Source organism: Papaver somniferum, chromosome 5 (genome assembly GCF_003573695.1).
Source record: "Papaver somniferum cultivar HN1 chromosome 5, ASM357369v1, whole genome shotgun sequence".
Lineage (NCBI taxonomy): Eukaryota > Viridiplantae > Streptophyta > Magnoliopsida > Ranunculales > Papaveraceae > Papaver > Papaver somniferum.
The window spans coordinates 48,864,656-48,936,744 of NC_039362.1; the positions used below are offsets into that span (position 1 = coordinate 48,864,656).

The following is a 72,089-nucleotide window of genomic DNA, read 5'->3' on the forward strand; positions in this document are numbered from 1 at the left end:
TTCTCTTCAAAATGGAGATGAGAAACCTTGAATTTGGATGAGTTAATATTGGTATTTGTTCTGTATCTTGTTTTTGAGTATTTTGCTCCGTTTCGTTGCACTTGTTCCACTTCTCTTGAACTTGGGCACTTGGATTCTTGGAGTACTACTCTTCTAAGATAATTTGTAGCTTTTACAAGAATGTTTTTGGTGAATCACAAAGAAGGAAGTTCAAGAATGGAAAATAGTATGCAGTGCTATGAAATTCTTTAATGTTCACAATCATCCTTTGTGACCTATGGTGCATAGTCGTTATTGACTTTGTATGTTCTTATTTGTTAAGAAAATCTTTTTATACGCCTTTGGTAGCTATTATTGGTGTAAATCCATGCGAAAAAGATTGATTCTACCCTATAAGGACAAATCATCTTGTATGTGCATTACGAGTTTGTCTTGTTGCCTATGAAACTTTTTATGAGAATTTATTCTTATTTTTGAGAAGGATTACTAGAGTTTGGAATAGCCATTATTGTGATTACAGATGGATATGTCCAACTGTTGATGGTGGTTTTTAGATAAGGGGTAAAATCGTAAAACCTTACGCATAGCATGACGTCACCGGTGACGCTAAATACATTTATTAGAAATTTAATGCACTTATGTAAAAAATTACTAGGGTATCTTTTTTCAAATGCTAAACTAAGGTTTCGACACACAAAACCTTAAGCCGCACAATCGCTGCGCATCATGGCAATTATGCCAAAACCAAAGCCGGACAATCGCTGCGCATCATGGCAACTATGCCAAAACCAAAGCCGCACAATCGCTGCGCATCATGGCAACCATGCCAAAACCAAGACGCACAATCATTGCGCTTCACGAAAACCGTGCCAAATTCGAGCTGCACAATCATTGCGCTTCACGGCAACCGTGCCAAATTCGAGCTGCACAATCATTGCGCCACACGCGCCATTGGCACATGTCAAGCGACGCTTGCGACCTAGCATGCCAAGTCGTGCAAACCTAGGGCCAAGCCGCCACACGCGCCATTGGCACATGCCAAGCGACGCTTGCGACCTAGCATGCCAAGCCGTGCAAACCTAGGGCCAAGCCTCCATGCCATTGGCACATGCCAAGTCGTGCAAACATGGGGCCAAGCCGCCACCCGCGCTATTGGCACATGCCAAGCGACGCTTGCGACCTAGCATGCCAAGCTGTGCAAACCTGGGGCCAAGCCGCCACACGCGCCATTGGCACATGCCAAGCGACGCTTGCGACCTAGCATGCTAAGCCGTGCAAACCTGGGGCCAGGCCGCCACACGCGCCATTGGCACATGCCAAACGACGCTTCCGGATTTTGAATAATGAAAGAATGTCTTGATTTAAGCCGTGCGTGAAGGAAGGAAATCGGGCCCACAAGGAAAAATCTCGCAACTCCCAAAGCATACGCATCTCCTTTGCTAACACCGGCTCTACCAAGCGCCTACTTTCCAAACACCAGCCATGTTCTCCTTTGCGAACGCCATGCCAGCCAGATGGCCCACACCCTTTTCAAGCTCCTTGATGGTGACAAGTCCCTCTCACACCAACTCTATGCTAGCAGCTCGGCCTCGCGTTCCAAAGCCAGGCCCCGAAGGCACCTGGTCACACTGGGATTTATGCAAAGATACTAGATGCAAGGATTGCGAATTCTACTTACATCTCGAAAAAGGTCAGACAAGTCTCCTTAGCCCTCTTTCACGACTTAATGTCTGGTTCTATCCTCGTCTGTCACCATCTTATGCTTACCTTGCAAAAAAGCCCATGTTCCAAGCTAAGCAGGGGACATAATGTTGATGGTGGTTTTTAGACAAGGGGTAAAATCGTAAAACCTTACACATAGCATGACGTCACCGGTGACGCTAAACATATTTATTAGAAAATTTGATGCACTTATGTAAAAAATTACCAGGGTATTTTTTTCAAATGCTAAACTAGGGTTTCGACACACAAAACCCTAAGTCGCACAATCGCTGCGCATCATGGCAATTATGCCAAAACCAAAGCTGCACAATCGCTGCGCATCATGGAAACTATGCCAAAACCAAAGCCGCACGATTGTTGCGCATCATGCCAACTATGCCAAAACCAAAGCCGCACAATCGTTTCGCATCATGGCAACTATGCCAAAACCAAAGCCGCACAATCGCTATGCATCATGGCAACTATGCCAAAACCAAAGCTGCACAATCGCTGCACATCATGGCAACTATGCCAAAACCAAAGCCGCACAATCGCTGCGCATCATGGAAACCATGCAAAAACCAAGCCGCACAATCATTGCGCTTCACGGCAACCGTGCCAAATTCGAGCTGCACAATCATTGCGTTAACGACAACTGTGCTAAATTCGAGCTGCGCCCAATCATTGCGCCCACACGCGCCATTGGCACATGCCAACGACGCTTGCGACCTAGGGCCAAAGCCGCCAAACGCGCCATTGGCACATGCCAAGCGACTCTTGCGACCTAGCATGCCAAGCCGTGCAACCTAGGACCAAGGCCGCCACACCGCCATTGGCACATGCCAAGCGACGCTTGCGAACCCCTAGCCATGCCAAGGTGAAAACCTAGGGCCAAGACGCCACACGCTATTGGCACATGCCAAGCGACGCTGCGACCTAGCATGCCAAGCCGTTGCAAACCTAGGGCCAAGCCGCCACACGCCATTGGCACATTCCAAGCGACGCTTGCGGCCTAGCATGCAAGCCGTGCAAACCTGGGGAGAAGATGCCACACGCGCCATTGGCCACATTCAAGCGATGCTTGCGACTAGCATGCCAAGCCGTGCAAACCTAGGGCCAAGCCGCCACACGCACCATTGGCACATGCCAAGCGACGCTTGCGACCTAGCATGCCAAGCCGTTGCAAACTAGGGCCAAGCCGCCACACGCGCCATTGGCACATGTCAAGCGACGCTTGCGACCTAGCATGCCAAAGCCGTTGAAAACCTTAGGGCCAAGACGCCACACGCGCCATTGGCACATGCAAGCGACGCTTTGCGACCTAGCATGCCAAATCCGTGCAAATCTAGGTCCAAACCCGCCACACGCGCCATTGGCACATGCCAAGCGACGCTTGCGACCAGCATGCCAAGCCGTGCAACCTAGGGCCACCCCAGCTGCCATTCGCGCATTGGCACATGCAAAAGACGCTGCAACCTCCCAGCTGCAAGCTCCACACGCGGTATTTGGAAATGCCAAGCGACGCTTGTCACCTAGCATGCCAACTCGTGCAAACTAGTTGCCAAGCCGCCACACGCGACATTGCACATGCCAAGTGACCCTTGCAACCTAGCATGCCAAGCTGTGCAAACCTAGGGCCAAAGCCGCTATGCGCGCCATTGGCACATGCCATGCAACACTTGAATTTTGGCATTACCACCTGCACCCGATGCGCAACCTACAGCCAAGGCATTCCACACAAGCCATTGGCACATGCCATGCAACCCTTGCACTTTGGCATGCCGCGCCTACATCAAAGGCCAGGATTCCTCTCAAGATGCAAAATCTCGACCGTCGAAGGTCGCCACTGAGCCGGCACATCTCTCAAGCTCAACTTATCAAACCACCAGCGACATTTACACGTTTTCCACGAAAACACTCGAGACATCATACATGTCACAAACTCGGGGATGCTCTTTAGGGTTTTGGTTTGGCGGTTTACAACGTGCGGCATACACAAATGCCCGTTTCAAGACAGTTGTATTAAGAATAAAACGGTTAGTAAATGCAGGAAGTAATGGTGAAACGCTCTTTCATTATGGAACATCAATTCCATCAAATTCCATCAATACCAGGCGTTACCACCTCTTCCCATTTAACTCATCCGTTTCTTTTTCTTACAAGGCCAGAGTATGTTTCACTTAGACTTGTATAAATAGGTCTTACCTATTTCCACCAAGAGGACAAGTTTTTGGTCAGGAGAAATATAATACTCAGAAAGGCAACTCTGCTAGCTTTCCCAAAAGATTTCACCTTCTGATACAAGTCAAGTACTACTCTTCCAGAACTGTTCTGGTCTCAACACTCTCTTCGCTTCCCTCCCTAAACCATCCCTTCTCCTCCTCTTTGTGACCGAAGCAAATCCGGAACGGCCGTTTCTTGGTTTAGGCCGGAGTTGTACAGGTTGATCTCTCGAATCTAAAGTACTCCCGTTCAGTACATTTGTTTAGGGTTCAGATTTTTTTCTCAGTCACCTACCGAAATTACCAAAATCGGCAGAAACAATTTTCACCCATAAACAATTGGCGACCACAGTGGGAGATCAATCTCTCAGCTGCAAAGTTAATTCACGGTTCTGATATTGCCTTCCTGGTTCTATTCTTTCAGCATGGTAGAACTAAGGTCTGGATCCGCGACAAACTCCAAAAACATCAGTATGAAGATCGCTCCTGGCACTGACGGTTCTTCCAACGGCACTGCTACATCACTTGTCGACCTTAGAAACACGGAAAACATCCCTTTCAGCGTTACACCACCCGTCACCAGAGCCAGAGCCGCCTCCATTCCGAATGCTCCTGCGCAATCCGCTAACCCTAGTGGTATAGAAGGTACTCCTTCAAGTGTTACACCACCAGTCACCAGAGCTCGAGCCGCCGCTACTACCCCTAATGCTTCAGCAAGCGCGACACCTTTGACCGCCACCCGAACAACGTCTACACCACCACCAGGGCGAGAAAACAGGGGAGGCAGGCCTTACATCACCATCGCCGATTTGATGGTGAGACAAGAGGTTCTTGCTAGGGCCCAGACAGACATGGTTTCAACCCAGAAAAAGGTGTTTTTTTTTCTCAAAGCCTTAACGGAACGGCTGCCACGGGAATTACGTCAACCCGAGTCAAGGACAGACACTCCTAATAACCCCGAGGTCAACACCTCAACCCTGTGGGGACTACGACAACCCGAGTCAAGAACAGATACTCCCAATGACCCTGGAGCCGGCACCTCAGCAGAGCGCACTGACACAGGATAGAAATTCGTGTTGGAGCCTCAATAGCAAGAAATCATCCGTCCAACATTGTCATAGGAGAAGATTTGGAATGGCTTCTCCAGAATCGGATCAAAAACGACGAGACGAATACGCATCAACACCAACCTCCTTACCCAATCGAGATCCATAGAATTCCTCTCACAAGAGGGTACTCGTCCCCTCAATTCGCTTTACATGATGGAACCGGCAATGCACGAGAACATATCTCGCGATTCCTCGAGGCCTTGGGAGAACATGAGTACAACCACGTTCTCCGCCTAAGAGAGTTTTTAAAATCACTTACCGGAAGAGCATACACGTGGTACAACAATATCACACCATGAAGAATCCGCAATTGGGGTGAAATGGTTACGTCATTCTACAGGAAATATTTCTTCGTGTCTGAACAAGTCACTCTCTCGGATCTAGGGAGGATGTTCCAACAAAATGACGAACATCCAAATGATTTTTTTCAAGAAATTCAGGATCCAAGCACTGGACTACCACGATCCGAATGTGACTGAGCATCAACTGGTGAATTCATGCATCAACGGCATGACTCCCATCTACCGCGCCTTACCGGAGAACCTATGATTCCAGACATTCTCCGAACTCCATGAAGCTGCCAAACGATCAGCCACGACAGCACCGGCTTTATTATAAAGAACCAGACCATCCAGAGGTGAAGAGGTGCGTGAAGTTTCGGAAAGTGCGCGCCTCCTCAACAAGCCTACAACACCGACCCTCATTTGTAAGCGTGTGGACAAAGAGGGAAGATGAGGCGTCGATGATGGACCACACCCCAAACACGCGAACCCTGCACGACGGGCAGCTCCCGTCACGGAAAGCTATGACTAAGGCTCCCGGATCCCGTCATGAAACAAGAGAGGACGACCTAGACTCCCGTTTTTCCAGTAGAGGAAGTAATCGAACTCTTAGAAGCATGGGTTCAAGATGATTTCTCAGCTGCCACCACTCAGACGCCCACCACCGAGGCCGAAATGGCAAATCCCAAATACTGCCACTACCATAGATTCGTCAGTCACCCGACCAGCGACCGCAACAAATGAAGCACATTTTCAAGGAAAAGGTGGAAGCATGAGAGATTCGTCTAGGAAACGAAGGAGTACATAGGGACCTGCTCCCCGTAAGAATTTGTGGAATCTCTGGGGACTCCGTACATGAAACCGTGCAGTCCATAATGCATCACATATGCGAAATCCTCTATTCTCCCGGGCCACAACGCCAAGACATTTTCGAGGCCCTCACCACGTAATATCTGAAAACGGCTTTTTCCCGCTACAAAGCCGCACCAAAGGCGCAAGTTCTTTCCCCAATGATATACTGAGAAGCGCAATTGGGGACTTCTAACTATGGTCCATTTGAAGAACACCGAGTTCAACAACACCTAATCACGCGACCTCAGATTCAACATTGTTTCTTTCAAGACCCTGAAAGCAGCAGGAATAACAAAGCAAGAGGTTGTCCATTCCCCATCAGTTATCAAGGACCTTGAGGGAAGAAACCTAAACACACCCGGCTACGTCAATCTCGAAGCCAGCGTGGGAAATACTGCAACATATGGGAGGTTCCACATTGTCAAAGAATTGAGTTACGACATGGTCCTGGGACGCCCGTGGATACTCGACAACAAGACAAAACTAGGGAATTCCCTCTCCCGTATCGACGCCCGAAAGAGTATCCAACAAACCGTCCGACTTGTTGATGTGTCAACAACCTACTGACGAAACTCAATTGCTTGGAGGAAACCTGCCGGCGCTATCTCACGAGCTCCAAACTCAAGTAAGTCTGACTGAACAACCCTCTATACAGTCAGTCATTTCTCATCATAACCCGTCATGGGACTCGGCACGATTACCGAGCGCGATGCCGTCAAAAAGTGTGAATGGAACGCCGGTCCCTTCAAGCGTTTTGCCAAGGACTTGAAAATTTCCCTCGAAGATGACGAAAACAGGAACCGAGCGATTGCACAACAACCAAACCCGTTCCAGATCGGAGATATGGTGGTCAGGGCTTCCTCGTTTACGGTCGGAAAGATGACAGTGAATATGACGGTTTGAAAGAGCCCTCCTGAAGGAAAGGAGGACGAACCATATCTGGTGGCCGACATCCTTCTAGGCGGTTATTGAAAGTTCATCAACACGGACAAACTGGAAGGTGTGGTGGTCCACTCACAATGGATTGAACCCTTCAGTACCTGAAATGCCACACTACCTCACTTTCCGACATCCACTCTTTGATATTTCCTTCAGCAATTTCCTTTTTCACCATTACAATTGTATTCCCCCGAGATAAATGCACCACTTGCATTTATCCATCAGGGTTTTAGTTTTCTTTTACTAAGCAATCTTATCTTTTCCCTCTAGTAAAATCTCCGAATCAATTTTTTTTCTTCCTTTTCACCCATCCAAACTAATCCGAAATCAAAACCATACCAAGAAGACCAATTTCAGTCAACTGGATGCTCCAATAAAGACAACACGGAAATCAAGACAATCCTTTCCGATAGAAGTCTCGGGTTTATAAGTTTTATTCAGTATGAAGCCACAAGAAGTTCAGCATGAATACAAAAATGGGGATTGAAAAACGTCAAAACAACTAAGCGACAAGAAAAAAAACAGCAAAAGAGAAAAACTATTCGCCAGCAAAGACTCGAATCCCTGGCGCCCCTATTTAAGCTGCTTCAGACACTTTCCCCAGCTATCCATCGGGCAACAAAGATTCCACAAGAAAGGCGTGTCAACAACAACTGCCTTCATGTCCCACCTGGACACCGTCCCAGCAGCAGCGATGTCCAATCCCTTCCTGGCTTCCGCTCCAGCAGTTGATCTGATATGCGCCACCATGATTTCCCCAGCATCACCAGCAAAATTTCCGCCATACGTCTCAGAAACTTTCTCAGTAGTCTTTTGAGGAAGATCCCCTGACTCACCCATGTCGGAATCCATAGAAGTCTGGGCTTTCGCCTGTATCTCGCATGGGTAGACGGAAGGAATATCCTGGATGATTGCTCTGATTTCGCAAAACAGTGACCCGATCCTGTCCAACGACTCCTCATGATAGGAGGACCGACCTCCATCAACCCCACGACATCTTTCCAAAGACCTGGCGGTGCCACCATTACTAGGAGACGCCATCATGGTATCAAGAGAAGAACATGGTTTACCCTACATAAAATCACTGGAAAGAGGAAGACGACGCAATTTCACTAGCAGTATATATATTTTATACAAACCCTAAAAAAGAAGAAAGGAAAGAAGAAATGACGGGTGTAACGCTTCCGGATTTTGAATAATGAAATAATGTCTTGATTTAAGCCGTGCGTGAAGGAAGGCAATCGGGCCCACAAGGAAAAATCTCGCCACTCCCAAAGCATACGCATCTCCTTTGCTAACACCGGCTCTACCAAGCGACTACTTTCCAAACACCAGCCATGTTCTCCTTTGAGAACGCCATGCCAGCCAGATGGCCCACACCCTTTTCAAGCTCCTTGATGGTGACAAGTCCCTCTCACACCAACTCTATGCTAGCAGCTCCGCCTCGCGCTCCAAATCCAGGCCCCGAAGGCACCTGGTCACACTGGGATTTATGCAAAGCTACTAGATGCAAGGATTGCGAATTCTACTTACATCTCGAAAAAGGTCAGACAAGTCTCCTTAGCCCTCTTTCACGACTTAATGTCTGGTTCTATCCTCGTCTGTCACCATCTTATGCTTACCTTGCAAAAAAGCCCATGTTCCAAGCTAAGCAGGGGACATAATGTTGATGGTGGTTTTTAGACAAGGGGTAAAATCGTAAAACCTTACACATAGCATGACGTCACCGGTGACGCTAAACATATTTATTAGAAAATTTGATGCACTTATGTAAAAAATTACCAGGGTATTTTTTTCAAATGCTAAACTAGGGTTTCGACACACAAAACCCTAAGTCGCACAATCGCTGCGCATCATGGCAATTATGCCAAAACCAAAGCTGCACAATCGCTGCGCATCATGGCAACTATGCCAAAACCAAAGCCGCACAATTGTTGCGCATCATGCCAACTATGCCAAAACCAAAGCCGCACAATCGTTGCGCATCATGGCAACTATGCCAAAACCAAAGCCGCACAATCGCTACGCATCATGGCAACTATGCCAAAACCAAAGCTGCACAATTGCTGCGCATCATGGCAACTATGCCAAAACCAAATCCGCACAATCGTTGCGCATCATGGAAACCATGCAAAAACCAAGCCGCACAATCATTGCGCTTCACGGCAACCGTGCCAAATTCGAGCTGCACAATCATTGCGTTTAACGGCAACCGTGCTAAATTCGAGCTGCACAATCATTGCGCCACACGCGCCGTTGGCACATGCCAAACGACGCTTGCGACCTAGGGCCAAGCCGCCACACGCGCCATTGGCACATGCCAAGCGACTCTTGCGACCTAGCATGCCAAGCCGTGCAAACCTAGGACCAAGCCGCCACACGCGTCATTGGCACATGCCAAGCGACGCTTGCGACCTAGCATGCCAAGCGTGCAAACCTAGGGCCAAGACGCCACACACGCTATTGGAACATGCCAAGCGACGATTGCGACCTAGCATGCCAAGCCGTGCAAACCTAGGGCCAAGCCGCCACACGTGCCATTGGCACATTCCAAGCGACGCTTGCGGCCTAGCATGCCAAGCCGTGCAAACCTGGGGACAAGACGCCACACGCGCCATTGGCACATGCCAAGCGACGCTTGCGACCTAGCATGCCAAGCCGTGCAAACCTAGGGCCAAGCCGCCACACGCGCCATTGGCACATGCCAAGCGACGCTTGCGACCTAGCATGCCAAGCCGTGCAAACCTAGGGCCAAGCTGGCATACGCGTTATTGGCACATGCAAAACGACGCTTGCAACCTAGCATGCCAAGATGCCACACGCGTTATTGGCACATGCCAAGCGACGCTTGTAACCTAGCATGCCAAGTCGTGCAAACCTAGTGCCAAGCCGCCACACGCGACATTGGCACATGCCAAGTGACCCTTGCAACCTAGCATGCCAAGCTGTGCAAACCTAGGGCCAAAGCCGCTATGCGCGCCATTGGCACATGCCATGCAACACTTGAATTTTGGCATTACCACCTGCACCCGATGCGCAACCTACAGCCAAGGCATTCCACACAAGCCATTGGCACATGCCATGCAACCCTTGCACTTTGGCATGCCGCGCCTACATCAAAGGCCAGGATTCCTCTCAAGATGCAAAATCTCGACCGTCGAAGGTCGCCACTGAGCCGGCACATCTCTCAAGCTCAAATTATCAAACACCAGCGACATGTTACACGTTTTCCACGAAAACACTCGAGACATCAATACATGTCACAAACTCGGGGATGCTCTTTAGGGTTTTGGTTTGGCGGTTTACAACGTGCGGCATACACAAATGCCCGTTTCAAGACAGTGTATTAAGAATAAAACGGTTAGTAAATGCAGGAAGTAATGGTGAAACGCTCTTTCATTATGGAACATCAATTCCATCAAATTCCATCAATACCAGGCGTTACCACCTCTTCCCATTTAACTCATCCGTTTCTTTTTCTTACGAGGCCAGAGTATGTTTCACTTAGACTTGTATAAATAGGTCTTACCTATTTCCACCAAGAGGACAAGTTTTTGGTCAGGAGAAATATAATACTCAGAAAGGCAATTCTGCTAGCTTTCCCAAAAGCTTTCACCTTATGATACAAGTCAAGTACTACTCTTCCAGAACTGTTCTGGTCTCAACACTCTCTTCGCTTCCCTCCCTAAACCAGCCCTTCTCCTCCTCTTTGTGACTGAAGCAAATCCGGAACGGCCATTTCTTGGTTTAGGCCGGAGTTGTACAGGTTGATCTCTGGAATCTAAAGTACTCCCGTGCAGTACATTTTTTTAGGGTTTAGATTTGTTTCTCACTCACCTACCGAAATTACCAAAATCGGCAGAAATGATTTTCACCCATAAACACCAACGTTTCCATCATCATGTTTTAGATTTATTGGTTTAAATTCTAAAATTTTTTGGAAGATGATTTTTGCAGTATTAATATTTATAGTTTTATATATTGCAATATTGTTATGGGATATGTGTGTTTGTGTCCGTGAACTATGATTGTCCCATACCTTGTCAAAAGTAAAGTCTTTCGAATGTCGATATTCATGTATTGATAAAAGAATGAATAGACTTTTGACAAATAAAAAAGTTAAGCCTATATTGTCAATTTTTGATGGAAGATAGGTTAAAATCTTTTTTTTTCAAGGATTATGTCTATTGAATGTCGTTATGCGAATAGTGATGGAAAATAGAATGAATCCTTGTGTATTCCGCAGTAATTTATCTTCCCTGATCCATATTTTATATATTACTGTGTGGCTCCGTAATGTGTCTTATGTTGAGCACGAAACAACCAAGTTGATTATTTTTATGATTAGTCTTGTTGTTGTTCCGTGAGGTACTTTATGTTGAGCATTTTGAACTAAATTAATCATCTTGTTTGGTTATTTAGTTATGACTCCATAAGTCTTCTTATGTTTGAGCGTTCATGACTGGGTTGATTGTTTTCATGATTAACTTAGGCATTGCTCCATAGACTCCTTATGTGAGTATGACCAATTAAATTGATTACTTTTGTGATTAGTTTGATTGTGTATTTCGATTAGATTAATTATGGGTTTACTTGTGATTAATCTAATTGAGCGCTCTTAAGTCTCCATAAGTTTACTTATGTTGAGCATTTTCATTTAAATTAATCATGAACTTCTTGTGGTTAATTTAATATTTTGGATTCAAATTCATACTTGTATGTGATTTGTTATGTCCAAAGAAATCCTTCTTTTCTCTTTCGAAATTAAGGTCGCTCTTGTTGTTCCCTTGGGAATGACATTTTATGGGGGAGAGTTCTTTTTGAACTTGCGCTTAATTTCCAAATCTTTGTGGGGAGTGCGGCTGTGGAATATTATAGGGGTTATCTTGTATCTTTAAACTCCTTGATGAATGCATTTAGCTTCGGCTTTATGATTGCATCTAAATAAGATGATGTGTGTTCTTTCTTTTGGTCATGAAATATCTCTTTCGGAAATTTCATAAGGATCCCGTTCTTGTACCTTTGCCAATTTTATTGACAAAAGGGGGAGAATTAATATGTAGTTCACACTTAAAATACATATGGTTTTCAGATCATTATGTAAGGGGGAGTGGTTTCCATGTGAGATGGAGTATTGACTAAGGGGAAGTGATACATATCACCATAGTATTGTTGTTGAAGTTGTGATACAATTGAACTTTGACGCTGTATAATGATACTATGATATTGTATAACAATGATTGAGAACTATTGTTTTCTTGTTGTTATAGCTACGGATATTCAATAACGATGTTCTAAACTTACAACCTTTGGGATCAATGGAGTACTTGAAAGTGACGAAGATTTCGAGTAATGTTGAAGATTAGGCATGTGGAATAGGAGCTACAAAAGTTAATTTATTTATTTTTTGTATTCCATATGTATTAATAGTTTTACCACTAAAATTGACAAAGGGGGAGATTGTTAGAGCATTGCTCGGTCGAACTCGCATGCGTTGCTATCTCAAGCATGTTTGTCAATATTAGTGATCAAAACTATAAGTCTTGATTACTAGCCTATTAGAGCTAAGGTCTTGGATTAGGATAGAAAGTGTAGTTGAGCTCAAGACTCCATGGAAGTCATCATACAAGACGAAGGATTACTCAAGGAACTGGTGGATCTTCATCGACTAAAAGGTATGTGGAGACTTGAACTTATCTGTCACCCAAAAGACTATTTACTCTATCTCCTACTCTTGAGACAAAAGTCGTTTTGATATATATACTTTCATTATACACATTTGTTATTTCGAGCCGAGTTTATCTCGCCTATCTATTTCTCGAAATGTGTGTTGGTAAGCTTTCGCTTTAGCCGAATTCATCTTTAACAAGTGACGAAAGTCATGTTATGTTTCAATCACTTTGAAAATTGCTCTGAGAATGATTCAATGATTGAAATGAGAGTTTAGATTACATAACCATTGGTGGATATAAGCATTATTGTGGAAACACATATATGCATAAGTCTTATTCCTTGAACCAAAGTTTGCTAACTTTGTTGATCAAGAGAAGTTGGAAGTGGCGTGAGCCAAGTCCGCGAACTTGCGTAACTTCTCGGACCGAGACTTTCTGCTAAAGTTTGTGTACTCCTTCCATGAGCTGAAGTCCGCGAACCCAGTCCGCGAACTTGAGCAGGTTATATCTAAAGTCGGTTGTTCTTGAACTAATGTTTAAATAAACTAAGGAATGCTTTTGCAAACCGTGGCTATAAAGTTCATGAACCGATTCGAATGAATCAAATCGATTTTGCTTCAATTGTGTCTTGTGTAGTAACATAAGATTTCCTTGCAATTGAACAACTCTCTAACTAGTTCATTTGAGTCATTTGAACTAGTTATGGTGAAGAAGAATAAGGTTGATATGAGAGTAATCATATAGCTAACCATTTGGTTGACTTGTTGAACCAACAAATGTTAATGTTGGGGTACGGTTCATAAACCCAAAATTGGACATTTCATTTGTGTGTGACAAGCTAAGTTTTCGATCTTGAATCTAATCAGGTTTTCATCTAACGTTGAATATTGAATGCTTTGTTACTAAGCTAACATTGATTGCAAACCATGATTTGAAAGTGTATATAAGGGAGAACTCTAGAAACTAGGAAACCTAATCCCCACACATTCTGTGTGATACTAGTTGTGCTAATCTAGAGTCGATTCTCCTTTAACCTTTGGTTTCTTCTTCTAAACCAGGTTAACGACTTAAAGACTTTATTGGGATTGTGAAACCAGACCGATACTACTTTTATCGTAGTTGTGTGATCTGATCTTGTTGTTTCTACCGTACGAGTACAATTGTAATAATTGTCTTGAGATTGATATCTCCGATAGGCAATATAGAAAAGCAATCACAAACAAACTTCGTCTCATCGTTTGTGATTCCACGATATCTTTTTTCGCTGCGTCGATTAAGATTATTGTGAGGTGATTGATAATACTGAGCTGTTCTTCGGGAATATAAGTCTGGTATTATTGATTGGTTCATGTTCACCTTGATTTATCAAAAGACGGAACAAAACTCGTAGGTATATTCGTGGGAGACGGATTTATCTATTATCGTAGACTTTTCTATGTGATACAGATTTGTTTATTAAAGTCTTCGACTTTGGGTCGTAGAAACTCTTAGTTGTGGGTGAGATCAGCTAAGGGAATCAAGTGCACAATATCTTACTGGGATCAGAGGCGTAGGAGCATAACTGTACCTTCGATCAGTGTGAGATTGAGTGGGGTTCAACTACAATCCAAACTGAAGTTAGTTTGGAGTAGGCTAGTGTCTGTAGCGGCTTAATACGGTGTGTGTTCAATCTGGACTAGGTCCCGGGGTTTTTATGCATTTGCAGTTTCCTCGTTAACAAAATTCTGGTGTCTGTGTTATTCCTTTTCCGCATTATGTTTTTTTATATAATTGAAATATCACAGGTTGTGCGTTGTTCAATCAATTAGAATATCCGACCTTTTGGTTGTTGATTTAAATTGATTGACACTTGGATATTGGTCTTTGGTACCATCCAAGTTATCTCTCTTTGATAAAGACTCGTATATTTCTATTTTCTTGAGTAAAGATCAAATCGAGAGATTGAGATATAAACTCTTTGGTATACTTTTCATTGGTTGATTCTAACTGTCTAGTTGATTCTCATAAAAGTATATTGGAGTTTGTCCATACAGATTGGTAAGCGAAACATTGTGTGTGGTTGTTAGACCCCCGCTTTTTGAATAACTAGTTCTTCACTAAGAAGCAAATTATGTAACTCAAGGCTTGTAATAGGCATCGACGGAGGCATGCAGAAACTATTGGGGTTCCTAGACCCCACTTTTTTTTTCAATTTTAGTGTAAAACTGGTTGGTCTTTTGGAAATTTTAGTATGCTTTGGGGCAAATTTAACGGTATTATAGGTATTTTTCTTCCTAAGAGGGTCAAACATTGCAAAGTTTTTAAAGAGTTTTTTATTTGACCCCACCAGATAAGTTTCTTGGTTTCGTCGCTGGTAACAGGAGGATTTCTCATTCTTACAGATGTAGCAAAAGAATTAAAATCAGCATTTAATCCTCCTAGTGTGACTATTACAATTCCATCATCATATATTATAGATCCAGTAGCAACTAATTGATCAGTAATGGTTTTTATTTCATTTGTGTAAGCAGTAATAGTTGAATTACCTTTCTTGATATTCATTAGTTTAATCCTCAATTGAATAGAATGAGTTGAAGAAAATCGAGCAAAGCGATCAGATATACCTTTCCATAACTCATATGAGGAAGTTGCATAAGCAAAGTATGAGATGCCACTATCTTAGATGGTCGAATTGATCCAGAACATTATTGTTGCATCTTCATCCATACAATCTGTGTATAACGGATTTTCTACCCCATTGTTAGCATTAGTTCTTGAAGTAAATTGAGGTGGACACTCATGAGATCCATCAAGAAATTTCATGATCTTGAACTTTCGAATTACATGTAGCATTAAACCTTTCCAAATGATGAAATTGTCATCTTTAAGTTTGAGTTGAACAATACTTGTTAATTGATTGATTGGTAATTTAGAGATCGAAAAAGAAGTCGGATTTTCCATTGATTTAGACCTTGAAAGATGAAAAAAGAAAAGGAAATATCAAGAAAGAATTTAGAAGATCAAGATGTAGAAGCTTTAATGAGATCTTGAGACAAGATTAGACTTTTGTTTGAAGATAACAAAGAATTGAGTAAAAGATGAAATTTAAATGAATCTGTAGATAAAGAAGATTAAGAAACAGGTGCAGAAAGCAAGATCGGATCGAGTAACCTGGCTCTAATACCATAGTAACATTCAGAAAGGTTGAAAAGACAATTCTCATTAAGATTACAAAGACGACTGTATTGAGCATTAAATACATCTCAGAGGAGTACAAGAAAATAAAGCTAGTCGTACACGTGCAACAATCCTACACACACTGAAAATAGAAACAGTTATTAAAGCTGATAAAAGCTGTAGTAAAATAAACAGTTTTTATTTGTTACTAAAACTCTCCATTTCTTAATATAATTACACGTTGATAAGAAATCCAAAGTTACTTGTTTTTTGTTCATATTTTTAGATAAAGTTAAATTTCGTTTGTATTCCTTTTGAAAAATTTGGAAATTTTGTTGTTTCTTCCTTAAAATAATTACAAAATATTTTGAGTCGGATCGTCAACACCAAAAAATCCTCTACAACTGTGCGCCTATCAATAAGGGGACGCCATGTGTTCGCATTTAAACGTACCAAAATCATCAATGTTTATACAACATTAGTGTTTGGTGTGTCACGTAACGGCTGAGATATATCCACTTTTCTAACTGGCGGCTGAGATTCACCCATCTTCTTCTGTTATACGTATCATATTTTAATCCAACGGTTTGCATCATACTCACCTCACTGTATTCAGTTTTTCCATGAATACCCACCCACTCAATATGTGAAACTGCTTTCATAATTCCCATTCGATGAAGATAAATCGATTGGGAAGGCAAATCTTTGTAAAAGAAGAAAATCTTCGTCTTCCGCAGAGAAAAAAGAAGAAAATCTTGGTAAAATCACCTTCTTGATATATGTCTTCAATTTGATTTATAAATCGTCTAAGAAGGAATTGATATTGATCCTGTTACTCAAGCATTTTGGCTTTTCTCAAAAGGGTATTGATTGGTTGAAGATAATCTTTGAATCTGCAAGAATATCAGTGCTGGTAAATGAAGGGCCTTTTGGTTTTTTTGAAGTGAGAAGGGGTCTCAGACAAGGAGACCCATTATCTCCCATTCTCTTTGTGATAGCTGAAGAGGTTTTGAGCAGAAATTTAAGTAAGATGATTATTGAAGGTTTGATCCAAGCAATGATTAATAGAAATGGATGTCAGCCATCTCATTTGATGTTTGCAGATGACATTTTTATATTTTGCAATGGGCACAAGAAAACATTAGATAATTTGATGGGATTATTAATGAAATATCAGACTGCTTCTGGACAAACAGTTAACAGAGCAAAGAGAAAATGCTTTGTTGGTGGAGTTACTGAAGAAAGAAGACTGATAATTGCAGAAATATTACAAATCAAACTCTCAGAATTCCCTGACAAATATTTAGGTACAATTCTGTGTCATGGGAGAGTAAAAACTACACAAGTATGGGGGATTGTGGAAATGCTACAAAAGCAGCTAGCAGGATGGATTGGTAAATTACTTGCATTTTCTGACAGACTAATTCTAGTTAAACATGTGCTTTGTAGTATACCAATATACAACATGGCTGTCTATAAATGGCCCAAATCTGTGATTAAAGAATGTGAAAGGATAATCAGAAATTTCTTATGGACTGGTGATCCATCTGTGAAGAAAATGATAACTGTTAAATGGGAAGAAGTAAATGCACCATTTGCTGAGGGTGGTCTTGGGATCAGAAGATTAGAGGTAGTTAACAAGGAACTTCTTTTGAAATTTCTCTGGAAAATTGAAACTGAAGATGAGGAATGGACCATATTTGTGAAGGCAAAATACAAAAACAAAGATGGAGAATGGACTACTGGCTATAAGAAATCTTTCATATGGCCTGGACTCAAGTGGGTGATAAGTGAGCTCAATGAAGGAAGTAGATGACTGGTTGGAAATGGAAGAAAAATCTCAGTTTGGCATGATAAATGGATGGGAGATAATGCACTTATTGATCAATATCAAGATAACCCATTTGTACAGCAAAACAAAAATCTAATGGTGAGTGATCTGATTGTAAATGGAGATTGGCAGATACCTGAAGACATGAAGAACTTAATTGAGCTAAATGAACTACCAGCAATTGGGGATGGAGATGACAAAATAATTTGGGAAGCTGACCTATCTGGAAATTTTACAGTAGCAAATGTTGTATTAAAAATAAGAAAGAAATTCCAAGAAGTCAATTGGGCTAAATATGTATGGAGCCCTTACATTCATCCATGCGCATCATGTAATGTTTGGAAAATACTCAGAGGAGCATGTGCAACAGAAGAAACTGTCAGGAAAAAAGGCTTCAATACTGTCTCCAAATGCTATATGTGTGGAAATGCGCAAGATAATATGGGGCACATTCTATGGGAATGCTCATTCAGTCTTGAAATCTGGACCTGACTTGGAGGTATGTTCAGTATCAATACTCCCAAAATTTTTGATGAAGTTATTACATGTGTTAAAAAGCATAGCTCTGCCATAAGACATATATGGTATATTAGTGCATTTTCAGTAATGGTAGAGCTGTGGATGACAAGAAACTTGAATATGTATGATAATATAAAACCAAACTCTGCATCATTGAAACAAAAGATACTAAGCTTCACAAAGGAATGTGGCATAAGAGTCAATGGAACCATGAAAAATAGTATGTATGATCTGAACATCATTGTAAGCTTTGGGATTAAAGGGATCAAAAGCAGAAGCTCTACTGTGAAAGAAGTTTTCTTTAAACTACCACAAGAAGACCAAACTTTAATATGTTGTGATGGTGCTGCCAAAGGTAATCCAGGTGCAGCAGGTATTGGCTTTATAGGAAGAAAAAGTGATGGTTCATGCTTGGGAGCAGGGAGTGGAGGCTTGGGAATTGCCACTAACTACGTTGCAGAGGTTATGGCTTTGGTTGCAGCTGGAGAATGGGCAGTAAGTAAACATCTTCTGAATGTAATCTTTAGTTTGGATTCAAAGGCAGTTATAATGGCATTTGCAAGTGGAAAAATCCCTGGAATAGTCAGAAACATGTGGAGAAGAATACTTAGCTCACTTAACACTATAGTTTTCAGACACTCGTACAGAGAAGTGAACTTCTCAGCCGATGATTTAGCCAAAAAGGGTACAAGTCTTAGCAGAGGAGAAGTAATTCTATATGATGGAAGACCAACTTTTTTGGGAATAATTGAACAGGAGGATTCTCATTATTTTAGATTCATTTGAAAAATAACTTTATTTTAGTTGTTTTTCAGAAAAATAGGACATGGAATGTCAAGAATATGCTTTGTATTTGAGTTTCTCATTTTTGAGTAATAAAATTTCATGATTTAGAAAAAAAAAAAAAATTGATGCTGTTAAATCGACTGTTATAAGATTATAAAGAAAATACCTTCAAAACAATTTCATTTTTTCTCATACGTACTCTTACTAAGAATTTCATTTTTCCTCATACGTTCTTTTACCCTCTCTCTGACTAAACGAACTTCTCCGTTTTGCTGTTAGTGTTTCATTTCATGGCATATTGGCTTTTGTATGAGGAATCTCAAGCTTTTTTACCGTAAATTTATAAGGTAACTCTAAACTTCTCTTTGTTTACCATAAGGTGTTTGTTGAAATGTCACAAAGAAGTATTTTCCATTATTTGTTGATTTTTTCATGTTATACGTCAGAGTACATTACCTCTGAGTACTCTATGGTAATTTCTTGGAATTTTAGAATATAAGTATCTCACACTGGAAAATTTTCACATCGAAAGTCAACTTGGAACCAAAATGTTTGGATTCCAGTGAAGCCCTTTCCAAACGGAAGGATCTTACGAATGTGGAGTCGGCGGCCTTCTATGTTCGTGTTCCACAACAAGAGTGTATCGACTAGAATTCAGTCAGATGCCTAAATTATTCATACCCACATAGAAAAAACCTTTGGCAAGTATGGTTTGTGCTAAATGGACGCGTCTAAAAATTGTTAGTAATTTCAACAATGATTTATACTCTTTTCTACAACGTCTCATTTGTGATTATACTATAAAAGAACATGGCAGAAGGAGGGTAGAAGCGCAAGCAGACATGAAAGTGGAGGAGAACAAATCCGTTGGATGTTTGAGAACAAGACTGGTACTTGCCGATTGCAAAAATATTAGTCTGATGATAACGAAAGCGCTTCGTAGGTAACTGTAAAATCGGTCAGGATTCTAAAGAAACTGTTCAGGAATGTGTTTCTGAGTTCAACAGTTTTATCACTAGCAAGTATGTCATAAATCAATCCAGTTTCATTTTTTTCTTAATTTTTTTCTTTTTTTTTATAATGGTTAGGGCAACTGATAAATGGAAGAAATTGAAAAGGAAGCCCTTAAAGGTGTACAGGGAGCTGTAGAAGATGAAAATTGTTTTGTTTTGTTTTGTTTTGTTGTTTTGATTAGTTCCGATTTCATAGATGACAACTGCATGTTTTCATTGAATTGGAGAAAATTCTCATGATGTTTCAGATGGAGGTAATTGACCTTTTCCTTCTTTGTGATTGACTTATAAAATCATTTTTCTTTGTAAACTAGGCTTAGAAGTTAATTATGGATTTCCACATTTGTGAAACATTCAAATATGTACAGGTAGACGCAAAGGATTTGAAAAGGGGTGGAGATGGGTCTGCAAAGAATGATGGTGTGGGATTTCAACACAGACATAATTTCCAGGTATAATCATTTAGACATTATATTTATGTAATTGACATGTTAGACATCTTGGAATCTACATAAGCACAGAAGCTTTGTTTAGACAATCAATACATATGTTTCACTGTTTTGAAATCCGTTAGTGGTAATGTGTTGCCATAAATTTCAACCTCAGATTTAAATGATGTGGTGTTACATGTTAACTCTCAATCATATAGTATATCACGACATTTTAAGAAAAATTAATGAAAAAATTTAAGAAGGCAATGGTGTTTGTGGCTAGCTCGAAATTAAAAAGTTTCCTAGCGTGTAGTGCAAAATCCACACTACATGGAATTCATCAAATCACCCGTTCTAACAAGATGATGGTCACCTATTCTAGCAGAGATTGGCCACAACTGCTGCCCCAATAGATGAAACTTGAGCATTGTTACTTGCTATTAGAGTTGTCATACGACGAAACAGACTCCTGTGTGCTTTTAATCAAATTCCTCAACTCTTCTACATTTTATGAGCAGGTTACATGATTTACCTCGATACTTATTAGGCATGATATACGAAACAAAAGATATGTTCACCAGCACTCCGAATTCAACTCTCCAACATGTTTACGGAGAAGCGAACCAGGTGGCTGACTCTCTTGCCTGCTTTTGACATTCAACAATCCAGCACACCTTCAAAGAATGTTACATCTAGCCCATGTTTCTGTTTTCTGCCACATTTTTTTCTGGAGAAGTTCCGGCTAATTTGTAATTTCTTCTTCATTGGCGTCTCTCCGACTAGCTATAGAAATAGGATTTCAAATTTTTTTTTTTTTTTTTAAATCTGTACTGTCTAACTGTTAATTAGGTAATATTTCCATGAGGTTTTAATTTGTGAATGAAGGTTTTTTAATAATTGAATTTTGTTGTTCTCATCTGATGAAATTGTGAAGTTATTTTTGGTTTACAAATGATCAAGGAAGCGTCACTATGTGTAATCTTTGCTGATGACTAACGAAGAGTTTTCAGGACGAAGGTATGGACAAAACATTCGGGGAACTCTGGGTTTCTACATGATAGTATGATCTTCTTTTCATGATGAGAATACCGCTGCAAGAACCTGTTAATGAATTTTTCAATGGTAACAGTAATTTGGTACCCATAAATTCGATGTTTATGATTAACCGACACTTTTTATAAGAAAATATATATTTATTGGCATCTGGATATGCGATTTTCAATGTGGCTTATGAGTGTACAACTTGATTTTCATAATCTCATATTCCTTATACGTAAGCAGGGTAAGCCCCAGTTTGGGGCGACACGATCCAAGTATCTCATGCCATGCATATAATGCGCATCATTTAGTTTTTTCCATGACAGAGCAACTAAATCAACCTACTGAGATTGAGATTTAAAACAATGATCACTCCCCCGTAGCATTCTTTGTCTTAATTTCGGAGCATGTCGTAGAGACAACACAGAACTTCAAGTACTATCATTAATTTTGAGCTGCTAGCATTTTGTATTACTTATAGCTAACTCCATAATAATTGGGACTGTATGTCTATAGATGAAGGGAACACTAACCATATAACTCAAGTTTTCTGCTATCGATTTTGAGCAATATTTATACCACATAGCTAACATGGTAACTGGAAAAAATACATAGCAGCAATTTATTGCGCATCCAACTCTGATAGACAGTTCATAACAAGCGATAAACACTTATTCGGCATAAAAATATACATTCATGAGCGAAAAGAAGCTCTAGATATGGAGCGTATATACATAATTAACACTCCCATTTTTAAGAGAACTGAAATATTCAGGTTTAAAAGCACCGTGCATTTGAACAATTGCTTGCGGTGGACCTCATGTTTTCATGTAAACTTGTTTTGCACCCATCTTTGGATACTGATGAGTGTATTTAACCGAGTTCATTTATCTGATCACCGTTGCAGAATATGGATGTGAAGTAGTGGAGCTTGATAATGAAGTTATACAACAGTTTGAATTTATTGAGAAGACAAAAGTCGCTAGGCAATCTTCATTAGGTTTACAGATTTTTGATTTTCTTCATTACAATCTCAGAAGAACAACTGAGATATTTAAAGAGCTTTTCAACTGTTACAGGATTGGCCGGTACACAACGTACACACAACTTCCACCTGACAGTTACCTCACACGCTCAAGTCACACAGGCGCTCACACACACATTTCACACACTCAAATCACAAATATATATTGATACTCTTAACACACACCCCCCCTCCGCAAGATCAGGGTCTGGAGAAACCAAGGACACTGAGCTTGAGCCGCAATACAGAGAAACGAGTAGTCGACAGTGCCTTTGTGAAGATATCCGTTGTTTGATCATGTGTAGAGAGAAATCGAACATCCAAGGCCTTGGTAGTAACAAGCTCACGCACATAATGAAATGCAATTTCAATGTGTTTCATTCTATTGTGAAAGATAGGATTTGCAGTTAAGTATGTAGCATCCATGTTGTCACACCACAAGGCAGGTACTCTTGGCAGGGAGAAGTGCAACTCAGTAAGAAGTGATTGAACCCACACAATCTCAGATGTAGCATCAGCTAAAGCACGGTACTTAGCCTCTGTGCTGGATCTAGATACAGTTTTCTGCTTCCTAGAGCACCAAGAAATCAAATTAGGACCAAGAAAAAAGGCCATACCTTCTATCAGACATATCTCCAGCCCAGTCAACATCAGAGTAAGCCTGTAATTGCAATGTTAAAGCTCTTTTAAATTGCAGACCAAATGAAACAGTCCCATTTAAATACCTTAAAATTCTCTTGACAGCTGACCAGTGTTCATTAGTGGGATTCTACATATGCTGACAGGCTTTATTTACTAAAAATGCAATGTCCGGCCTAGTGACTGTGGCATATTGCAATGCACCTGCTGTACTTCTATAAAGATCTGGATCCTCAAAAAGTGTTGTATCACCATCAGATTTAGAAAGCAATATTGGAGTTGATGTAGGTTTGGCAACATTCATTTTGGTCTTGATAAGTAAATTTATAATGTACTGCTCTTGAGAAAGTAAGATACCTACTGAGTTATGGATGGCCTGAATACCCAAGAAAAAATGAAGTAATCCCAAGTCTTTAATGGCAATTTCTTGACTCAGAGCAGTAATGAGAGTGTCAATATCTTTTGAGGAGCTCCTAGTCACCAAAATATCATCTACATATATGAGAATGGAAAGTGCAGAATGATTGGTTACCCTGTAGAAGAGAGAAATATCTGTCTTGGATGGTAGAAATCCATGAGAACATAAGAACTTACCCAATCTCTCAAACCAAGCTCTAGGAGCTTGTTTTAGACCATATAATGACCTCTGAAGCTTACACACATGATTGGGAAGAAGTTTATCTTTATAGCCAGGTGGTTGAACCATAAATACCTCCTCAGTTAGATGTCCATGTAAAAATGCATTTTTTACATCCAATTGCCTCACCTGCCAATTCTTGTAGAGAGAAATAGAGAGAATTATTCTGACAGTAGTAGGTTTAGCCATAGGACTGAGTGTGTCTTGATAGTCAATACCTTCCACTTGATTGTAGCCTTTATCCACTAGTCTGGCTTTATATCTATCTATAAATCCATCTGCTCTTTTTTTGATTCTAAAAATCCATTTGCAACCTATAACATTTTGACCATCTGAAGCAAGAACTAACCTCCAAGTACCATTTTGAAGTAATGTTGTAATCTCTTCATCCATTGCAGCTCTCCATTTTGGGTCCTTACAAGCCTGGAATAGCAATTAGGTACTATTATATCCTCACACACACTTTGAACTTCAGAAGCAAATATTCTTGGTTTAGGTTTAGAAATACCCATTTTGCCTCTTGTCTGCATTGGATGAGCATTAGTAACAGATGAAGATGTAGTAATAGATGTTGGAGTAGAAGCTGGCTATAGAGAAGAGTCACTTGATATAGGTGCAGTAGTAGAGGATGAAACATCAACTTCATTTGAGATATGTGTTGGTGGAGTGGAAGCATCAGTGACAGGTATGACAGATGGTGTGACAGACACTGATGTAGAATTATCAGAAGAAGAAAACAGTATAGCATTTAGAAATGTATTATCATCAAACTTGACATCCCTGGAAATGATAATCTTGTTGGTACTTGGATTGAAGCACCTGTAACCTTTATGCATAAGACTGTAACCAAGAAAAATACATTGACCAGATCTTGGATCTAGCTTGTGATGATTAAACTTCCTTAAGCATGGATAGCAAGCAGAACCAAATGTGTGTAAGAATAGATAATCAGGTTTTACATGAAACAAACACTCCAGAGGTAACAATTGATCCAAATTTGGTGTGGGTAATCTTTTAATTAGGTAATTGGCAGTTTCAAAAGCATAATACCAAAATGATATAGGTAATGAAGCATGATGTAATAGAGCCAAACCAATATCTGTGTTTTCTTTCTGCTGTACCATTATGAGCATGAGCATGAGGACAAGAAACTTTATGTCTTATCCCACAAGAATTCAAAAAAGTAGACACATTTTTGTATTCACCACCCCAATCAGATTGAATGAACTTGATCCTTCTATTAATTTGATTTTCAACAAGATTTTTAAATTTGACAAAAGTTTCAAGAACTTCAGATTTATAAGCTAGAGGATACAACCAGGTGAACCTACTGAATGAATCTATGAAAGAAACATAGTATTTATAACCATTAATGGAACACAGTGGTGATACCTATACATCTGAATAGACTACATCTAGAGGACCATAGACATTATTAGAGCTTGTACCAGTAGGATAAGGCAGTGCATGACTTTTAGCTGTCTGACAAGAGGAGCAAAGTGTTGAGGTCAAATGAGATTCAATCACTTCATGCACTGAGGAGAGAATATGCTTGAGTGTTTGATATGCTGGATGACCAAGTTTATTATGCCATTGTGTTGAAGAAGATGTCCCAGAGGAGAGAACTTTCTTGAGTTGGGTGGTAGTGAACTCCATGTGATATAAACCATCTCTAACAGGACCATGAAGCAGAACTTTGTGGGTAACCAGATCCTTAATAAGAAATTTGTCAGAGTAGAATTCAAAATAGCAATTATTCTCCTTAGTAAATTGAAGAACTGATATCAAATTCTTGGTTATAGATGGGACATGAAGAACATTGGAAATGGTAAACTGAACAGAATCATTGTGTAAAGTAGAAGAACCAGTATGAGTAATATGCAAACCTGATCCATTTCCAACTCTGACTTGATCAGTGCCTTGGTATTCAGAGTGTAAGTTTAGATTTGACAAGTCAGAAGTGATGTGGTGAGTAGCCCCTGGATCAGGTATCCAACCAGAAGAAGAAGATGATGCAAAGTCATCATTGTAGACAACAAATGCTTCTGGTTCAGGACACCAATAGTCATCATAATCATCACCATAATAATCATTGGAAGTATAGTAAGCTTGCATAGAATGGTCACTTGGTGCATATCTGTATCTGCATTCTGGAGCTAAGTGACCAAGTTTCTTGCAGAGCTGACATTTGACATAATAGTTGTATCTTGGAGGATAAAAATTGGAGTTGTCCTGTCTGCCACCTCTATTTCCATTTCTTCCACCTCTAAAACCTCATCTGAAGTTACCACCATTTCTGTTTCCTCTAAAACCTATTACCTCTTCCAAAGCTACCACGAGTTGGAGAATTGGACCAATTTGAATTACCAGCATAAGAAGAAATAGAGTAATGTGGATAATCATTGTGTGGAGATGTATCGTGTGAGTAAACATTGGAGCTAGCATATTGTTGATCGAAAGAATTAGGTCATGAGGTAAAGTTTTGTTGCTGAGTGACATTGGCAGAAGCAGTGTTGAGATCTAGTTTGGATTCTGCATTAACTCTAGCTTCTTCTGATAGTAATAAACCTAAGAGCTCAGATGATGTGATTAGCTTCTCATTCTTCAATTGTTGAGTACAAATTGAATTTTTAAAGGCATTGAACTCAGAAGGTAAACCGTGTAAGATGTGAATTACTAAATCTTCATCAGAAACAGTTTGATCGATTTGAGCTAATTGATGAAAGATTGAACGAGCTTTATTGAAATAAACTAGCATTGAATCCGAGTTGTTCTTCAATCCAATTAAATCAGTTTTGAGTTGTAAGAGACGAGATTTAGTAGTAGAGTTATAATTTTGTTCTAACCGATTCCATATCTCATGAGAAAAAGTGCAATCTATAACCCGAGAGTGAATTTCTTCGGTACAAGCAGAGAATAACCATGATAAAATAGCAGAATCTTGATTCACCCAATATTCGTATAGAGGATTGAAAACAAATTCATTCTCAGGATCATTATCACCAAAATCAGAAGCACTTACAATAGCAACACCCGCTGGTGAAGTTTTGCGAACATACTTTCACTACACCATTTTTTAGGGATTCGAAACGGAATTTGGACGTTGCTGACTGGGATTGCAACGACAAATAGACGTTACAAAACAGGGTGTTGCACTTTTTCGCAACGGCGTAGGATCCGTTGCGCCTCTCGGTCAGCAACGGGATTCGCCATGGCAAGTGCCGTTGCGACGCTTTTTATTTGCTACAGAGAAATTCCGTTGCTAAGCTGTTTCGAGTTACAGGAATACCCCTACCCAGAACTAAATGTTACCGGTTCTGGTTCTAATTAGCATCAGACAAATACGTTGCTAATATTTTGCAACATAAAAAAGAAAAAGGTCAAGTCTTCATTGACCTGTTGAAAATCCATTTCCCCCCTGCAGTTACCCAGTTCCCCAGTTCCCCATATTCAGCATTCCACGGATATACAAACTTTAACACATTCATTCACTTTCATTTCCACATTCACCATTATGAAAAAAGAATTCTTCAATTGAAGTTAACAACAAGTATGAGTATTTGATACAAACTATGTCATTCATTTAATGGACATACACATAAACTTACTTAGTTCCTAAGTTCAGTTTGTATAAAGTTCTGAAATTCCTAAGTTCTTCCAACTTAAATCTCTATAAGGAGATACTACATTATAACTTACAAATCTTGCAGCTGCCAAGGGACCTAATGGCTGCTGCTTTGCTGCTTTGTTCTCCAACCTTTCCGATCTCACAACAAAGCATCATTCAATTAACCTGCGAACAAAGCATCGCAAATTCTTCTAATCAGACTGATGTTTTTCTATAACAAGACGCAGTTGTGAATTGTTGTAGTCGAGCTATCTCAGTTGTGAGACTTACCATGTATGCTGCAGTTATCATCTTCCCAGCAAACCATCTCCCATGAAGAGCACACTGCGCACTCATGGCTGATGTTGTAGTATCAAACCGCAAGTACACATGCCCAGCACTATTACTGTAAGTGGATGACAAACATAAGACAACAAAAAATAGTCCAAAGAAGAACATGTCTAGAGAAAATAGTTACATACTTGTCCACAAAAATATGTTTTACTGTCCCAAACTTTGAAACTTCATCTTGAACGTCATCTTTAATATCCAAATCAAAATCAGGTTCAGTCTGCAAATGCAACATAAACATTCAGTATACTAGATGAAACACAAATGGATCATGACCGAATGCAAACAAATCGATGGAGAAGAGCAATTTTTGCAGACCTCAGATGTTGGATCGAACAATTTTTGCGAACCTAAGAGCCTCATCGACATCCCATGGAAAGTTGGTAGCTGCCAAGACCATCACTATTTTGCGTGCACCATCATCGCCAGGAGTGCTTGCATTGACTCCATCTACCTGTACAAGAAGTTCCGATTTCACCCTTCTCGAAGATTCATGCTCCCCTGATGCCCTGAACTTTGTGTGAATACATCTTTGTATAAATCTGCAAAAGATCAAACAATCCAACAAAAAACTGGCTGGTAAGTAAAGAGACAAATAGTCTTACCCTCTGGAATTGCAAAGAGAATCAATCTCGTCGATGAAGATTGTGCTTGGTGCGTAAGATCTGGCCAGATCAAACAAACACCGAACCATACGTTCACTCTCCCCACGCCATTTTGAAGCTAAAGTAGCAGAGGAAACATTGAAAAATGTTGTGCCGCACTCTGTAGCAACTGCCTTAACTAAGAGTGTCTTTCCAGTACCAGGCGGACCAAACATAAGCACACCTTTCCATGGCCTTCTGATTCCCTAGAAACATAAAAGTTTAATGGTTATTGCTCTGAAGATTTTGGCTTTATTAACTAAACTCCCTACATATATCTTGGACTAAGAATTTACCAGCTTACTTCAAGATATTAATAAACCTTAGAAACAGAAATCCTCGAAAAAAAATTACACCAAATAAAGGTTACAGAATTTTCTAGTTCAATTTTGATTGATCCAGCATACCTGGAAATACTCGGGCATCCATAAAGGAAGAACAACAGCTTCCTCCAAAAGTCTTTTGGCGTCTTTAAGTCCAGCAACATCATCCCATCTAACTCCTGGACTGGTCTCCAAGACATCTCTCTCAAGCATCGCCGCCAACTCAGGATCGGGTCCTTCATACTCTGGCCTCTTCTTCTCTTCAGATTCATCGGTCTGAGAATATAGTTTGAGAATGAGTACAGTCCAGACAACCAAATATTGGGCATTATATAGGCACCGGCATGAGGAGAAGACTGAGCTAAAGCAAAGCAATTGTTGATTCATATCTAATCATGAGATAAGTGACTGATTTCGAAAGTAAGAATGAAGAGCCAATAGCTTGCTGATTGTGAAGGACGGTCTATAATGTGTTTACGCGGAATAACTTTGTAACCTAAAATTTACTTTACACTACTCGTCAGTTCTTCTAATGTCCCTTTTTGAAATTAGTAACAATAAGTTAAAATCAACTACCACTTTGCTGAAGAAACTCATTAAAGGTCTAACGCGTTAAAAATTGATAAATGTGACGTAAATCTTACTTTAGTATAAGAGAATTCTGAACAATGACATAAAACCAACACAAAGCAATGCAATTAACTGTGTAACTTACCGCTGATTCGCTCTTGCCCGAATTGGTTTTGCTAGAACCAGCGGCTCTTTTCCAAGTAGTTCAACAAAAACCACCCAATCAGATAATATCTTATTGGCCGACCCAAAGGGAGGCCTTCTATGTGATGGGAAATCTGCATCCTGTCAGTCACAAACTTTGTGCAGGAAAATTAAAATTGATTTTTTTGATATTAGAATTTCATGAAATTGAGATACAATCTGAGATAATTAAACAAATTGCTCAAAAATTTCAATCAAACACAATCAGAGAAACAAATTTCCAGTTTAAACTTCTTTGAAATTTCCATGACATCGGCCGAATTACGTCAATTGCTTCTGCAATTTCATTCAAATAGAAAAAAATGAACCTTAAATTCTTATCAGATCACTCAAACTGATCAATTATAGAAATATATACATAGATTTAATAAAAAAAAACATCAAAAAGATCAACATTGATAGATCGTGCCTCTGAAATAAGTGATTTGAATAAGGAGAAATCTAGAAAAAGAAAAAAAAAAACAGAGTTCTTCAAAGTATTTACAGAGATTTCGGGTCAATGCCGGTTTGGACGCGGGCGTAGAAGATGGGAACTCGGATACGGGTCTTCCATACTCGCAAAATGTTCTCCACCCGCAACATTTTTTTCTTCATTTTTCCTCCTGTAAAACCAATCAAACAATGTGAAACCACTTAAATTTCAGTGGGTCTCATATACATGAACCGAAATCCATGAGAAAAATGAAAAACAGAGTTCTAAAAAATAATAGGAAAGAGGGAAAAATAATATTAAGAACTAATCAATTCTTTGTTTGTGATGGATCAGACAAGTAAACAAGTGAGATTAAAACACCCATCAAGTAAAAAGAGATCCGTTTAATTTTCATTTAGCTCGCAACGGAGGATTAAGAAATTTGGGATGCTTCTGCAGCAAATTTGGGATGCTTTTGCAGCTAAAATTTTGCTACAGTCTGTTGAGCAAAGGTAAAATGGAGATAAAAATGAGGTGAACATGAAAAGGCTAATTAGCTTCTCTACTCCACGTGTGGCTCATGCACACAATTGCCATGTTTTATTTGGGTAAATAAACTGGAAAGAAAATATTCCATGTAATAATTACACGAGGTAATTTTTTTTAGGGTCAATTACAAAATGATCCTATTTTTGTTAATTCATTTACAAAATGATCATACTTTTGTTTTTTATTTACAAAATGTTCACATTTTGGCCGAGATAACGTTTGGTGAAAAAAACGGGGTTACTTGTCTCCGAAATACCCTCCCTTTTAACTCAAGCTCTTTAACTGCAGTTAACCCATCCTAGTTCTGCTGAGTAGTCTAGGCCAGAGCAGTTGCACAGCCTGAACCACCGTTGCGCAATGATTGCCATCATAGCTTCATTCCAACCATGTTGGCGCCTCACCAGGCCACCACCTACATTGCATCTACTTATTTCAGTTCATGGAAGCTACAGTGCAGCTTCACCTCTTTGTGAACTCATAAACCAACTCTCATCATAGCACCTTCAGCTCAAACTAACCATCATAGCAGCACATCTATACAGCACCACCACCATTTCCACTTCCAACACAACAACACAACCCATTGCAGTAACTCATTCCTCAATATTTCTCTGTAATCACCACCAACATCTTCCACACTCAGTGCCACCAATACAGTTCATCACCATTAATCTACAATACCCGGCTTAGACCAATTCAATAAGTCACACTGCAAACCACCAAAACTGTCGTTACTTCTCAGCAACACTAAGTTCAGCTGCACCAGACTTTAAAACTTGAATCCAAGCTCAAACCCTAAGTCAAACACTATCAACACAAGCAGCTCCATCTTCTTTGCATCATAACCTGTAAAACCTAACATTCATCTAACCCATTTTAATGAACTTAAACATCCTTTTGAACAGCGCCACCATCCTCTCCATCTGCAATACTTCTCAAACCCCAAATCTGCATCATACCCTTCTCATAACAGATCACCAGGAACTCCCTGTTAATCATCACAGTCAGCGACATCAACTCCTCTGAATCACACGAACCCATCTCTATCAATTCTTCTATATTCAATTTCTCAATTTCATCCTCTCTGTTACCGATTCCTCAAATTTCCACACATACCCATCTTGACCTAATGGAAGTTTGATGGTAATTCGAATCCAGCACCACTTAGATCTTTTGAATCAAATTAGAATCCTTCATCTGATTTCAAGAATCAAACCCTAAAGTAGTGTCGACCTCAATTAAGAACAACAACACCAGTATCTCTTGTAACCGATTCCTGATATCTAACTCCCTGATCCACAGTATTCATCTTCTTCTCCATTAATTCTTCAACAACATCATTCACCAGATCCCCTTTTCTATCTGTGTGTCTTAGTATCACAGTCTTCTTTTCTACATCATCTCCTTGATTCACCATTAACAACATCTTCCCTGGTTTCTCTTCGAATAGGATTTGCAGATTTAACCCTCACCAATTTCTCTGTTGATTCACCTCCATGAAAACTAACCCTTTTTGTACACGAACTAACTGACCTTAACCCTCACTGTTATTGATACAAATCACTCGAAAAAACTATTCAACACTCAATCGCCATTTTTGATCGCCTTTTTTTGCAGAGATAAGAGAATAGAAACACAGAGAGGGGGCAACATTGAAGAGGATATGAAAACCCTAATCTCTTATAAATCAGGTCTTAGTTATGACTAATCCTAACTGTAGAAACTATTCTCGAGATGTAACAGTTGAGCGATTTACGGTTACAGATCGGGTTTGGTTAGGTCAGGGACAAAAAGGTAAACCGACACTTCCATTTAACTCTGATTTAGTGGGATCCACCACGTTAACGACCCATTTAACAGAAGTGTGATTGTTTTGTTAATGGTTTGTAGCAGTCTGACCATTTTGTAAATCAGCCAATAATTGTAGGACCGTTTTGTAGAATTTCCTTTTTTTATGCAAAAAAAATTACACGAGGTAATTTGGGGGAATCATCTTTTACCCTACAAATATTCTAGCACCAGAAATCATTTGACCGGAGATTTAACCCATGCACACCTGGTCCTCGAAGCACATTGGTACCCCCTATCGTCGGCCTCCCCACCGCACGCGATCATCTAGTCAATATATATCCTAATAACCCATCATGGATATATCAAAAAATTACCCTCCTTGGTGAAAAGAATCACCCTCAAATCACCCGCCAATCAAAATTAAATGATTTCAATCATCACCAAAACCTTCACAGTTACAATCGACACCTGCATAATTCCCATGTCCCGTCACTATGAAGTTATGATTTCGAACATAAAGAATTTTGATAAATTGAAATCAACTGAACCAATTAACAAAACAAATCATTTAAGGGTTTCTATAAGAATTGTACCTGAAATTTGAATTTTCTTATAATTCATTTGACCTAATTTTACTTGAGACAGGCTATTCACCAATGAGATCGACTTAAACGATTTCAAAATTGGTCGAACTGAAGAAAAAAGGGCTAGTATTTCATTTGTTGGTATGAGTATTCTCGGTAGACTTAAGATATGAACAAGACTGGATGATAAAAACAAAGTAAAAGAAATAGATTCAAGAAATTAGCAACTGATTACCAAAACCCATGTTTAATTTTGATGATATTTACGAGAAAAGAAAAGAAAAACTTACTTTTGATTGTTAAGAAGATGAAACCCGAAATTCAAACACGAGATCTGAAGTTAACCTTTACAAAGAACCTTCAAATACATGATTTCGATCTTCTTCTGCTTTAACACGAAAATTTGAGAGAAAAAGAGAACGATATCAGTAGAAGTATGTTGTTCTCTATCTTTATTTTTCATGATGAAAAGAGAACTAGTATCACTAGAAGAAGAAGAAGAAGAAGCAGCAGCAGCAGAGTTTGAGAGAGATAAGACTAGATAGAAGAGGCAAGTTATCTTAGAATCTAGGGTTTAAAGGAAAGATCTTTGAAGGGTGAAAACAAAAATTAGTTCAGCTGACCAATGTTTGACTTGGGCGGAATAATATGGCATAGTGTTCCCGACCACACACGTGCTTCGCACGCTTGAAACCAGAGCAGTTGCAATTCACAACCTCACGTGCGCGGTTGAAAAATTCGCAACGGCAGATACCTGTTGCAAAATTTTAGCAACGGGGATTAGCAACTAAAATTTTGCAACGGATCTACTGCAGTTCCTAATCTGGGTTGCAAATCCCTTAAAATGGTGTAGTGTTTGCAGGACAGTGAAATGAGCCATCCACAAATCGAAGAAGATTGTAACTGCGTAGTAGCGGAGCGATCTGAGATTTCCATAGAGGATAATTTGTAGCAGATAATTTTGATGGAGGTTTGAATGTTAATGGAATGTGTTTATCAGATGTTGCCATTGAAGATGAGTTTGTAAGATTTGATTTGAAATTAGGTTGATAATTCGGTATCTGATACCATATTGAGAAGACAAAAGTCGCTAGACAATCTTCATTAGGTTTACAGATTTTTGATTTTCTTCATTACAATCTCAGAAGAACAACTGAGATATTTAAAGAGCTTTTCAGCTGTTACAGGATTGGCCGGTACATGACGTACACACAACTGCCACCTGAAAGTTACCTCACACGCTCAAGTCACACAGGCGCTCGAACACACATTTCACACACTAAAATCACAAATATATACTAATACTCTAACAGAATTTGCAACATATATACGATGTTTGAAAAAGCTATAATCTAAGAATAATGCGTGTGGTGGTTTTCTATCTCTACAAGACTTTCTTATAGATGGATTCATGTCGTGGATAAAATGTTTGAGTAATCTTATGTTAACTTCATGTTTTTGTTGATTGGCGAAAATTTACTGCTCTTTTGGGTACGAGTAGTAGTACCATGATATAAATATACAGTGGCAAAGGCTCCTTCGTCGGTAAAAGAGAAAAAGGTGTAGATGGGGAAAAACGATTTGCTGGTTTTTAAGGAATTGAGGAGACGACCGTACGGAGGAGACTCCTCGAACCGATCGAATTATTAAACCTCACACAGATGCATCGCTGCAAAGGGGGTGCTTTAGATTCGAGAGATCAATCTGTGGTACTCCGGCCTAAATCAAGACAATGACCGTTCCAGAGTAAATTCGGTCACAAGAGAGTATGGGTTGATCTGTAGGAGGGAAGCTGAGAAATGTGTGGAATCAATGGTAATCAAAGATTGTGGGTGTGTGAATTCTGAATACGATAAGCTCTGAGTGATTGAAATTGCTCAATTGAGATTAGTTTCTCAATTGATGAGTTGATGATCTCGTGTTGTCAGTTTGACGTGAGATTGATGTTACTGATGATGATTCAATCATGATTCAGAGACTTATTTATATTGCTGGAATTGTAGACACCATGATTCCATGAAGTGTGACAGTTGATGGAATCAAGGAGTGGGGAAGTGGAGATCGTGTTTGAAACCATATGCTCAACGTGTGGAGACTTGGTCGATTTTCCACCCATTACCTCGTGAATTCCTTCAACTGAGTGCACGACTTGCTCACATTCCATCGTGTGTTTGAACATACGTGTCGTAGACCGCCAGACCAAAACCCTAAGTGATATCCCCCCAAGTGACACGATTGACGTCTCGTGGTTTGTTAGTCAATTGATTACTTCGTGGTTTGATGGGACGATGAGTCCATGTAGTCGTTGAGTTGAACATGATGTTATGAAATTCGTGAATTGAATATGTCATAAGACAGAGGTATATTTCTTACGATGAAGTGAGAAAGTATTGCTCATTCGATGGATCGTTGAATATTGATTGTTGAGCCAATATTCCTTGGTTTGAAAAAATATTTATCATCTGAGCAAGTGTTGCTCATGTGATGAATTGTTGAATATTTGGTTGTCTGAGCATGTGTTACTGGTCTGATGGATTATTGGCAGCGTACCAAAAATATTAATTAGACTACTGGTCGTTGAACCGAGCATAATTAATAAAATTAATTACCATGAGGTCGTCATAAAATTATTAAGGTTAGAATTTGGAATGATGATCCTTGGATTCAGAAACCCTAATTTGATCAATTGATGATCAATTCATGGTTCGTCAGAATTTCAACCATGGGACGGAGGAGGGAGCGATTACATGGACCGTGGATCAACCATGTAGTGTCCATATGCTCACGTGAGCAAATACGAAGAACTCCTGAAGATTTGACGATTTGTTGGTGAAAGAATGATTAAATGCTGGCTTAATCATTTATTCGAAAATACTCGTCTGAGCCTTAGGTGAGAAAACTTAATTAATTATGACGAGGCGAGGGATCGACCATGGAGTCATGAAACCGGCCATGGGTTGTCCCGTGACCGCCTGATGATCACTTCATGAAAATCCAAAGTGTTTGGAAGAGTTTTGGACCTAATACGAGCACTTGAGCAAATTAGGTCAAAACTGTGAAAATTGATGGGACCGGCTTCCGTGAGCCAAAGAGCCAATCTTGGTGGTCAAGATAGTGTGCTCGTGTCCCCACGACGTCCGCGTCTCAGTCCTGAGAATTTCGATATTTTCTAGCGTGCAATTGAGCATCCATTCGCGAAAATATTGCAAAATTAGGGTTTCGACGAAACTGAGGAAAACACTATGAGATGATGAAAAATAATTATAAAATAAAGAATGAGGAGGCGTGGGACCGCCGTGGTCAAGGCATGGTCGGCCGGTCGTGACCATGGTCCCGTGGTGCCTTTTCCTTAACTTTATAATATTTTGATGATTTTATGAAAAATTCATGAATTTTGAGAAATTTGATGAATTTTGGGAGTTTCCATGAATTGAAAGAGTTTTCATGAGTTCAAGGAAGCAAAAAATATTAAAATAATAAAACAAGGGCGCGTGGGACCGTGGAAGGCATGGCCGGCCGGCTTGGGCCTGGTCCCACGAGTTTTCATAAATTTTTAATATTTTTTTAGGTATTTTGATGATTTGAGGAAATTTTTCCTAATTTGAGAGGAATACCATGAAATCAAGGAATTTGATGAATTCAAGGAAAACTAATAATAAAAATAATAAAACAAAGGGACGTGTGGGACCGTCTAGGGCCCGGTCCCACAAGTTTTCATAATTTATATTATTTTATTCTTATTTGATGATTTGTGCAAAAATACCATGAAATCAAGGAGTTTTTTCATGAAATTGGAGAAATAATAATAATAATAATAATAAAATAATAAAGAATTGTGGGTGTGGGGCCGGTTGGGACCAAGGCATGGCCGGTTGGCCAATGGTCACGCCCCACACTCCTTTCCTTAATTTTATATTATTTTTTATGGATTTATGGAAGTACCATGAAACCGAGGAGTTTCCTCGAGACGAAGGAGATTTGATAAAATGAGAGGATTTTCATCAAATCATGGAAAATAATAAAAATGCATTAAAAATATAAAACTGGCGTGGGATTGACCACGACACGGTCAGTCGTGTGTCCGTGCTCCCAGCACCCTGGTCAATATTTTTAATTATTTATTATTTTCTTCTCTATTTTGCATAGGTTCATCGTTTTGTTGTATTTTTGAAATATTCGTTCGTGCGGTGACTGTTAGTGTATCATCGTTTAATACACCTTCACCATTCGAATCGGGGCTTACTTAGAGGTAGCTCAGACGCCCGATTGTTGATTATTTATTACTAATTGTGGAATTCAGTGGAGAATAATTCACAAAACTGAGTAATAAGATGTTTATTATTAATTCATAGGATCAGCTGAGGATTCGACTACAAATTCAGAATAATAAAGTGAGCATTACCATTCCATGGGATCGTAGATTCGACCATAGAATCGGAGTAATTAAGGTTTATCTATTACCATTTATGAGACCAGTTGTGGATTCGATCATGAAATCGGAGTAATGAGATAATATAATTATTGCTATTCTATGAGATCAAGCTGTGGATTCGATCATAGAATCAGAGAAATTGTTATTGCCATTCCATGGGACCAGTTGTGGACTCGACCATGGAATAGGAGCAATAATAGTTTATTCCGGGAATTCAGTAGTGAATGTCACGGCAGAATCAATCTTAATTAGGAATAATTAACTTTGTGGCTCTATACTAGCAGAGCAAGCTGTCTAAGAGCATTAATTATCCCGATATGAGCTTGTCGGTAAGTCATATCCTTTATATAGTCAGGGTAAACTCGTTGTTTGTTCCTGAAGATGTTATCGCTCTATAATAGCAGAGCAAGCTGTCTAGGAGCTGTCCATCTCGTGATGCTATATCGAAATAATCACTGAAAGTATTCAGTATTCATGAGATATGCCGTTGTCCAGTCGTGAGACTACATATCTACATGTACTCTGAGAGAAAGTACTCTCCGTTGAGAATTCGATGAGAGACTCGTGTCTCGATACTCACGTCTGATTGCTGAATCGGAGTTTCGTATAATTATGAGTTTATGAATTTAGACTTTGTCGAAAATCCACCATCTACATTAAGTCCCCTGCTTACTGAGGAAAGTTGTGTTCCTTAGTCAGCATTAAATGGTGATTTTCCGGCCATAAATAATAATACAAGTAATTGAACTTAGTCGTAAGTTGAGACGTTACCGGATTTAGAGAGCATGAGCAAACCACGACTTGATGAAGGCTTCAATGTCATGATTGGAGCATCGTTTGATGAGCATAAATTGGTGTTGAACCGCTGGTTTGGATGACGAGTCCGTGGTCGGTTAGGATTTGCGGGTCGGGCCTAATAAGGAAATCCTTAGAAAATTAGGTTTTGGAAATAAAATTGATATAAAAGGGATTAACCCTTTTTTTTTTCCTTCACACACGTCCAGCACCTTCATCACCTCTCCATCACCTTCACGTCAGGAGCAAGTGGAGGAAATTTTTTTGCCGGAGCTTCGTCGTCGTCCGACCGCCGCCGCCGTTGCCACCGGCCAACTTCCGGCCGATTCACCCAGGTGCGTTTTTTTTTTTGGTTTGATGATTTTTATGATCCTCATGAGTTGTTCATGCTTTTATCGTGATGAATTTATATACATGTGTGTATATTAGTGTGAGTTTTATGAAAAAACCCTCGTTTTTTGAAAACGTATGTTCATTCGATCGTTAGTTTTGAAAACTAACTATAATCCATGATTTAGGAGAGATTTTTTTTTAATATGAACCTAGGTCCAGTGATAAAACTTAGTGTATGAGCTTTCATGTATACCAAGGTTTCATCATAAAAGAAGTGAATTTTCATGAAATCGGAATAATCCTTCGTTTTAAAGACAAATAATGATGACACGAAGGAAAATGTATGATGAACTTGTGTCCAGTGATAAAATTTTGCTTATGATTTTCATGTAAATACAAAACTTTATCATATGTATGAGATGTGAGCTTTCACAATATTTTTGAAATAAACCTTCGTTTTAAAGACAAATAACGACGATACGAAGGAAAAATATTTTTTTTTTATATATATATGCAGCCGTGACATATATTGTGCAAATATATGATATATTTTTTTCATGAGTTTGTTTTCATTAAAAAAATCCTTGAGATTTATGTATGCAAGTTGCATTAATTGCTGTTTTTCGAAAAAAACAGAAACGTGGGTTTTGAGGAACCTTCGAAGATAGACATATATTTATGATGAAATATTTTATTGTAAACTTCATAGGTCAGTTGTGTGAATGTTCACATTATGAAAATTGTGTCCGTGATTTCATGAAAAATCAGTTTCGGAAATTAAATAAAGTTTCGTTCGTTTTTGCAGTTTTCGAAGAGACGAACGATTTTGAGGTGTTAACTCTAGCATTACTATCACTATTGTTAGTGGAAGTATAAAAGGTAAGAGTTAAGAGTTACCATTTTTGCTGATGTTGGTTTGTTTACATAGTAGTAATCTTTGATCTTCCGGTTCCAGAAAATGTCGACCAACATAACAGCAATTACGATTACTGGTATTCCTCTTCTTCCTCTGGCTCTTCTGATGAGGATTCCGACGCTCCTGTAGCGAAATCAAGGCTAGGGTTACCCAGAAGGGGCGAAGCCTAATGTTCCTTGGGTGAGAAGAGTCTCTTTTGCTGAACTCGAAAAAAAGAGCTGAAGACAAAAAGGAGGATGCCCGTCAACGTGAAAAATCGCACCCGGCGTAAGAGACAGAGGGTTGAGGAGAAGCGTCAATTCTTGGATGGGTGCCTTCTGATTCTGATGCTGATGCTTCTGAAGGAGATATCGCATGGGAACCATCCGAGCGTTACATTAAGCCTGATCGATATGAAAGAGAGCATCGAGGACGATGAAGAAAATTGAAGCTGAAGCTGCAGCAGAAGATAATCGGATTCAGATGATGATGTTATCTTCCGTCCACCGGACTTCACCAATGATCCTGACAGTGACTCTGAAGAAGATGATTCCGAGAAGGACAGTGACGATGAAGCTGACAATTCGGATGAGTCCGACGAGTAGTTTTACTTCCATCTTCTTTAGATGTTAGAGCATTCCCTTTTAGTCTTCATAGTGGATATCTTTCTTTTGACTGTTTAAACGACTTTACTTCAATTAGACTTTTCTTCTGAATGATGAACATTTTGTTAACGTCGATTTCTTCTAATCCATGACATGGACCAATGTCCATATCCAAATTCATCATGACTTGTCGATTTTCATGAGAAGTAACATAACACACGAGAATTCATGACGTGTACAAGGCCGCGTGGCCTATCCTTTGACCCGTGATGTTCAGTCCCCAGTGTGTTATTTTCCTCCGTCTTCGTATCGATCTTTGAAGCCTAGGGTTTCAGTGAAACTCGTAACTGAGTTGACTACATAACTATCGCCTGATATATATATCTTCAAGACTCCAAATCTATGATCCACGCAAATATTTCTTCCATTCCTGAGTCAGTTTCATCGTGCAGAGAAGTTTTGATCCTACCTCCTTGCCGTCATGTCGAGCAATAGCATTTCTTCTCAAGATGATCTTCAGTCGAAGCGTGAAATAGCAACGTCTATCTCAGTAAGTTGTACACTTCTTCTTCTCTCCTTTCTTGTTCTGTTTCGAGATTGTTGATCACAAGAAATGATTTGTCGTAGGACTGTAAGAAGAATGCTACTCCTCATAATGCAAGGCCTAAGCGGACTGTTAGAGCTCCTGCCCGGTATGGATCGGCTCGTGCTGAAGCTGGATCGTCTGTAAGTAAACCTATGACTCTTGAGATTGTACTGAGTCCCGGGATTAACACTCTTCGTTTCATCATAGGCGGATGTCCGTGTCGTCGTCGATGCTAGACGAAGAAAGAGTGGAAAGTCCGTGACCGTGGTTGAGGTTGAGGAAAGCAGCAACCAGGCATGTGAAGATTCTGCAGGATCCGTGGAGACTGGAGACGGTGTCCATGCTCGTGAATACCCAACCGCTGGACTTTTATTCGAAGCCCCATTGATTAATACCTTCCCAGACAATGAAATGGTCGGCGGATTCGTGATTCCCAAATGTCATGTATCTGTACACCAAGATCTGGAAGAAGTATGGTCACATTGCCACCACAGAAGTGTGGAAAGGTTTTCTTCCAACCCTTTTAACCACGGTAGCGGGGTATTGCCGATCATCGAGGAAATGAATCAGATGCACTTGCGAGACGTCAAAAACCATGAACTGCACCAATGGGATGAAATGATCTCGAATTGTGAGATATTGCGATTCAATGTAAGCTGGCTCCGTCGTCGTCTTGAGATAATCAAGGTTCATAAGGCGGCAGAGGCTGCTGATGCAATTTCCATGAATGCAGCTTTACTGGATGAGGAGAGGATACTGGCTCTGGAGTCAGCAAGGGTTGAGAAAGCGGTCGAAGACTTGAAGGCAAAGACCAAGATTTTTCAGAAGAAGCTTGACGAGGCTTCTTACAGGGATTATCCGTTGCTGGATGGTTTGCTCTGAGTGAGCATTTGTGGTTGTTTTTTTTTGAGTAAATCTGAGTTTCTAGTTAGGTGAAACAGTTGATCATGGTATGAACGAATTTTGCTCATTTTGAAATGTTTAATGAACAAAGGAGCATTCGCATGCTCTTTGGAGGAATGAAATTACATTTTGAAAATGCTTGAAATGATGAAGAGGTAGTTTGTTTCATGGATCAGGCATAATAAGCTTTGAGCCATTTGCCATTGATGATGTTTCCTTCCTTTCCTCCATTGATTGCTAAAATTTTGTAGTATCCGCTAGACACTGCTTTGATAACAACATATGGCCCTTCCCATTTAGGAGAGAACTTAGGAGCGACATGTCTTGTTGAATGTGCTTTGCCGTCTTTAATACCAAATCTCCTACTTGAAATGTTCGAGGTCTTACCATTTTGTTGTAGGCTCTGGAGATCCTCTGTTTGTAAGCTTCCACATATTTTTCCACCTTGGTTCTCCTTGATTCCAGCATATCTAGCTCAGCGATTCTTGATCTGGAGATTTCGGCCTCATCCCATTGTACACCACTGGATGCAATCCTGGCTGAGGGAACTTTGATTTCTGCTGGAAGTATGGCGTCTCCATAGACAAGGGAATATGGCGAAGTACCGATCGAGCTCCTTGGTGCAGTTCTGTAAGCCCATAGAGCCATGGGTAATTGCTCATGCCATGATCGAGGATTGTCATGAATCGTCCGACTGATAATCCTGACCAAAGTCTTGTTGGTACTTTCTGCTTGACCATTTCCTTGTGGATAGTAAGGCGTGGAGAAGATTTGTTTGATCCCATATTTATTGAGCAGCTTCTCAACATCTTGATTGGCAAAAGGAGTTCCGTTATCTGTGATGATATGCTTAGGAACTCGAATCTGCATATTATGTGCTCTTTGATGAAGGCGGCAATCGTAACTCCAGTGGTGCTTCGAAGAGGAATAGCTTCGACCCACTTGGTAGTATCTGTCGCAGTGATGATGTATTCATGTTGTTTTGAAGATGCTGGATTGATCTTCCCAATGATATCTAGTCCCCAGCTGTAGAAAGGCCACGGACTATTCACAGAATTCAACGGGAGACAAGGAGTGTGGATGATTACCATGGGTTTGGCATTGGTGACACCTCTGAACGTGTGCGGCTGCATCATCTTCCATGGTTGGCCAATAATATTTCTCATGAATTTGAAGAAATAGTTTCTCTTTCCTTGATGTTCTCCATCATGTACTTCCTTCAGGATTGTAGGGATTTCATGTTCGGCTAAGCACCTCAGTAAATTTCCACCAAAGCTTTTTGGTATAAGATCCCATCGAGATAGACGAATCTCTTAGCTTTCTGAATGAGTTTGACTGCTTGCTTCTTTTCCAGTGGTAGTTCGTTGTCCCGGAGGTATTTGATGTAAGGCTCCCTCCAGTCCCCAGTGTGGTGGACGTCAAAACCTCCAAGTGATGAGGAGGTGTTTGGCAATCAGGACAAGATCCTTGTAAAGCTCGACTGAGTCTCCATGGATGGCCAGTAGTACCCCATTCTTTGAAGCTTTCTGTAAAGTGTTACCACTAACGTTTGCCCACAGACTTCCTCATGTATGCGCTTGAGTTGTTCTTCCGCTTCGTCGCTCCCAAGACATCGTGATAGAGATCCATCAGGGTTTCGATAGTATAGCCCTCCATGAAGCAAGAAGTAGTTTTCAATTCCTTGAGGCTGACTTGGCCTTCTGAAATAGAGCTGCTCAATTCATGAATGATGGGTGCTCGCCAATCGTTCGCTGGAATGTCTTCGATCTGAGTGAGCCAAGTTGAAGATACGTACGCCTCGTACAGTGATTTTTCTGTGCTCCTTCGAATTGCAGCTTGGAGGCGAGAGTTTCTAGGCAATCAGCATGCCTATTGTTAGTCCGTCCAGTATGGACGATCGTTGCGTCAGCAAAATAGGTCAACAGTCGCTGAGCTTCGGTTCTGAATGGAGCAAGTGTGATTTCTTTGAGAGAATACGTTCCATTCATCTGGTTGACCAATAATTTTGAATCTCCCCTTATCTCGAGGTGTGTTGCTCCTGCTTGCTTGGCCAAGGATAATCCTAATAGGAAGGCTTCATATTCCGCTGAGTTGTTGGTGCAGTGGAAATCCAACTTGAACGAATGTGAGAAAACTTCACCAGATGGAGACACCACACTATGCCCGCTCCTCCGGTGTCACTACTAGGGGTGGCAGATCCATCAAAGTATAGAAGCCATGTTTCTTCCTTGATGACCAAGATGTCTGGGAATTCGCCGGGCACTTCTTCATGTAGTGTTGTTGTGTCTTCCCCTGGAAAAGCAGCGAGCAAGTCTGCGACCGCTTGACCTTTGATGGCTTTAGGTGGCGTGCAAGCTATGTCAAATTCTGACATCTGGAGTAGCCACTTCGCTGGTCTCCTATCAAGGCTGGCTTTGATAGCAAGAACTTTATGGGATCAGCTTTGGAGATGAGTACGACCCTGTTAGATAGTAAGTAATGTCTGAACTTCTGGATTGCATGTACCAATGCCAGGCATGCCCTTTCGGCCTTTGGATATCGGAGTTGAGCATCTCTCATTGTGCGGCTGAAGTAGTAAATCGGTCGTTCGACGCCTTCGTCGTCTTCCTGAGCGAGGAGTGCGCCGATGGCGACGTCACTGGAGGCTGTGTAAAGAATCAGAGTCGTCCCTGCACTGGAGACCTCATGACGGCCGGTGACAATAATATCTGTTGTATTTTATGGAAAGCTTCTTGTTGAACAGCTGTCCAGGTGAAGCTTGCTCCTTTCTTCAGCAGAGGTGTGAACGAAGCAATGAGTTGAGCTAATCCAGGAATGAAGCGTCGAATATAATTTACCTTGCCCATAAAGCTCTGTAGTTCCTTCACGGTACGTGGAGGAGGCATGGTGGTAATAGCTTTTGCCTTGTCTGGGTCGACTTTGATCCCTTCAGCCGTGACCAGGAATCCTAAGAATTTTCCGGAAGAAACTCGAATGCGCACTTTAAAGGATTCATTTTTAATTTGTATTCTCTGCACCTTTCAAACACCTGCCTTAGAACTTCGAGATGAGATGCTCGAGTCTTCGATTTTACCACCACATCATCAACATAGTCTTCTACTTGCTTGTGCATCATGTCGTGGAATATGGCAGTCATGGCTCGTTGATAGGTGGCACCAGCATTCTTTAATCCAAAGGGCATCACAGTGTAGTGAAAATTCCCAATGGGAGTACGGAACGCAGTCTTGTTGGCGTCATGTTCATACATCTTGATCTGGTTGTACCCACTATAGCCGTCCATGAATGAGAACATACCGTGACCACTGGTTGCATCGACGAGCATGTCAATGTTGGGTAGAGGAAAATCATCCTTTGGACAACATTTATTCAAGTTCCTGAAGTCGACACAACATCTGATTTGACCATTTTTCTTCTTAACAGGTACCACATTTGCTAGCCACGTTGGATGAAGAATAGGCTTGATGAACCCTGCTGCCAACAGTTTCTGGATTTCGACCTTGATTTGCTCCTCGACTTCGTGTCTAAATTGTCTGGGCGGTTGTTTGACAGCTTTGGAACCAGGGACGATGTGCAGGTGATGGGTGACGAGTTTGTCATCCAGACCCGGCATTTCTTCGTACGTCCAGGCGAAGACATCTTGATATTCTTTAATAATTTATCAGCTCGGTCCGCTCCTCTGGTGATAGCGCTGAACTGATCAGGATTGGCCTTGGATCGTCTTCAGTCCCAATGTTGATTGTTTCAAGATCGTCAGTGGTAGAGTCAGTGTCGTCCTGTAGTTGTCGTGGGGCATCTTGGACTTCTTCAAGTGATTGCTCACTCTGACACGATTCTTCATGGTGGGGAGACTTTTCATCGTTCTCCCGATTAATTGCTAATCTTTCCGTCGGCGATAAATGACTCTCCCTTCTACGTCTCGATCGGTCGTGAAGTTTGTCCCTGGAGTTGAGACTTGATCATTATGGCGTTTAGTCGGTGTAGTAGGTGACTTGATCACTTTAGCAGCTGAGGATGACGGATCGTTATCAGCCTTCTCGATAGTCTTCCAGCTTGGAAGTGGAGTACTGTGAATCCTGCTTGGAGGTTCCGGGATGCCTTTTTGAGATTCAAGGAACTCAGTATCATAGACGGGAGCATAAGGAGATGATGAAGCCGGAATGCGAACGATCTTGTTGTCGAGCAGGGCCTTCATGCATTGATGGTATGTTGAAGGAACCACCTTGTTATCATGGAGCCATGGGCGTCCCAGTATTATTTGGTAGTCAGGTTTTTGCTCGATCACATGAAACTTCGCTTTCGATCGAATCGGCCCCACCCTCAAATCTATGTATGCATATCCATATGTATGTCTTTGACTTCCTTCAAATCCTGTCATTAGGATGGGATAGCGAATGATTTTACCTTGTGGGAACCTGGCCATCCTGAGAATCTTCATGGTGACAATGTTGGTAGAAGCACCGGTGTCAACAAAAGCTCTTCTAAATTCGGTGCCTTTGATGAAACCAGTGACATACAATGCTCGATTGTGTCCTTCATCCGTCATGCGATCTTCTTCTCCAAAAGAGATGTTGTCGATCGAATGCTGGTAGGCTTCTAAAAGGTCATACAAATTATAACCGCAAGTGCACGGTGTCGAAAGTGGCAAATGTGCAAGTACGGGTCGAACCACAGAGACTTGGGTGTGTATTGAAGTGAAGAAACAAGTGACAGTAAACCAAAGAAGCAGTGAATGACAGTGACAAAGGAACAAAGAAAGATCAGTGGCAATGAATAAGAAAAAACTTAACCAAAACAGAACATGGGAGAGAAGTGTGGATGGGAATGAAGTGTATGGAGATGGATGAGAATTCTCCTTCACCTAGCTAGTTCACCTTGGTATCCCATGTCATGTGGTAGTTAACTACCTAAAGTCCTTGGATAACCCCTAGCATTGCCTATCTGATTAAAGCATAGGAAATCGCAGGTCATTTAGGGTCTAGGTCTCTAACTAATATGGCTTTGTGAATCCCTTAGATTATCACTAACTCCTAGCATTAATGGTCTGTTTAAAGCACCACTAATCACAAGCCAATGAACCTTTGGAATGTTACTAACCTAAATGTTTTGAGCTCAACAGGGTCTAACCCAAATGGCTAACCAACAAAGTTCAGTTGTCTTCTCTAAGATTTAAACAGGGAAATTACAGGATCATGTGAAGAAACATTACATACATAGAACTTAACACAAACATAACATGAAAAATACATTCACATGATGAAACTGATATTTAATTGAAGAAACTAACATTTAAACAAAACCTAAGAACTAAACAGTGAAGCATAAGTTGAAATTGGAAAACAAAGAAATCTAAAACTAAACCTAATTGACACACTGGTTAGTCCAGGCATACCTAATAACAACACCCAAAGCTTCAATTTATACATGCGAGCTCAAAAAAATCAAAATCCCCAAAAATTAGGGTTTCACCAAAAACGAAATTCACTCACCTAACTCTTTGATTTCATCTCAATAGTCTCGACCCATGCTTCCTTCTCTTCTTCTCCTGCTTTTCCCATGCTCTAATTACAACTCTATTCCAACCTAATCTACCAATTTCACCTCTAGGGTTTCTGATATCGGTGAGGCGTGAAATTGATAGATTAGAAGGCTATAAAGTAGGTGAAAGTGGTAGTAATGATGGGGTTTAGGGTTGGTAGGAGCCATGATGGCTTTGGTGGTGGATGTGGTGGTGGCAGACGGAGCAGGTGGTGGTGATGGCGTCACTGTGCACAGAAGGGGGGAGAAGAGGATGGGTTCGATATTTTTGGAGTAGGGGGTGTTTGGTTGGGATGGTATAGGGTTAGGTTGTTCGAGTGTGAGGCGGGTACATCAAATCTTGATGTCTTGCGAAGATGAGCCGTGGGATAATATCTTCTGGGACGGATCTAACAGCGAGATGGAGACAGATCATGAGCGACCGTTGGATGCCTGATACAACGAAACTGACGGCTCAAGATGGAGTTAGGTGCTGTAGTGTTAGACAGGAGCTTCAGACTTTGATGTAATGGCGATGCTGCGACCGTAGGATGCTGAGATGATCCAATCTGACGGCTAGAAAGGGAAACGGGTATGGATATAGGAAATGGACTTGGGTGAGGGTTTTGGGCATTGGGTATGCCAAGCTCATATCTTCTTTAAGAACAATTCTTCCTCTTCAAGCCCACTTCTAGCCTTTTGGTCTTGTGCACAACATTCTTCGCGGCTTCCTTGTGTAATTCCTCCCGGCTTTTCACCGCTTTTCTGCTCTTTTCCGCTCCGCTATTCATCCAAACTTTATTTATTACCTAAAAATGCAAAATTAATTAATAAAAATATTTATTCTTGAAAACAAAGAAAATACAGAATATGGGATAAAATGTAGAATTAATGCACAAAAGATGAGTTAAATGCCAAGAAAAATATATAGAAATATGCACTTTTTAGCACTCATCAAATGCTCAGGCACTAGGGAGACTTCTTCAACTGATGGTGTTGGTGGCGTTATTTGCACGCTGGATGATATCTGGTTGAGTGCTGAAAATGTGTCTGTGCGCTGATACCTGGAGAAGTGCAGGAGTTCACATAGATTTTCGATCAAATGTGTGACCTCTTGTTCCACCGGCTTCTCGTATGTGGTGAAGCTGTTGATTTGAGGGTCAGATGATGCTTCAGTCCCCAGTGTTGAGACTTCTGGAGCGGAGGTACCGCCTAACTCGGATGTTAATTTGATGAGAAAGTCGAGGATGTGGTTTATCGTCTCCTTCATCAGGTCCATGTTCCTGGTATGGACCTCTAGGATTTGAGCCAACTCTGCCAAAGTTGGGACCCCTCTGCCTTCCATGCCGCCAGGTGTAACATGGGGAATGTTTCCGTTTGAAATATTCTTATCTGAATTAGTTGAATTAGTCCTAAGACCAACCATCTTGTGAGATTGTTAGATTGCAACCGAGAGATTAATCTCCCACTGTGGTCGCCAATCTGTAGATGGGAAAAAACGATTTGCTGGTTTTTAAGGAATTGAGGAGACGACCGTATGGAGGAGACTCCTCGAACCGAGCGAAATGTTAAACCTCACACAGATGCACCGCTGCAAAGGGGGTGCTTTAGATTCGAGATATCAATCTGTATTACTCCGGCCTAAATCAAGACAATGGTCGTTCCAGAGTAAATTCGGTCACAAGAGAGGATGGGTTGATATGTACGAGAGAAGCTGAGAAATGTGTGGAAGCAATGGTAATCAAAGATTGTGGGTGTGTGAATTCTGAATACGATAAGCTCTGAGTGATTGAAATTGCTCAATTGAGAGTAGTTGCTCAATTGATGAGTTGATGATCTCGTGTTGTCGGTTTGACGTGAGATTGATGTTACTGATGATGACTCAATCATGATTCAGAGACTTATTTATATTGCCGGAATTGTAGACACCATGATTCCATGAAGTGTGACAGTTGATGGAATCAAGGAGTAGGGAAGTGGAGATCGTGTTTGAAACCAGTTGCTCAACGTGTGGAGACTTGGTCGATTTTCCACCCACTACCTCGTGAATTCCTTCACTGATTGCACGACTTGCTCACATTCCATCGTGTGTTTGAACACACGTGTCGTAGACCTCCAGACCAAAATCCTAAGTGATATCCCCCCAAGTGACATGATTGACGTCTCGTGGTTTGTTTGTCAATTGATGACTTCGTGGTTTGATGGGACGATGAGTCCATGTAGTCGTTGAGTTGAACATGATGTTCTGAAACTCGTGAATTGAACATGTCATGAGACAGAGGTATAGTTCTTACGATGAAGTGAGCAAGTATTTCTCATTCGATGGATCGTTGAATATTGATTTTTGAGCCAATATTCCTTGGTTTGAACAAATATTAATCATCTGAGCAAGTGTTTCTCATGTGATGAATTGTTGAATATTTGGTCGTCTGAGCATGGGTTGCTCGTCTGATGGATTATAGGCAGCGTACCAAAAATATTAATTAGAATACTGGTCGTTGAACCGAGCATAATTAATAAAATTAATGACCATGAGGTCGTCATAAAATTATTAAGGTTAGAATCTGGAATGATGATCCTTGGATTCAGAAACCCTAATTTGATCAATTGATGATCAATTCATGGTTCGTCAGAATTTCAACCATGGGTCGGAGGAGAGAGCAATTACATGGGACCGTGGATCAACCATGTAGTGTCCATATGCTCACGTGAGAAAATACGAAGAACTCCTGAAGAGTTGACGATTTGTTGGTGAAAGAATGATTAAATGCTGGCTTAATCATTTATTCGAAAATACTCGTCTGAGCCTTAGGTGAGAAAACCTAATTAATTATGACGAGGCGAGGGACCGACCATGGAGTCATGAAACCGGCCCTGGGTTGTCCCGTGATCGCCTGACGATCACTTCATGAAAATCCAAAGTGTTTGGAAGAGTTTTGGACCTAATACGAGCAATTGTGCAAATTAGGTCAAAACTGTGAAAATTGATGGGACCGGATTCCGTGAGCCAAATAGCCAATCTTGGTCAGTCAAAATAGTGTGCTCGTGTCCCCAAGGCAGCCGCGTCTCAGTCCTGAGAATTTTGATATTTTCTGGCGTGCAATTGAGCATCCATTCGGAAAAATATGCCAAAACTAGGGTTTCGACGAAACTGAGGAAAACACCATGAGATGATGAAAAATAATTATAAAATAAGGAATGAGGAGGCGTGGGACCGTCGTGGTCAAGTCATGGTCGGACGGTCATGACCACGGTCCCGTGGTGCCTTTTCCTTAATTTTATAATATTTTGATGATTTTATGAAAAATTCATGAATTTTGAGAAATTTGATGAATTTTGGGAGTTTCCATGAATTGAAAGAGTTTTCATGAGTTCAAGGAAGCAAAAAATATTAAAATAATAAAACAAGGGCGTTTGGGACCGTGGAAGGCATGGTCGGCCGGCTAGGGCCCGGTCCCACGAGTTTCCCTAATTTTATAATGATTTTATGAAAAATTCATGAATTTTGAGAAATTTGATGAATTTAGGGAGTTTCCATGAACTGAAGGAGTTTTCATGAGTTCAGGGAAGCAAAAATATTAAAATAATAAAAACAAGGGCGTGTGGGACCTTGGATGGCCGTCCGGCTTGGGCTCGGTCCCACGATTTTTCATAATTTTTTAATATTTTTTTAGGTATTTTGATGATTTGAGGGAATTTTTCCTAATTTGAGAGGAATACCATGAAATCAAGGAATTTGATGAATTCAAGGAAAACTAATAATAAAAATAATAAAACAAAGGGGCGTGTGGGACCGGCTAGGGCATGGCCGGCCGGCCAAGGCCCGGTCCCACAAGTTTTCATAATTTATATTATTTTATTATTATTTGATGATTTGTGCAAAAATACCATGAAATCAAGGAGTTTTTTCATGAAATTGGAGAAATAATAATAAAATAATAAGGAACCGTGGGTGTGGGGCTGGTTGGGACCAAGGCATGGACGATTGGCCAATGATCACGCCCCACACTCCTTTCCTTAATTTTATATTATTTTTTATGGATTTATGGAAGTACCATGAAACCGAGGAGTTTCCTCGAGACGAAGGAGATTTGATAAAATGAGAGGATTTTCATCAAATCATGGAAAATAATAAAAATGCATTAAAAATATAAAACTGGCGTGGGATTGACCACGACACGGTCGGTCGTGTGTCCGTGCTCCCAGCACCCTGGTCAATATTTTTAATTATTTATTATTTTCTTCTCTATTTTGCATAGGTTCATCGTTTTGTTGTATTTTTGAAATATTCGTTCGTGCGGTGACTGTTAGTGTATCATCGTTTAATACACCTTCACCATTCGAATCGGGGCTTACTTAGAGGTAGCTCAGACGCCCGATTGTTGATTATTTATTACTAATTGTGGAATTCAGTGGAGAATAATTCACAAAACTGAGTAATAAGATGTTTATTATTAATTCATAGGATCAGCTGAGGATTCGACTACAAATTCAGAATAATAAAGTGAGCATTACCATTCCATGGGATCGTAGATTCGACCATAGAATCGGAGTAATTAAGGTTTATCTATTACCATTTATGAGACCAGTTGTGGATTCGATCATGAAATCGGAGTAATGAGATAATATAATTATTGCTATTCTATGAGATCAAGCTGTGGATTCGATCATAGAATCAGAGCAATTGTTATTGCCATTCCATGGGACCAGTTGTGGACTCGACCATGGAATAGAGAAATAATAGTTTATTCCGAGAATTCAGTAGTGAATGTCACGGCAGAATCAATCTTAATTAGGAATAATTAACTTTGTGGCTCTATACTAGCAGAGCAAGCTGTCTAAGAGCATTAATTATCCCGATATGAGCTTGTCGGTAAGTCATATCCTTTATATAGTCAGGGTAAACTCGTTGTTTGTTCCTGAAGATGTTATCGCTTTATACTAGCAGAGCAAGCTGTCTAGGAGATGTCCATCTCGTGATGCTATATCGAAATAATCACTGAAAGTATTCAGTATTCATGAGATATGTCGTTGTCCAGTCTGAGACTACATATTTACATGTACTCTGAGAGAAAGTACTCTCCATTGAAAATTCGATGAGAGACTCGTGTCTCGATACTCACGTCTGATTGCTGAATCGGAGTTTCGTATAATTATGAGTTTACGAATTTAGCCTTTGTCGAAAATCCACCATCTACAAAAGGTCCTATTGTTTTATGCTTCTCTGTGCTCTGCAGTATTGTTCAATTAAGAGTCCCTCCAGAGAGAATTATCACTTTAATGTAATATATCTTATGAAAGTTTTCTTTCATTACTAGCGTGAGGGAGATTTTTAAAATACTTAGAAAACTTAGGCTATGTTGTTACTTTGATAGTAGGGAAAGAAATACATCCCGTTGGAAAAGGGTCTTCCATGAAAACAAACTTTTGGAAAAACTTCACTTGGCTTAAAACTCATTTTTAACAACACTTTTATTTCTTGGAATTGAATTGAAAGAGTGAAGCGTCAAAAATTTAGGTGTAGGTGAAGGAATTTACACAGAAGTTTTACACACTGGCTAAGGACCCACTAACAGTCAAAGAAAGTTTTCGGCGGATGTAAGGGCGCGATGGACTTTAGTTACATCAAACATCTAGAATTTGGTTCAACAAAATATGAGTATTAGGGCTGCACATACTCTGGTACGGACCGGTTCTCTTATAGAACCGGTGTCTATACTTGGTGTTGGCCGGTACCTCTTTTTGAGGACCGGTACCTGTACTTTTACCTGGTGTTGTACCTGTACCTCCGGTACCGGTCTGGTACAAGACCGGTACCGGGTTTTTACCCGGAACATTACAAATTATAATACTAAGTTATACAATATTTTCATTTATACTGGCGCAGATTTGGCGCTTGTGTTTTTTAAGCGTTAACAAGAGCAGAGAAGAGAGACATACACATGCCTGGAGTACAAAACCCACACTGAGAATCATGGAATCCTGAGGTTCTTTTTTGGATGGTGTGGAATCCATCTTAAATGTTTCCAAGGACTTCATTCGTTGTAATTGAAAACCCATTTATACTGGAAAGAAGTGTCAAGCATGAACTCACTGTAAAATTCTCAACCTTTTCATGCACAGGATCATAATTGGACAAAAGAACAATGCAAGCTCCACAACCACCTGCAATGGAAACAGATGGGATTATATAGAGGCTAACTATCTCATTTTTGTTAAGAAACTGAAAAATTATATCATTTGGACTAAATGAATAGGAAACCCCAGAGAAACTAATCTTCAAAATCAAGCACATCATAAAGATACACCACATTCAGGATTTTTGCTTGTTGACAACATGTGGACACTCAGCAATATATTAGATGTAAGTTAATGGACTTTTCTCCTAACAAGCACTACAAAGCCACTGTCCTGGATTCTAAATCATGTATTTCCAAAAGTATGTGTTTCAAAATAGGAATAGAGATTCTAATCAGTTAATACATGATTGTAACATATCTGTATCCTTTATATGGAAGTGGGGCGTCTGGCGGGTGTGTCCACTGGCTCATTTGCAAGACTCTGATGAAAAGCATAGGATGAATCCTTAGTATGCTAGAAGGCAAAGTATGAATGACACTAATAGATGAAAAAGCAATCTTTATATTCCCTGTTGTTCTAAGACAAAATGACCAACAACATCTTTTGAATTAGCTTACGATTCATATTCGCGTCGATCTCCTAATGGAGAAAAGAAGGCAGGCTATAATTAAGAGATTTAACATCATTTTTTATCATTACGAGCTACATTCCATAGGAATTTATGAGACGCTATACGCGCCACCTCATTCTTAAAAAAAACACATTTCAAATTATACTAGATAAGAAATGAAAAAACAAAAAAGAAACAGCTGTTACAAAAAACTTGGCATAAGCCGCCACTTAAATACAATCTGTATCTGAACTTCTACAGAACAGCAACAGCTCTTATGCAACCTTACCAAGCACTTTTTTCATAACAATGTTTCGAGTACTAAGACAAAATTCTGGAATTATATCAAGGAGTTTAGTTGAGACTCAGAGAATGATCCTCCATTTGATCCCTTCGCAGTTACAAGGAGGAAATTAGTTTTACTATGGCACAGACATATCCCTTCGCAGTTACAAGTGGGTATTATGCTAAAAGGGAAAGGTAATATATGTTGTCTGCTAGATTTGAGTGATTAATTGGTTTGCTTGACATGTTTTCAATTGCAATAGTTCAGTTCTTCATCAAGTAGACAGTTACGGTGATATTAGATTTGGCTGAAGTCAATAGTTGAAATTCAAATTGGTACATGATGAGCGTCAGTATAACATAGTGTTAATGTAACATTACCAAAAAATTATATTTCTAGTGAACTAGTAATCCTAAGTTATATTAAAGATTAATATGTAATCCAAGTAGGGCATTGATGATTCTGAAGTTAATATTCACAGAAGACATTTCCCATGCTATTTTTGAGCACAGAACATCATCTTTTTCATAACAATGGTTTGTCCAATATCTCCTCCTATTTGCTGCTAAACATTTCTACTGTTGACTACACAAAAAAATCGAAGAATCCCCAAATTTCATTTCTAACACTGAAATTCTAATTGAATCCCAAAAATTAACCACAAAACCAGTAATAAAAACTCCGTAATCGAAGTACTGATTTCTTATAAGATAAACGAAAATCCTAATTAAGGGCACACATACATACAGAATTATAGGAAGGAGAAAAAGATTTTTCTCAATGCGCAAAACCCTAAGTTTTATGTTCATGAACAATCAATCAATCAATAATTTATACTGAACTTTTGAGTGTAGAAAAGAAAACCCTAGATTGAAAATCACAAGGAACTTAGAAGTTGAAGAAGAACGAGTGAGAATTTTGGAGGAAGAACAAACTCCACCAGCAGCAGCACCGCGCTTCTCAGATTTCTAAGTGAAGAAGAAAAAAATGAACGAATTAACAAGTTAATTCTATACCTGTCTTGGACGGCTATGATAATCCTATCTAGATCTTAACGGCTAATAATCACCGGTTCATATGGTCCGGTTCAAGTACGGTTCTCCCCAAAAACCGGTGTCTGTACCGGTCTAGTCCGGTTCTCAACTTCCAGAACCGGTATCTGTACCGGCTTGACCGGTTCCGGTTCGGTAGCGGTCCGATATGTCCGGTTCTACTCCGGTCCAGGTCGTGTAGACCGGTTCTTGTGCAGCCCTAATGAGTATTATAGCTCCCGAAAGTCCAATATATTTTAAACAACCAGAAAAAAGACAATGAGAAATAGAATTGGCCTGATTATAAGACAACATGATAACGGCACAGGTCATTTCCTAGTACGTTTATAGTATATTAAAGTTGTTGAAATTAAAATATTTTTGGCGGAGATAAAAATGAAAATGTTTATCCTCCCTCAATTATCTATTTTCACTTATACCGTACGATAGTTCTTAAGCTAATTTTTGTGTTTGGTCATTAATCTATTTTTTTTTCGCACGGGTCAAGAATCTCTGATCTCACAATTATTGTTCATTTTAAAACATGTTTTTAAACCTTCTACTTCCATAAGAATGGGTTGCTCCTCCTTCATTTTATGTTGATTCCTTTCCTATGTGAAATTCTGCCTGTTATTGATGCCTCTGATTTACATAGATGCCATAGTATTCGTTTTCCAATTTCAGTCATAACTATGAACATTTGTACTGATACTGCGAACGAATATTTGCTAAAAAATCATTTTTCCAATACTATGGACTGAAAAACCAAAGATCCAAAGTCATTTGGCTGCAATGAAGGATGTAAATTGGCACATTTTACTTACATAAAAGACTATCAACCAAATATAGATAACGATGAAACATTTAACTTATCAGCATGCAAAGTCATTGACATTATATCCATTATAAAGCATCCAAAGCTCATGTCGTGACAAAAGAGAAGTGTTCATACTTCATGTTAAAGACTTACTATTTACAATGAATCACAAAAGAATACTTCATTTTAATGATAGAAAATGGAATAGTTCATGTCCATGCTTAAGCAGCAGGTCCGGATTTCTTGTGTACGTCGCAATAAACCATCAGCATCACTGGCGTTTGGTATCGTGACAATCCTAATGTGCAGATACTGAAATATTCTTCTTTATTCTCCTGAACTTCGCCCATAGTGTAACCCCCAAGGGTAATCCGGAAAATGGGTCATATTGGCCAAAACCTATAAAGCTTGGTAGTAATGGACATGTAAAATATAGGTCAGGATGAAAAAGACACATGAAAATTTGGTCATATATACCCTTTGCTTTAAACTATATCCTTTATCATACCCCTTTCTCTCTCCTATTTATTTTTACTCTCCAATAAAAACTTAATCGCGAGAATGGACTTAACTTTCGACATATAAGTCGGATTTTAATAAAATTTATAGTTTTGAAAAGGGGTCGAAAATCTCTACAAAACAAGATCCATAAAAAAAAATTATTTAAACCAGGTCGAGGATACATTATGCACCCAGGTGCAACCTGCCCAAAATTTATTTCCTACAAAACCATGCATTATGCACGCAGGTGCAACTTGGCCAAAAATTATTTCATATAAAATATGCATTATGCACCCAGGTGCATCTTGGCCAAAATTTATTTTTTATAAGAATATGTGTTATGCACCCAGGTGCAACAGGGCCAACACATTTTTCCTATAAGAATAAAAAAAATATGCATTATGCACTAGGGTGCAAGTGCAACCATGCCAAAATCTATTTTTTATGTCAAAATATACATTATGCACTCAGGTGCATCCTGTGTACTTCGCGGATAAATCTAGGTATATCCTAGTAATCACCCGTAATACAAAACCAAAATTACTAGTTCATGATCTCGAGTAATAAATCCACCACCGTTGCCATCACATTCACCGTTAAAACATCAACTGAAAATAAGTACTAAAGAAAAAAACAAGAAGGACGACAAAAATTCAAAAAAAAAAATATACATTATGCACTCGGGTGCAACCAAGCCAAAAACTATTTCCTGTCAGAATATTATATATTATGCACTCGGGCGCATCTTGCATAATTCATGGATAAATCTTGGTTTATCCTACTAACCACCTGCAGTACATGTTATACACAACAACAAAAAAATCACTAGCTCATGATCTCAAACAATAAATCCACCACCATTGCAATCACATTCACCATCCAAACATCCACCAAAAACAAGTATTAAAGATGAAATATAAGAGGAGCAACAAAAAATTCTAAGAAACACATTAATCTCCAGAAATTAATACAATGCAGCAACATGTCACTTGTATCGGTCATGACTACTCCTGACATCTAGCTTGATTCGGAGTTTCAGGTACACAATATCCTAATAATCCAAGACAAGCCTGCCAGTGCAGTAAGCACAAATGCACCAAAGATAACTAAACCCATGACAACTAAACCAATATTAATAGCGCCATGCCACCAGGTACTACAACAAAGTTGGAAATAACAAAGAGTGGTGTTGCAATAGCCAGGCCAGTGAGAGTCAAACCAGCAAGAGTAAGTACGTAGAATTCCATATCAACTGAAAATAAAGTAACTATTGCAACCACTTGGGAAGTTGATGGACCTTTCTTTGATATTAAACTCTTCACTACACTTTCAGGAGTTGGTAGATAAACCAACATGTGACCATGGCTACCATTGATTAGCTTTTTATTATTAAAAAGCTATAATTATAAAATCAAAAACCGGTACCAAACAAAATTGAATTATAAAATCAAAAACTGGTATCAAACAAAAGTGAATCAAGGGTATCAAACAGACAACACCATTATTACCACTACCACCATTCTATCTGTACACGGTGCAGCAGAATGGTCAATCTCTTTGCTTATATGAGATTATCTTAATTACTTGAAAATAAAAATTAAAAGATTCTTAAAAAGAAAGTGATCAATGGGAGGTTTGTTACGGTGGAAGTAATGATCAAGCGCACAAGCTTACTTCTCTCTGTTGCCTGTAATCTCCTTGCACCAGAATAAACATTCTCTCTTTAATGTCATACTGTTCCATGTATTTACATCTCTTATATGCATTTTGTCGAACACATAATAGGAGCCCAGGGAATACCCCCATCGCCCGTGAGGTCCTATTAGGTTAAAACTCAAATGAATATGTAAATTCGAAATTCAGATTGAATATCAACAATGTTGAATCAATATATCTTGATAATAGAAAATATGATCAACAATTTAAGGTTATCACTGTATAGAGAATCAAGAAAAGAAAATAATATTTGTCATAATCCTCTGTTCTGCAGTCTGGCACTACCAAATTTGGGATTTTTAGATATGATAGCATACGAGATGTGTGAACACATAAATTACGTGGGCTTTTACGTCTTCACAAACAATGTGGGCACATACTAAAAACTCTTGACTTAAATGGCACATGCATAAAATAAATGATACTATCGGTTCATCGACTCAAAGCCCTCGTGCTCATCACTGCCTAGTCGAATAATATCACGAAAATGATCGTATGAAGAGTAAGACTACAAATACGAACACAAATACGAATCATAAGGGATATGCAATGAATATAAAAGTGCTGAAATATAAATAAGATGGAGATTTACGTGGTTCGGCACTAAGACCTACATCCACGGAGGTTGGTGTTTCACTATGTATTGAATGCTTACAAAGACGAATGAATTTTGAGTATACATTAGTCTGCGGAAGCAGGGGATTTACTTACTCTTCCTATTTATCTCTCTTATGTTCTCTTCTAAGGACTGTGGATTGGTCGATCCCTTCTCTCTTAGTGGAGAGGGGTATTTATAGGGTTGAAACGTGGGTCCTACTTCTGAGAAGCCATTGCAACCTTATCTTCTTGTGCTTTGTGTCCATCACGCAGAGGTCTTCGTCCTTTATAATGCCCCCTACGTTCCATGCTTGATCACGAAGAGTTGTCCTCGTTCGTCCTATGGGTTGATTGACACGTACACTGCTCAGAGTGTTTAATGCGGGTAGTTGAGACGTTTGCTCGTGTCAGACAAGTGTCTTCTGCCCTTGTCACATCCGTGTCAGTCAGATTTCTCCTCGCCGTTGATCTTGGCTCTTTCTGGGGATTAGAGAAAGTAGATCTTTGGGGGCTATTTGGTGCTCCGCAGTAACATCATACTTCGGTACACCTTAATTTTCTACCATCGGATTATCTGGACGAAGATCTGATGCTGATGGGACATGCTTCTTGGTTGTAAGCGTGTCTCATCATGTTTTGATGGCTTGGTTCGCATGCCTTCCACGTATTTCTTCATAAACACGTGTCTGATGGTTAAATATGTACACACAATTTGCCCCTTTTCTTCTGACTTGGATATTAGTGGGAGTTTAGAAGAAAAATAACGTTACATATTCTTCATCTCTCTCCTAATAACTTCCCCTAAATATTCGGGCACGTTTCCCAACCCATGTAATAACTGCATTCTTAAAAGGAGGGGACGGTTACGGTTCTGCTCCCAGGTTTATTAATAAGAGAGAGAATGTGAAAATTTTCTAGAAATAACTTTCATTCTCTCCCTGTCAGTCTTCATAATTTTTTTCAGAGATTTTTGTTCTTTCTCCTTGTTCTCTAGCTATTAACTGCTCCTGTCTTTTCATTGATCACGCCCCGCTCCTGATTCTTTCTGATTCTTCTGCTCTTGCCTGTTCGGTGGTGTTTGTCTTCTTCTTTGTGGTGCTGTGAATTCCTTCTATATAGGTATGGGATTTTTTCACTTTTTCTGTTGTTGATTTGTCCATCTTCCGCTGTTTGTATCGACTTGTTTATCTTCTGCTGCTGTAACTTGTTTGTTTTGTGATGAAGAACACATATGTCGAAGCATATATGCTTGCCCCTGTTATTCTTTACAAAGAGAATAGGCCAGTATTTTGATTGATTGATTGTTCTCTAGTTTTAGGGTTTTTGGGAGAGACTAAGATGAACTGTCATTTTATGGGTTTTTTTTATCTTTGGTGGCCCCCTCGTATTCACCTCTAAACTGTTTTTGTGTCTCCTAGTAGCTATGTCTGATCGTCCGCGGGTTCCTTACCAGACCCCGCCGTCTAGTCTGCATAGATCCCCTCCGCGTAGAGATTCTGAAAGATCTCCACTTGGGGAAGGTTCTTATAAATCTTCGCAATCAGATCCTCGTGGTCATAGGGTTTCATCTTCTTCTGGTGCGAAGGCTCTGCCTACTAAGAAAGGGGATCTGCCGATGGGTCCTTCTGGGTCTAGGTACGCTGTTAACCGCGCTCCTTCTCGTCCTCATGAAGATTCTAGGAGTACGCAGGCTCCTCCCCGTGATGATTCTAGGAGTACGCGGGCTCCTCCTCCTCGTAGTGAAACATTGGATGTTCCGCCCCTTCGTTCCATGGCTCCTCCTTCAGTGCCCCTGCAGAGTTCTTTGGCGCCTCCTCCAACGGTTTCTTTCAAGGGGAAATACTCCAAGGGTACTATGTTGAAATATGATCCGCTTAAAAATCTTCCTTCCAAAAGGAAGGCTTCAGAATTGAGTCCCACGTCAGATTCCGCAGACGAGGAAGAGGCTTCCCCCGTGATACACAACGTTTCAGTTGGTAAGAAGAAGGTCACTTTCAAGCATATTGATCTTGAGATGTTCCAGGAAAAACATGAGCTTCAAGCCTTTGAGGTTCGCTTCTATGCCCCTGATGATGATATCACTTACGAACTCCTCTCTAAGTATCAGTTTGATGAGTTCCATCTGTTGACTACGGTTGGAGCCTTCGAGGAGGGTCTCATGGTGCCCCTGTATAAGTCGGGTGACTCCTTTTATTATGATGTGTTGTCTAGTCGCGAAGGTTCTTACACAAACACTCATAATCGTTCTGTGTCGCAATTATCTGGGAATTATCTTCGTGCATTGAAGGAATGTTATCTGCGGAGTAAGGGGAGACGATGATGACCTGCTACGTTCCAAATCCTGCTGAGAGAGAGTGGTACACTCCTCAAAATTTTAATAGTTCCTTTGGGGATTATGTCAACAGTAGGAACCGTAAACCGTGGAGTGTTAGTCTTCGTAACATTGCTGCTCCTCGGGGTGAAATTCGTCTTTTGAGTGAGGTGAGTGATGCCAAGCTGAAGTATGTTCCTAGCACTGAGGGATATGCTAAACGGAAGCTCTTTCCTGCTCGTGAAAGGATTAAGCGTGATCATGATTATGAGTGGCATGCTACTGTCATTGAAATTGTTGGCCCTTGGGCTTACGGTTGGATTCCTGGTCCGCGCGGTTGGCGTCCTTCTGAAAACAGCAAGCCTCGTGAAACTCCTCCTGCTCGTTATGGAGATTTCTGTCCTTGGCGTCTGAATTTTGCGGGCATGAATTTTCCTTACGCTCTTAATGTCGTTGATGGAGATGAGGAGGAGGGTTCTGGTGCTACCCTTCCACCGAAGAGTGCTGCTACTGCCAAGGTACAGTTTCTTCTTATATTCTCTATTTTATTTGCCCCCTTTTTTTCCTTGGTTGGAAAAAACATTTTTTAAGTGAGGGAGAAAATGAGCCTTTATTGGGACGTGTACTGGTTTGTAGGTGTCGAAGAAGAAGAAAATTGGACCCAAACAATCTTCTACTGTTGTGACCGGTGAGGCTGAGGTTTATGAGGAGGTTACTAGTCCTGTGAACGAAGGGTTTGCTGAGGATGAAGAAATGTCCGATGGAGAAGAACGCACTGATACTTCTCCTCCTGATGACGAGGGTGGTAATGGTGAAGAAGAAGTTTCCGCGGGTGGTGATGGTGAAGAAGAAGTTGCCGCGGGTGGTGATGGTGAGTCTGAGGGTAATATTACCGCAAGTGATACTGGCGAGGAGGGATCTTCCCCTGTTGGCGATAATACTGGTGGTGTGGGTACTCTTCCCGTTATTTCCCCTGAATTTTCCTTTGGTAGGATATATTCCGCAGGGGAATCCTTTGATGTAAACGCTGCCATGGGTCTTGCCGAAGACTTCTCATTGCTTTCCCCAAATGATGATTGGGATGTGCTTGGGAATCTTGGTAAGGAGGGTGCCACTGGTCAGCAGGCTGAAAATGCAGGTGGTCATGCTGAGGGTTGTGATGTCGAAACTTGCGCGGGTGAGGAGATAACAACCAAGGGGAAGTCTGCGGTTGAGTCTCCTTCGGAGGATTTCCCTCACTCGCTGATGACTGAAGGTGAAGATGCCATCTTGGATTAAGAAGAAGAATCTGATGTTCGTCCCTAATCCTGCCCCAGTGGTCACTGGTGAGAAGAATTCCGACGCTTATACTCGTTAGATGATGCAATTGTCTTATGATGCCCGCGTTGCTGAGATGTGGGAGAAGAATCTGAGAGCTTCGGAAGCTAACCTAATGGTTGACCCTCCATCCTCTGTTGCTGATATGATGGCCATAGTACTAATACGGTTTTCCCCAGCAACATGTCTTAGAGGTAAATCCTTGTACTTTTTTCTTCATGATATCCGAACATTGTATTCTTCGTGATATCCGATCCCTTCGGTGTAATAATGTTTGTTGTTTGTGACATAGATGATGAGGAGCGAACATTGTAACCATGTTTTATACCAATTCTTCAAAGCAAAGTCTTTAAAGTTGGAGGCTAAGCTTCGTAATAGAGAAGAGGAACTGTCTGCGGCTGAAGTGGAAATAAATGAACTGAGGGGCCGTCTTAAGGAAAAAGAACAGCTGGGTAATGTTGAGGAGAGTCTTCGTTCAGAACTTGTTGTAGTCCGCAACGAATTGGAGCAGACTCGCAGAAGTTTCTCATCCCTCACAGGTTCGTATTTTACCGATCTTTCACTCCTCGTGATTCCCTATTTGTACTTTGGTGTTCTGTCTGAGTCTCCCACCCTATATTCAGTGGGTGGAGTCCCAAGCTGATATGGCTTCGGAAAGAAAGGGAACGATAGAAATCCCGTATTGCAGAGTTGGTGGGTAAGTTGAAAAGCGAAGTCGTAAAGTGGAACGCTCGTGCTGATGAGCACAACGCCTTAGCAGCTGAGTGGCGTGAAAAGCGGACACTAATGGTTGATATGCAAAAGAAGTACAACCATGACCGTCGTCTGTTCAATGGTACGCTGCTATGGACGCGTGATAACCTGCGGTAAGCTCGAGGACATGCTTCAGACTTAGAGGCTAGAGTGCGCCTTTTGGAAGAAGAGTTACGACAGGCTCGTTCCTTCTTAGGCACCGGGGTTAGGGATAGTATGATGCGTCTTACCGAAGAAAGATATAATGCTAGGGCTGAGGTCGGCGCTCTTAGTAAATCCCTAGCAGCGTCTCAAGCTGATGTTGCTCGCCAAGTGGAGTCTGAGAGAGATCTTGAAGTAAATGTGTATCGACTCCATAAAAGGATGGGGGAGATGAATGATGAAGTCAACCATCTTCGTCACTTGGATTCAATGAAGCAGGTAGACCTATATGCGAGTCAATTTGCTCTTACGAACCTTCAAATGGATTATAAGAAATTATCCGACGAGTATGACTTTCTTGATGAGGCACGGGACGCAGTTGTTAATGAGTATGAAGAGGCTTAGACTAATGTCAAAGGTATAACCTCGTTTTATCGAGTGTGATTCTGTTATTTCTTTGTTTTAACCCCTTGGTATTTCTTGTTTTCAGCACTCGAGGGACAGCTTCACGTAGCAAATGATGAGCTTAAAAAAGCTCAATCTGCCTTAGTGCAGCAGGAGGGACAAACCAACTATTTCAAAGGGTTGGCCGCGTCTCGTGAGGAAGCAGCAGAGATTGCCTCCAAAGAGGCGGAACGCCTATCTTCATTGTTGTCTCAGGCCCACCAGCGGACCGCTGTTATCACATATAAAGCTCGATGTCAGTTAGATGAGGACACCAACAAAGTCCTAGACAAGATTGAACTTGATCTTAAAGCCGAACATGGTCTTGTCAAGAATTATCCGCGTCGTCCTCCACCCGCGCCCTTGCCTGGTTCTTCTGGGCCTTCTTCAGGTGGTAGCGTACCTTCATCTCGCAAACACAACCCTGCTGATGGAGCTGTATCATCCAAGTAGATTTCTTTTATTAGTCATAGAAAGTTGATCCTTGTTGATTATATAGTTTCAGATCATTTTTTGATGTGTTTATTGCTCTATCTTATTTGCTGAACTTGTAATCAACTCTTTATGAAATGGATCATCCTTTTGGCATACCTGCGTTATCAATTCATTTTTATTTTAAGTATTGTGAAGCGTTAAATTAGAAATAACTTGCTTTGTAAAAAGTTAAGAGTGTTTGGGTACGATACCGAAGGTAAGTACCTTCGTGATCGTCTTGAGACCTGTCACCCCGCTGGCGAATCCTGGGCCAGAGGATTCCCAAACGGTGGGAGCCGAGGCAACGTTCTAGGATATGGGATGCTTATTTGAAATATTTACATGCACCCATTCCGTCGACCCCCTGCCTTAAAATTGGTTGGGTATCTCTTTCTGCTGGGTGCCTTCCCCATGGTCTTACACTCATAGACACTGATAGGGGATCCCTGAGAGATTGTAGATTAACTACTTTCCCCAATATTGTTAATTTATTATGTAATGTACATGCGTTCACCCAGCGGGGCTTTTGACCATTTCGTTTGCTTGAAGATTTTGCAAAAAGTTTGTTTGATTGATAGGTTGAGGCCTGCTACTCCTCGTCCAGAGATAGAAACATGTAGAGCGGTTACGCTGCCTTCTTTTTTGGGTATTCTTCACGCAGATGCAAAGCTGCGCTGCTCCTATGGGTAGTACGGTTTGAGCCATTTAGCATTCCAAGGGAGTCGGAGGACCTCGCCTTTCAGATTGCGAAGATAGTAGGAACTGTTTCCCTCAATGTCGTGTATTATAAAAGGTCCTCCCCATGTAATTGCTAACTTTCCCCATTTCTTCTCTCGTTGATACTGCGGGATTGTTCTTAGCACATACTGCCCTTCTACAAAATTTCGAAGCTTAACCTTTTTGTTGTATTCTCTCGCTAATCTTCGTTGATAATTTTCCATCTTTTGCAATGCTGCTTCCCTCCTTTCTTCCAGGTCGTCCAGTCTCTTTAACATCATGTCTGTTGTGAGATTTTTCTCCCATGCTTCGGTCTTTGTGGTTGGCATGAGGATCTCTGTTGGGATGACTGCTTCAGCTCCATAAGTGAGGAGAAATGGGGATTCCCCGGTGGCAGATCTTCGTGTTGTCCTGTTGATGAGTGCCAAATATTGTATATATTTGCACCTTTTTATTGGCATTTAACTCATCATTTGTGCACTAACACTCCATTTTATCCCATATTCTGTGTTTTCGTTGTTGTCAAGAATAAATACTTTTCCCAATTAATTTTGCATTTTTAGGTACTAAATAAAGCATGGTTAACTCACGGAGCGAAAAGAGCAAAGAAACGACAAAGACTCCCTCAGAAAGGCAGCGAAGATTGATGTTTGCAAGAGCCGGATCAATTAAAAGTGGGCTTGAAGAGGAAGAATTGTTCTTAAAGAAGATATGGGCTTGGTATACCCAAGGCCCAAAACCCTTACCCAAATCCATTTCCATTATCCATACCCATTTCCATGAGAGCCGTCAGATTGGATCCATCTCATCATCCAACGGCCACCTCATCATTGTGCATCAAAATCCGAAGCTCCTGTCAAACACATAGTACCTAACTCCATCTGAAGCCGTCAGTTTTGTTGTATCTCATAATCCAACGGTCGCTACATACCTCTCCATCGTAGCCGTTCGATTCAATCTATATGGGATCATCCAACGCTCTTTACTCGCTGTGCATCAAAGTTCGCTACTCCCGCTCAACACCCAAACGCCAAACACCTACACCACAAACCAAACAGCCCCTAACCCATTCTTCATCTACCTCTTCTCCTCTTCTCCCCAAATTCCTCTCTTCCTTATCACCTGCAACTTCCGCCACCACCATCTCCTGCCATCACTGCCACCACCAGACCTCGAACCACACCACCACCACAACCACCCGACAACTCCACCATCTCTCTACCTAGCCTAGGTGATTCATCAAATTCACATCCCACTGACCTAGGGTGTGTAGTTGATGAGACGACTCGAGCTAGGGTTCACAGTTCACAAAGAAGAGCAGCAAAAGCAGCAGAACAAGTGGGAAGAACAAAAGAAGGTATGGGTCGAGGTGAAATCGCAAGTGGGTACGTCAAATTGAAAATCCCCAAATCAAATTTTAGGTTTTCAAAAATTAGGGTTTAGAAATTTGGGGATTCTGCACTATAAATAGAACATGGTGTTTGTAATGTTAGGGGTATGTCGGGCTAGCCGGAGCACCAAGCTCTTAGTGTTCTGTAATTTTATTATTTCATCTGTTTCATCCATTAGTATAATTTGATCATGTTTTAGTTCACTAAGCTAAGGTTGAGATGAAACCATAACTTTGTATTATGTTATTTATGTTGTTTGTGTGATTCTTGAATGCTTAAATTGTTCTAGAAGAATTTCAATCTTGGTTTGTCACATTTTGCTCTCACAGTGCATGCCATGTATGCATTGTAGTTAGGATAAAACTATGTGATTATACCACAACTCATGACTTAGAGACTGTTATGAATCCCTTGACTAGTTGTGCTTAATTACACAGTTAGTGCTCCAGATTGATATTTTAGTTGTGATTGAATCATCCATTGGTGAAATACCTTAGGTAAGTAATAGAATTGACACCTCTACCTTATCTGTTAAAAGGACAAGAGTATCATAATCAGTTGAATACATAGTATGAGTTAATGGTGGATTCGACAATCCTAGTACCTTCATTCTCAGTGTTTACTCCCTGTGTTATTTGCATCTTTTACTTTTATTTATTTTCTGTTGTAATCCTCACCAACACCTTGTCGTATCGACACATCAAAACAACCCCCATTTTGGTTACTGTTTCTTTTTTAGAATCAGTTTAAGTGAGACCATAGTTTCAGCTTTACACCCACCTTGTCCCTGAGGATAGACCTGTGCTTGCCCTGTGTTGCATATCGACACTGTGCACTTGCAGTTAGACATAGTCGTAGGCTTCTTTCAAGTCCTACCACCTGTATGCCCATAATACATTGTGTAGCTGCTCACACCACCGCCCCTTATGTTCGTCTAATTCCTTTTTGAGGATAAGGGCGAGGGTCTTGTTAGTAGCTTCCGCTTGTCCGTTGCTCTGAGGGTATATGAGGGTGGACTTGTTCTTCCTTATTTTGAAAGTGTCGAAGAGCATGTCTATATTTTTCCCCTGTAATTGTTTACCATTATCGGACACGATTTCCGCTGGTATGCCGAACCTGCAAATGATGTTTTGGAAAATGAAGGTAATCACATCCACGTCTCTGATCCTGGCTAAGGCTTTAGCTTCCACCCATTTACTGAAGTAGTCCGTGGCTACTATCAAAAATCGTCTTTTCCCTGACCCTTCGATGAAAGGCCCAACGATATCTATGCCTCATTTTGCAAATGGCCACGAACTATCCACAGAATTTAGCGTTGTTGCTGGCGCGTGTATCTTTTTGGCGAAACGCTGACATTCTTCACATCGTCGGGACACTCTTGCGGCATCTTGTATCATTGTGGGCCAGTAATATCCTTGCATTTTTGCTTTGTCGGCTAGTGATCTCATGCCGCTATGATTCCCTGCGTCACCATAATGGATGTCGTTTAGAATTTGATGTCCCTCTTTCCTGGATAAGCAACGTAGTAACGGTCCGAGGAAAGATTTCTTGTACAGGACCCCATCCCGAAGATCATATCTTCCTACTTTGGAGAGTATTTTCCTGGCTTGTTTATGATCCGCGGGTAAGGTTCCATCCTTGAGAAACGCATGAATCACCATTCTCCAATCATCTTCGTTGCTGAAATCTTCGTCTTGATTTGCTCTTGACAGGATGTCTTCTTCGTCGAAATCGTTATGGATGTCTTCTCCCACCTGATCTTCGATATTTTCTTTCACTGTATCTTGATTGGTAGCAAAGGAGAATTGTGATGCAATTGAAGGCTCGTATACCTTGTTATTTTGATAGCTTCGATATTCTTATCCTTCAGCATGGATGATATATATGCTAGGGCATCCGCGTGCCTGAGATCTCTCCTGCATAAGTGCCTGAACTTGATGTTCGGAATTTGTGATGCCAATGTTTGGACCAAGGCCATGTAAGTTGAAAGGGTGTCATCGTATGCATTGTATTCGAACCCTATTTGTCGTATGACAAGCTGCGAGTCACTTGTCAGTCTTACATCAGTTACCCCCATCTCTATTATCAAGCGGAGGGCATGTACGACTGCCTCGTATTCGACGATGTTGTTAGTATGCTCTTTGAATTCTAACCTGAGTGCATGTACGATCCTTTCTCCGGTTGGGGTGGTGATGACAATGCCTATTCCCGTCCCTTCCTTATTTTTGGAACCATCGACGAAGACTTTCCATCGTCTTTGGCTCGTGGGTTCGAGGACATCAACTGGATCCTTGTTTTCCTCGTAAGCTTCTGGTATGCCCCTAATCTCTTCATCGTTGTCCAGGGGGAGGTCTGCTAAGAAATCCTCCAATACTTGGGATTTTTGGGAGTGTTGAATTTTATGGATGATGTTGAATTGGTCCAGGTGGGTGTTCCACTTGGCTATTCTTCCTACTTTCCCCGCGCTTTTGAGGACTGCTTCCAATGGTGCTTTGCATGGGACGCGGATGAAGTGAGTTAGGAAATAGGTTCTCAGCTTTTGAGTAGCCCACACTAACTCCAGGATGAGTTTTTCGATCTTCCTGTAATTACTTTCCGCAGAATTGAGGGTCTTGATGACATAATAGATAGGCTGTTCTATCTTCGTATTGGTTTTGACTAGCACTGCGCTAACTGCGTCTTCTGTCGCTGCTATGTACAACGCCAAAACCTCATCGGGATCAAGTTTTTGTAGGATCGGAATTGAAGCCAGGTATTCCTTGATTTTTTGGAAGGCTTCTTCACACTCTGCGGTCCATTCAAACTTACTCCCTTTTTTGAGAATATTGAAAAAATGTTTGCATTTGTCCGAGGATCGGGCAATAAATATTCCCAAGGCTGCTAAGGATCCATTGAGCTTTTGCACTTATTTCAAATTCTTCGGAGATGGCATTTCCACTATGGCCTGAATCTTTGCAGGGTCTACCTCAATGCCCCTTTTTTTTACCAGATATCCGAGAAATTTCCCTGAGGTGACACCGAAGGTGCATTTTTCTGGATTTACTTTCATGTGATGTTTCCTCATTGCTTCAAAAATATCTTCCAGGTCTTGGTGGTGAGCTTTGCGCAGCCTACTTTTGACGAGCATGTCGTCAACGTAGACTTCCAGGGTACTACCAATCCATGGCTTGAAGATAGCATCGACCATTCTCTGGTAAGTTGCCCCTGCGTTTCGAAGTCCGAAGGGCATTCTAGTGTAGCAGTAAATGCCGTGCGGGGTGTAGAATGTTGTGTGTTGTTGATATTCTTCTGCCAGGGCTACTTGGTTGTAACCAGAATATCCATCCATGAATGATAGCACTTCGTACCCTTCCACTGCTTCAACCAGTTGATCTATGCTCGGTAGTGGATAGCTGTCTTTTGGACATGCCTTGTTGAGGTTAGTAAAGTCGATGCATATTCTAACCCCTCCGTTTTTCTTATGAACGATGACCATGTTCGAGATCCATGTTGGGTACTTGACTTCCTTGATGAAGCCTGCTTCTAGTAATTTCCGGAGCTCTTTCTCTACTGCCTTATGATACTCCGGTGCAACTTTTCTTATTTTCTACCTGAAAGGCGGCGTGCCTGGTTTGATGCGTAGCTCGTGTTGGATTATTTTTGGATCAATCCCCGGCATGTCTCCTAACTTCCAGGCGAATACATCCGCGTATTCTTTAAGTAGTTTGGTTAAGGTTCTCAAGAATTTCTCTGTTGACAACTTTGTTGTACATGTAGGTTCTCAAGAATTTCTCTGCGAGTTGATCGTATGAATTGATGGAGTCAGGTGGCAGGTTGTCAAACCAATACAAAGCCGACCCCTTCAGACTTGATGGGAAATACCTACAGAGGACGGCGTCGTTTTGACTCCATCGGGCTAAGATATGATTATAATACCGGATATGTGCCGCGGGATCACTGGATCCGTCATAGCATTCAAAAGTTGGGACAGGGCACTTCAGTGGAATGGGGGTGTTTGCCAGACGATGAGTTAGGGGCGTGGAGTTAGCCTCTTTCATCTCCTCTTCTAGCCTTCTTCCGCCTTGTCTGGATTTTTTCCTGATATCAGCCATCATCTCATCACGCAGCTCTTCCATCGCGCGGTAATGTCCCACGTTCTCGTGCTCAGTTGAGCGTTTCTTTCTTCGTTCCTCATTGTCATAATAATCTGAGTCTTCGGCGTCGTAATACGGATCAGATGCACTGCTTCCCCTAGCGGCGTTTGATAGGATGATTCTTCGGTCTCGATTAGGCTCTGGTGCATTAGAATTTGCTTCGTCCAGTTGTTGGCTGGTCTTCGTGCTTTGGGCAATCCTATCTTTTAATTCTTGATTCTCTCTGTCCAGCAGAGCTACGACATCTGCGTAGACCTGCTGGCTCTTCTTAAATTCTTCGAGTTCTGCCATCAGTCGATGGGACTGGTTAGACCCCTGATTGGGAGTTCCTGCTTGTACCCCTACATCCATGGTGCCCCCTGCATCTACTGTGTGTATTAAGGGTGGTAGAGGATCAACTTCGATTGTTGGTATCTCCAAGTTTGGTCCCCTCGGTTGAGTTTCCACCCGCGGTGCTAAAACCATTGGTATAGTTTGATTCTGACCGTTCATTGACGGCATTCCGAAGGCTAGCTGGTGTGTGGGCTGATGTGTCATAGATTCTGCCACCCCTTCTATTTGTTGACGGACTTGGTTTGTAACCAAAGTTTTGTTAGCTTCTATAGCCTGGAGGGTCGCAGCAGTCGCGCTGCTCTTCGTAGCTGCAGCTTTGAGAGTCGCGGCTGCAATGGAGTTAGTGTTCATAGGTGAGGTGATTTCCGCAGCATCCTGCCTCTGATTAGCTGTCTTATCTTTGTCTCCTTTCTGCTTACTTCGGGTCATGACCGGGGTAGTCCTCGGTGTTTCCTTTGATAAGGCTTTGGTTTTTCCTGCCTCTAGTGTCTTTTCCATCTTGAGTCCTTTCTGCATAGGGGAATTTCAAATAAAGAGAACCAAAGATATCCACGTGGATCGGGTTAGTGTCATTCGTACCCGAAAAATGTGTGGAATAAAAAGTGTTTGCCTTAAGAAAGAAATGAGTTGCCCGGGGGCCTTAATAAAAGAAAATCATAAAGACTTCAATGGTCTTGTTTTCGCAATAAAAATCCTCTAATAAACAATCATGGATCTATATCCGCAGTGAAGATAAAAAAATAGGAAATCTTTTGAAAAGGCAGATCCGTAGCGAAAACTCGTGAATCTGATTATTAAGTCTTTTACTTAGTTTAAAATACGCTGCACGTGCAAATCTGTGATAGATAGCCGTGGATTTGTCTTCTTTGAAATGGTGTCCCTGAAGATAAAGACCATAAACCCAGAATAAAAAAGGTTTTGAAAGCACGCTGAGGCCTTAGTATTAATTGGCTAATAAACAGATAAGTGCCGCTAAAAATAATAGAGCACATCCATAATGCGCGTTTAAGGTGAAATCACAGGATAAGATAAATCTTTTACCGGGACAAAGTCCCTGTTTCTAGCGCCAGATTGTGAACACATAAATCATGTGGGCTTTTACGTGTTCACAAAAAATGTTCGCACATACTAAAAACTCTTGACTTAAATGGCACATGCATAAAATAAATGATACTATCGGTTCATCGACTCAAAGCCCTCGGGCTCATCACTGCCTAGTCGAATAATATCAGGAAAATGATCGTATGAAGAGTAAGACTACAAATACGAACACAAATACGAATCATAAGTTATATGCAATGAATATAAAAGTGTTGAAATATAAATAAGATGGAGATTTACGTGGTTCGGCACTAAGACCTACATCCACGGAGGTTGGTGTTTCACTATGTATTGAATGTTTACAAAGACGAATGAATTTTGAGTATACATTAGTCTGCGGAAGCAGGGGATTTACTTACTCTTCCTATTTCTCTCTCTTATGTTCTC

General features: G+C 40.6%; 3 protein-coding genes and 1 long non-coding RNA gene across 6 annotated transcripts; 3 read left to right on the forward strand and 1 right to left on the reverse strand.

The window, feature by feature from the left end:
* Positions 1-16,962: 16,962 nt before the first annotated feature.
* On the forward strand, positions 16,963-17,748 carry LOC113279023. Its single transcript, XM_026527741.1, has one exon. The coding sequence runs from the start codon at positions 16,963-16,965 to the stop codon at positions 17,746-17,748; it is 786 nt and encodes a 261-aa protein (XP_026383526.1).
* A 621-nt stretch (positions 17,749-18,369) lies between these two features.
* Positions 18,370-19,068, forward strand: LOC113279024. The gene has a single exon (XM_026527742.1). It carries the CDS (start codon positions 18,370-18,372, stop codon positions 19,066-19,068), a length of 699 nt encoding a protein of 232 aa, XP_026383527.1.
* A 120-nt stretch (positions 19,069-19,188) lies between these two features.
* Positions 19,189-21,364, forward strand: LOC113277412. 3 transcript variants are annotated; one of them, XR_003324899.1, is made up of 5 exons: positions 19,189-19,773; positions 19,876-20,011; positions 20,157-20,335; positions 20,450-20,533; positions 21,031-21,364. It is a non-coding gene; the product is annotated as an uncharacterized LOC113277412 (long non-coding RNA). The 3 variants fall into 3 exon arrangements; XR_003324900.1 differs by having other exon boundaries at positions 19,189-19,415; XR_003324898.1 differs by having other exon boundaries at positions 19,189-20,011.
* Positions 21,365-27,337: 5,973 nt separating this feature from the next.
* Positions 27,338-31,551, reverse strand: LOC113279025 (katanin p60 ATPase-containing subunit A1-like). Its single transcript, XM_026527743.1, has 9 exons — positions 31,402-31,551; positions 29,815-29,825; positions 29,491-29,536; positions 28,860-29,051; positions 28,414-28,658; positions 28,127-28,317; positions 27,940-28,028; positions 27,749-27,863; positions 27,338-27,643 (listed from the first exon to the last, which is right to left on the reverse strand). The coding sequence occupies exons 1-6, from the start codon at positions 31,549-31,551 to the stop codon at positions 28,128-28,130; spliced, it is 834 nt and encodes a 277-aa protein (XP_026383528.1). The 3' UTR covers positions 27,338-27,643; positions 27,749-27,863; positions 27,940-28,028; position 28,127.
* Between the last annotated feature and the right edge of the window lie 40,538 nt (positions 31,552-72,089).

Coding starts and splice junctions, on each gene's coding strand:
- LOC113279023 (XM_026527741.1), top strand. CDS start 16,963: ATGATTATTGAAGGTTTGATCCAAGCAATGATTAATAGAAATGGATGT.
- LOC113279024 (XM_026527742.1), top strand. CDS start 18,370: ATGGTAGAGCTGTGGATGACAAGAAACTTGAATATGTATGATAATATA.
- LOC113279025 (XM_026527743.1), bottom strand. CDS start 31,551: ATGGGTTCGTGTGATTCAGAGGAGTTGATGTCGCTGACTGTGATGATT. Junction 28,659..28,859: donor GGATGCCCGAGTATTTCCAG/GTATGCTGGATC, acceptor TTATGTTTCTAG/GGAATCAGAAGGCCATGGAA. Junction 28,318..28,413: donor TCTCTTTGCAATTCCAGAGG/GTAAGACTATTT, acceptor CACAAAGTTCAG/GGCATCAGGGGAGCATGAAT.